Source organism: Taudactylus pleione, unplaced genomic scaffold (assembly GCF_031769625.1).
Source record: "Taudactylus pleione unplaced genomic scaffold, aTauple2 ptg000314l, whole genome shotgun sequence".
Taxonomy (NCBI): Eukaryota; Metazoa; Chordata; class Amphibia; order Anura; family Myobatrachidae; genus Taudactylus; species Taudactylus pleione.
Window position 1 is genome coordinate 335182 of NW_028284715.1, and position 72089 is coordinate 407270.

The 72089-nt window shown below is 48.7% G+C and overlaps 1 protein-coding gene across 1 annotated transcript; it reads left to right on the top strand.

Moving 5' to 3' along the window:
• Positions 1–47633: 47633 nt before the first annotated feature.
• CYP8B1 (cytochrome P450 family 8 subfamily B member 1) lies at positions 47634–57662 on the top strand. The gene is made up of 2 exons (XM_088442568.1): positions 47634–47714; positions 55705–57662. Exon 2 carries the CDS (start codon positions 55713–55715, stop codon positions 57246–57248), a length of 1536 nt encoding a protein of 511 aa, XP_088298694.1. The 5' UTR covers positions 47634–47714; positions 55705–55712; the 3' UTR covers positions 57249–57662.
• The last annotated feature ends 14427 nt before the right edge of the window (positions 57663–72089 follow it).

Genomic DNA, 72089 nt, shown 5'->3' on the forward strand with positions numbered 1-72089 from the left:
TAATGCAGACAACATTACTGACCTCCATATAATACAGACAGTATTAGTGACCGCCATATAATACAGCCAGTATTAGTGACCACCATATAATACAGACAGCATTAGTGTCTGCCATATAATACAGACAGTATTAGTGACCACCATATATGTTGATATGTCCTATTGGTGTAGAACAATAGGCACCAACGGAATGTGAAAAGGAGGTTATTCCAGACAGCATGTCCTTAACCAGGTAACTGGGTTTATTGTGAAATAGCAGGTACAGGGTAACAGCGTTATATACAGGGGTTAACACACAGTATTATCATGCAATTACACAGAGGTGGTATTGCAGTGTCAGCCTGGGGCAAGTCAAGGGTTGCTGGGTGTTGTGGAGCACTTGGTACGGTATGCACCATCATGCTCTGTACTCACTGTGGGTCCAGCAGTTTGCCAATAGAGCTAATGATGCTGGTACAGCATATGGCTGAAGCCCTTGTGGCTGTAGCAGGGTCCCTGGGAGCCCAAAGTGCATCCTTGTCTAACGAACGCCGGAGACAAGCGTACGGTATGGCACGCGAATATCTCATTCAGCAGGACAGACCTGCTGTAAGAGCCTCAGCAGGTCCTAGTGCCCACAGGCTCAGGCAAACGAGGTAGACAGCACAGAGTGCTGCTGATCTTCTTCCAACACTTCCCTCGCTCAAGGCTGCCGTCTGTCACAGAAATACAGAATCCCTGACTTGTGGCTGACATATCAACAATATTACTCTAGTTAATAGAAAATTTGCTACCAACTCCCTCACAAAATGACATTTGCTAGCAACATACTCAGATATGTCATAACACTCTGTTCTAGAAGGTAAACCTATTTCATCTTTCTCACCACATAAAAGATTGGTGCTCTCATCCCTGCAAAGAAAACTTGATTCACTTAAAGTCTCTTTTAAGCATGAGATCTCTCTAGCAGTCTCTGCAAACACCATGCACTCCGCCTCAGTAGTAGACAGGTCAATTGTTGACATCTTTCCCTGAGCATCTTGTGGTTCACAGATAACAATCCCCTCAAACTCCATACAATGGGCCTAATTGAAAGATGAACGCTTTAGCAACAGCCGCTGCATCTTTGTACACTGAAGCTGTGTGAAATTATGCTAATGCCGCATGAGGCATCTAGTGTAAAAAATACCTACTTCCGGCATCTCAGATTCCAGGACTGTGTCTGAAGATGCTTAGTCATGTTAAGATTCTAAACTACTACTAGGAAATCAAATTTAGACATTAGGTCCTGAAGCATCACCATTGCGACCTCCATGTCATCGACTTGGACCCCTATGTACAGATGTTATCTGCTGAGATATGGAAATTGTCTTTTCAATATATTAAATTGTGTGTTTGCATTAACTCAATTACAGTAGGTACTGTGTACGCCTCACATTTATCCTCCTCAAGAGACCTCAGGGCCTGATTCAGACCGGCTCGCGAGCGCTGTGCGCTCGCAAGCGGGTCGATGGTGGCCCAGTGCGCATGCGCACGATGGAGCCGGCTCCGTCGTGCGCATGCGTGAGACCCGGATAGCGATGAGCAATCCGTCGCTCCGGGTCTCGTTGTTGAGTGACAGCACGCCCCCTTTGGTGGGCAGGCCGGGGGTGTGGCTGCCCAGACGGAGGCATTCCCATGGGAATGCCTACTGTCTGGGGCCGGCCCCACTGACATCACAAGTGATGTCAGTGGGAGTGCTCTCGGCTCTGTTAGAGCCGAAAGCACTCTGGGGCTTGTGGCAACGAGACCCTACCACAAGGGTCTTGTCCCAAGCCCATTGGTCATGATGGTCTTGACCATCGCGACCATCTTACTGGCCACTCGCTATAGCTGTGGGTGGTCATCTACAGCTATGCGAGCGGCCAGGAGGCCGCTCTGAAAAAGAAGAAGGACTGCCCTGATTCAGAGCGAGTGCTCTGTCAGATCGTCCGGCTCTGAATCAGGGACTCTGTCTTTATATGCTGTCCGCAGGGCTACCACATTTCATATGCTGAGACATTCCTGTAAATTATGGAATAAACGTGTTGCTCCACACTTAAGATTATGGTCCCATGGATCTATCTACTTCCTCTGGGTTAGGATTGTGATCTGCACAGACGGTGTAATGGTTAGCATTACTGCCTCACAACACTGAGGTCGTTGGTTCGATACCCACTACGGCCCTAACTGTGCGGAGTTTGTATACCTGTGCTTGCGAGGGTTTCCACCGGGTACTCCGGTTTCCTCCCACACTCCAAAAATATACTGGTAGGCTAATTGGCTCCTAACAAAATTACCCCTAGTGTGTGTGTGCATGTGGTAGGGAATATAGATTGTAAGCTCCACTGGGGCAGGGGCGGATGTGAATGGCCGAATATTCTCTGTAAAGCGCTGCGGAATATGTGTGCGCTATATAAATAACTGGTAATAATAATAATAATCTGGGTTAATTGTACTCTTTCACTGCTTCTCACACTTGAGCTGCATCTCCATTGCGAACTTCCATGTGGCATAATTCTCTGAGCCTCTCAGTTTCATAAAGTTCACGCTGGCTACTGCTGCACATTGCATGTTGTACACTGATCCAAACACAGGACTCAATGTATACTTCACACACCAAATTTTCTGGTGTCTGTGGTGCCTGGGCCCATTACCAGTTGATATGAACTATTGGTGTAAAATGTCTGACAATAAATATGAAATGTCCCTGCATGCATTTTTTAAAACATTCATGCAAATGTTAAGTTTATATCCCCTGTGAAGGCTTTGGGGGTAGCAGGGAAGGCAGAGAGAGGGAGAATAGGGAGACAGTGGGTGGCATGGGGAGGCAGAGGGTGACAGGGAGGGACAGAAGGTGACAGGGAGGGACAGAAGGTGACAGTGAGAGACAGTGGGTGACTAGAGAGAGGCAGTGGGTGTTAGGGGGAGGCTGAGGGTAACAGGTAGAGGCAGAAGGTGACTGGGAGGAGGCAGTGGGTGACTAGGGACAGTGGGTGACTAGGTGGAGGCAGTGAGTGGAAGTGGGAGACAGAGGGTGACGGGGAGCAGAGGGTGAATAGGGAGTCAGTTGGTGATGGGGGAAGGCAGTATGTGTCTGCGAGGCAGAGGGTGGCAGTTGGTGATGGGGAGGGAGTGGGTGACGGGGAAGCAGTGGGTGACAGTGGGAGGTAGTGGGTGACAAGGGAGAGTCAGTGGGTGACAGTGGGAGGCAGTGGGTGACTAGGAAGAGACAGTGGGTGTCTATGAGGAAGGCAGTGGGTGACTAGGGAGGCAGTGGGTGACAGGCAGATGCAGTGGGTGACGGTGAGGCAGAGGGTGGCAGGGTGAGGCAGTTGGTGACAGGAGGAGGCAGTGGGTGACAGTGAGAAGCAGTGGGTGACGGGGGAGGCAAAGGAAGGCAGAGGGTGGCAGTGAGTCACTAGGGAGATGCAGTGAGTGTTTAATTAATGTATATTCCCTCTCTACACACTCTGGCCCTCATTCAGAGTCGATCGCAAGAAGCAATCGCTCACTCTGAATGAGGGCGGGCACTTCTTGTTTAGAAGTTTTGCCTCCAGGTCGCAAGCTAAGCTGTGGGTTACCACCCACAGCTTAGCTTGCGATCAGGGTGATGGTCGCGATGGTCATCACCATCGCGACCATCGGGGCTTACGACCAGACCCTAAGGTTGGGTCTGGGCTCTCGCAAGCCCCAGGGAACTTCCTGCTCTGTTTGAGCAGGAAGTTCCACACTGACATCATCAATGATGTCAGTGGGGCCGCCCCTAACGGCAAGCGTTCCAACTGGAATGCCTCCGTTTGGCTGGGCACGCCCCCGGCCCGCCCAGCAGACGGGGCGAGCTGTCACTCAACATTGACAGCTCGCCCCGTCTGCTATGAGGCCCCTAGCGACGGAGCGCCCATCGCTAGCCGGGTCTCGCGCATGCTCACGACGGAGCCGGCTCTGTCGTGCGCATGCTCTGTGGGGACCATCGACCCGGTTGCGAGCTCATCGGCGCTTGCGACCGGGCCTGAATGAGACCCTCTGTGCTCCCCTGCTCCTCCATCCACAGACACATTCCACAGGCTCTGTGCTCAGTGCTCCTCTTCTTCCCCCTCATGCTGCCCTGCTGCTGTTTCTCCCCCCTCCTCCACATCATCATCATGCCCCCCCTTTCCCAGGCTGCACTTACACCAACTTCTTTACAGACTGAGGGGCCTATTCATCATAGAAGGCCATATGGCCTCCGATGAAGGATTGATCTTGCTGAGAGGGAAACTTAAGTATCCAACTAGTAGCGGGGGAAACGTGACACCAGAGCAATTCATAATTGCTTTGGTGAAGGGACAACTGCTCCGAAAAGCGGCTGTCCCCTCTGTTAATATCGCAGCTACAGATGTAGATGCGTTACTTGCCTGCTTCGCGTCGTCCAGGCTATGCATGTGTGATCTCGGGTCACGCAATGTGCCTAGCCGCCGGAGAGGTAGTGAGGAGGGGGCGGAGGGTTCCGCTCGGATTCCCCTTCGCATCCCCGGAACTGCTTCCCATAGGAAGGAGCGGGGATCTGAGAGCAAGCACCATATAAAGATGGAGCTTGTTCTTGGCAGCAAACTCCGAAAACGTTCAGTTTTTGGAGTTTTCTGAATACCAAGGGGGTCCTATCGGACCCCTGATGATGAATGACCCGGTAACTTAAATATGCAGAAACTAGAATTTCCGCATAGTTACCGGACAATTTATCATTTGATGAATAGGCCCTTTAAAGTCCTACTTACTGGCAGCTGGCTCCACTGAGTCTGACCGTATTCCGCTGCTGGTGTATGTCAACTTCTGCTGCTGAACCTGCTGCTCGGAGAGACCAGGGCCGCCGACAGCTTTCCCGGGTCCCGGTACTGGGCATGGGGCATGTCCAACTCGGAGAGGTGTGGCCAGACTCCCTCCTTACAAAAAAATAAAAACAGGGGCGAGGGGCACTGGTGGCTGATCCGGTGGGGGGACAGAACATGAGATCGCAGGGAGAGAGTGGACTGACTGCTGCTGCAGCAGCCTCTTTTCCTACTCCAGCACACAGCAGCGTTTTCAGGGCTTGGGAGAGAGGCACATGCAGCAGCAGTCTCGGTTCTCTCCCTGCCCAAAGTGCTGCATACTTTTACAGTGTGAGGCTGGGACTGTCCTGGGGATGATGGACCCTCACCCAGTACCTGCCCGTAGTCCAGAGAGAGAGATTGGGGTGATTGTACGCACCTCTGGGACACATTTGGGACTTTATTCCTGATAAATAAGTACGGGTTAATAGATACAAGCTTGCAGCAGTTCCATAGCTGCCAGAATTTGGATACAATGTCCAAGGACAGTGGGCAAAGATATACGTCACACACTGCGAGTTTTACATGACCTACACCCACAAACATTACACCCTCAGGACCATAATACATTCCCATTGTACTTTCAAGGAAAATTTTATTGCTAAGATATTTCCCCAAAAATTTATTAACCATGTAGAACAACAGAGAGAGAGAGAGAGAGAGAGAGAGAGAGAGAGAGAGAGAACACAGGGTTAATGCAGCAAAACGGAGGTACATGCAGTATGATACAGGTCCAGCCAGAAGCGGGTTAACAGAGGTAAGGTGCTGTGTCTGGGCTTTGCACAGGATATACATGCAGTGGTAGTGACTTGTAGTTCCACAAGTGGTGGTGACACAGTGGTAAGAGGTGGTGACACAGTCAGTGGCGTAACTAGGGTATTTGGAGCCCAGGGCAAATGTGAAAATGAAGTCGTCCCCCCCATGTGTGCACGCACGTCGAAGGCTCAACATGACACACCCCTTTATCATCACTCTGAACATTCCTTTCCGTATGCACCTTAACCCCAGTAGTGTCCCTTATACAGTACCCCCAGTATGCAATGTCCCCAGTTGTGGTCCCTCTTATGCAGGCCCATTGTAGTGCCCCTTATACAGTACCCCCAGTAGTAGTTCCCCTTATACAGTACCCCCAGTATGCAATGCCCCCAGTAGTGGTCCCCCTTATGCAGCCCCTCATTAGTTCCCCTTATTCAGTACCCCAGTAGTGGTCTACCTTATGCTGTGTCCTCCCCTATGAAGTGCTCCCAGTAGTGGTCCCCCTTATGCAGTGCTCCTTTATATAGTGCCCCCAGCAGTAGTTCCCCCCCTTATGCAGTGCCCCCAGCAGTGATCCCCCCTATCCAGTGCCCCCTGTAGTTTTCCTCCCTATTTAGTGCCCCTAGTGGTGTAGCAGGGCTGAGTGTACCAGTGCGGTCACTCACCCTGCTACTAGGCATCCTCACCCTCCACGCCTGGATGGTGGGGGTGCCTTGGGGCAGCGGGAGCCCCGGCATCAGAGTGGGGTGGGATCCGGAGAGATCCCAGCCCCGTTCGAGCGTGTGGCGGGGCCCATCCGCAAGCTGGCCGGCGGGTCAGGATCGGTCGTGATCCCACCCCCCATCCGGCGCAGCGGGCGTGGAGGTAGCGGCGGATTGCCGCCGCTACTCCACGGGCATGATGGCAAGTCTGAATCCTGGTGGATTCAGAGCCAATCAGCACGTGCCCCTTTGAATGTGGCGCCGACTGTGAACCAATCAGGGCTCACAGATCGGCAGCCAGCAGGGGATGGCCACGGCGAGCCAATCGTAGCTCGCCGCGTCATCACCCCGCCCCCTGGCGTCGGCTTGAATTAGCTGGCGCGAGGAGAGGACGGGAAGTGCGACGGCCGGGACGGAGCGGTGAAGAGCTCCCGAAGATACTAGAAGGAAGACGACGGAAGTCCCGCCGGGCGGCGGCCATCGAAAAAGAGCTCCCCCAGGCTGCCGCCCGCCGGGCGAATAGCTGCAGACCGGCGCCCACCAGGAGTGAAGACGGAGAAGGCACCGGAGGCCCTGGGGCAGCAGTGTGCGACACAAAAGAGCTAGCCCCGGCCACTGCTGCCCAGGTGAAGACTGCAGGAAGCCCGGAGGTGGCGGACGTTGTTCCACCTCCGGTGAAGACCACGCGGAGGCTGGGTCAGGCTCGGCTCCGCCGGAGGCCCCGGGACTGGTAAGTCTCTCACACCTCCCTAGACCACCAGGATTCGGCGCTAGGCCGTGGGTCATTGTAATTCGGCGGTAGGCCGTGTCTCATGGTAATTCGGCGTGTATCATTGTAGTTCGGCGCTAGGCCGTGGGTCATTGTAATTCGGCGCTAGGCCGTGTGTCATTGTAGTTCGGCGCTAGGCCGTGGGTCATTGTAATTCGGCGGTAGGCGTGTCTCATGGTAATTCGGCGCTAGGCCGTGTGTCATTGTAGTTCGGCGCTAGGCCGTGGGTCTTTGTAATTCGGCGGTAGGCCGTGTCTCATGGTAATTCGGCGCTAGGCCGTGTGTCATTGTAGTTCGGCGCTAGGCCGTGGGTCATTGTAATTCGGCGGTAGGCCGTGTCTCATGGTAGTTCGGCGCTAGGCCGTGTGTCATTGTAATTCGGCGGTAGGCCGTGTCTCATGGTAATTCGGCGCTAGGCCGTGGGTCATTGTAATTCGGCGGTAGGCCGTGTCTCATGGTAATTCGGCGCTAGGCCGTGTCGCATGGTAATTCGGTGCTAGGCCGTGTCTCTTGGTAAGTCGGCGCTAGGCCGTGGGGTATGTTAATTCGGCACCAAGGCCGTGGTCACTGTGAGTCTGTGTTAGGCCATAGGAGTTGTGGCTGTCGGCGTTAGGCCGTGATCTTTGTAGTTCGGCGCTAGGCCTTGGACAAGGGACAGTCAGGCTAGGCCACAGGTACGCAGGGGCAGAAGGCCCTAGAAGCATCGTGAAAATTGGTCAGGCGGTCAGGCCCCCATCAAAGGTAGACAGGGCTGGGACCAGGACGTTCTCCCCCTCAGTCAGGCCCCCATTAAAGGTAGGCTGTTGGTAAGTCGCTGTATCTCCCACAGTCAGGCCCCCATTAAAGGTAGGCAGTGGTAAGGTATCTGTTAATGTATCGGGTACTGTGCAGGGCTCTTGCTGTTGTGTTCATCTACAGGTGCTGAGATCAGGACTCGTCCAGCAAAGGGACAAGATTATTTCTGGTGAGCGTAATTGTTTTGTTTGCTGTTTGTGTTGTGTGTCACCCAACTTTCCTTTTCCCTGTCGGGCGTTTTCGTTCGGGGTACACCCTTGTGCTTGGCACGTAGGTGTAGCCAGTCTGAGGCCACAAGTGCCAATGATGACCATCCACTGATCCCAGTGGAGGTCACCCCGCCTCAGCACCTTGTTCTTTTCCAGGGCCAGGAATGGAAACCCAGTTCGCGACTGTCCGCGTCCGACCTGTGCTCCAGGACCGTCGACGGGAGCGGCCTGAAGGTGAGAGTCTGGGAGTCAGGAGGTAAGTGCCCGAGTCCACCGGCACCGCAGCCGAGGCTCCACTCAGCCAGTTCAGGGGGACCCCCCCTCCCACCTCTTACATTTGGCGTAGCTGGCAGGATCCGGAGGATGGCGGACGCAATGTGGAACACCGTCAAGAGGACCCCCCTTCGGACAGCTCCGGAGCAGAACCATAACCAGATGTGCGGAGATGAGAGTAACTGGATCACGGTGTCTGCAGAAGACGTCAAGGAGATACTGCAGCGGGCAATACAGCGCAGCAAGGAGGAGCGCCGGAAGGAGAGGCGCGAGAAAGCCGCCGTGACCCCCTGCAGGACATGTCAGCAGCTGGGACATCACGCCAATGAATGTCCCGGGCGCAAGGATAAGGCAACGGAGGATCCAGAAACGTCCCCATGGAAGGTCCCACCCATGGCCCAACGAGCAGTACGGAGCTGCAGTCAGAAGGACCTGGGGACGAGTCGACCCTGGTGTATGCTCTGTGGAATCTACGGGCATGAGCATCATACCTGCCCCTGCAAAGAAGAGTGGTACCAGGAGTCTGAAGCATTCCGGTGTGGAGGCTGTGGCAACCGCGAGCACGAGCTCCCAGATTGTCCATGGAATGGGACCCCGTGGATGACAGAGGAGGCCCAGGTGACTGATGACGAGGAGGAAGACGCCCTTCACCGGCAAGCAGTGCAACGATATCTGGCTGCCCGGCTCGAGACGGGGCTCCAGTGCAGCTTGTGCGGGGGCATTGGACATGACCACAACCATTGCCTATGGGATGAAGACTGGAGGTATGAGGATGACGAGCTACCCCGATGTGATAACTGTGGCGACCCTGAGCATGAACTGGCAGACTGCCCCTGGGCCACTCCACAATCGACCAACAAGGAGGAGGCAGGGCAGCCTACAGAAGTACGAGGGTTCTCGGCGGAGGAAAGAGGTCCAGTGGGAGAGGCATCCGAAGGGAGTACGTTCTTCGACCAGCAGAGTGCCGCCCCTCCGAATGCACCACATGGAGTCACAGTCAAGGAACCGTCAGCCCCTCTAGGACGGTTGCAAGAGGCCAGTCCATGTCACGTGGAAGGACAGGTGCCCATTGGGAACGAAGAGCCAGCGGAGCCACCACGTCCAAAGAGGCACCCCCGACGGAGGCCCAGCTGTACCCGTACGAAGAGTCCCGACTCGGAAGCGGAGGTGAGTACTGCCTTTGTGGGGACCACAAAGGAAAAAGCAGGGAGGAGTGTAGCAGGGCTGAGTGTACCAGTGCGGTCACTCACCCTGCTACTAGGCATCCTCACCCTCCACGCCTGGATGGTGGGGGTGCCTTGGGGCAGCGGGAGCCCCGGGCATCAGAGTGGGGTGGGATCCGGTGAGATCCCAGCCCCGTTCGAGCGTGTGGCGGGGCCCATCCGCAAGCTGGCCGGCGGGTCAGGATCGGTCGTGATCCCACCCCCCATCCGGCGCAGCGGGCATGGAGGTAGCGGCGGATTGCCGCCGCTACTCCACGGGCATGATGGCAAGTCTGAATCCTGGTGGATTCAGACTCAGCCAATCAGCACGTGCCCCTTTGAATGTGGCGCCGACTGTGAACCAATCAGGGCTCACAGATCGGCAGCCAGCAGGGGATGGCCACGGCGAGCCAATCGTAGCTCGCCGCGTCATCACCCCGTCCCCTGGCGTCGGCTTGAATTAGCTGGCGCGAGGAGAGGACGGGAAGTGCGACGGCTGGGACGGAGCGGTGAAGAGCTCCCGAAGATACTAGAAGGAAGACGACGGAAGTCCCGCCGGGCGGCGGCCATCGAAAAAGAGCTCCCCCAGGCTGCCGCCCGCCGGGCGAAGAGCTGCAGACCGGCGCCCACCAGGAGTGAAGACGGAGAAGGCACCGGAGGCCCTGGGGCAGCAGTGTGCGACGCAAAAGAGCTAGCCCCGGCCACTGCTGCCCAGGTGAAGACTGCAGGAAGCCCGGAGGTGGCGGACGTTGTTCCACCTCCGGTGAAGACCACGCGGAGGTTGGGTCAGGCTCGGCTCCGCCGGAGGCCCCGGGACTGGTAAGTCTCTCACACCTCCATAGACCACCAGGATTCGGCGCTAGGCCGTGGGTCATTGTAATTCGGCGGTAGGCCGTGTATCATTGTAGTTCGGCGCTAGGCCGTGGGTCATTGTAATTCGGCGCTAGGCCGTGTGTCATTGTAGTTCGGCGCTAGGCCGTGGGTCATTGTAATTCGGCGGTAGGCCGTGTCTCATGGTAATTCGGCGCTAGGCCGTGTGTCATTGTAGTTCGGCGCTAGGCCGTGGGTCATTGTAATTCGGCGGTAGGCCGTGTCTCATGGTAATTCGGCGCTAGGCCGTGTGTCATTGTAGTTCGGCGCTAGGCCGTGGGTCATTGTAATTCGGCGGTAGGCCGTGTCTCATGGTAGTTCGGCGCTAGGCCGTGGGTCATTGTAATTCGGCGGTAGGCCGTGTCTCATGGTAATTCGGCGCTAGGCCGTGGGTCATTGTAATTCGGCGGTAGGCCGTGTCTCATGGTAATTCGGCGCTAGGCCGTGTCGCATGGTAATTCGGTGCTAGGCCGTGTCTCTTGGTAAGTCGGCGCTAGGCCGTGGGGTATGTTAATTCGGCACCAGGCCGTGGTCACTGTGAGTCTGTGTTAGGCCATAGGAGTTGTGGCTGTCGGCGTTAGGCCGTGATCTTTGTAGTTCGGCGCTAGGCCTTGGACAAGGGACAGTCAGGCTAGGCCACAGGTACGCAAGGGCAGAAGGCCCTAGAAGCATCGTGAAAATTGGTCAGGCGGTCAGGCCCCCATCAAAGGTAGACCGGGCTGGGACCAGGACGTTCTCCCCCTCAGTCAGGCCCCCATTAAAGGTAGGCTGTTGGTAAGTCGCTGTATCTCCCACAGTCAGGCCCCCATTAAAGGTAGGCAGTGGTAAGGTATCTGTTATTGTATCGGGTACTGTGCGGGGCTCTTGCTGTTGTGTTCATCTACAGGTGCTGAGATCAGGACTCGTCCAGCAAAGGGACAAGATTATTTCTGGTGAGCGTAATTGTTTTGTTTGCTGTTTGTGTTGTGTGTCACCCAACTTCCCTTTTCCCTGTCGGGCGTTTTCGTTCGGGGTACACCCTTGTGCTTGGCACGTAGGTGTAGCCAGTCTGAGGCCACAAGTGCCAATGATGACCATCCACTGATCCCAGTGGAGGTCACCCCGCCTCAGCACCTTGTTCTTTTCCAGGGCCAGGAGTGGAAACCCAGTTCACGACTGTCCGCGTCCGACCTGTGCTCCAGGACCGTCGACGGGAGCGGCCTGAAGGTGAGAGTCTGGGAGTCAGGAGGTAAGTGCCCGAGTCCACCGGCACCGCAGCCGAGGCTCCACTCAGCCAGTTCAGGGGGACCCCCCCTCCCACCTCTTACAGTGGTCCCCCCAATGCAGTGCCCCTAATAGTAAGCCCCTTATATAGTGCCCCCAGCAGTAGTCCCCCCCCTTATTCAGTGCCCCCAGTAGTGATCCCCCTTATGCAGGCCCCCAGCAGTGATCCCCCCTATCCAGTGCCCCTTATACAGTGCCCCCTGTAGTTTTCCTCCCTATTTAGTGCCCCCAGTAGTAGTCCCCTAGTAGTAAGCCCCTTATATAGTGTCCCCAGTAGTAGTTCCCCCCCTCCCGATGCAGTGCCCCCAATAGTAGTCCCCCCCAGTTGTAGTCCCCAGTAATGCCCCACCCCCACTAGTGGTCCCCCCCAGTAATGGTGCCCCCAGTAGTGGTCCCCCCAGTAATGGTGCCCCCAGTAGTGCTCCCCCCCTGTAATCGTGCCCCCAGTAATGTTCCCCCCCTGTAATGGTGCCCCCAGTAGTGGTCCCCCCCTGTAATGGTGTCCCCCCGATGTGCAGACACACAACGTAAATAAAAAAAAAATAAAAAAAATACACTTACCTGAATCCACGCTCTAGCTCCAGCCACTGCTCCCGGCGCCGCACGTGAGTCCTCCCGGGCTGACGCGCTCTGCATTATGGGAGAGACGTCATGACATCACTCTCTCCCAGCAGCCAGATATCGTTGCACTGCTTGCCGGTGAAGGGCGTCTTCCTCCTCGTCATCAGTCACCTGGGCCTCCTCTGTCATCCACGGGGTCCCATTCCATGGACAATCTGGGAGCTCGTGCTCGCGGTTGCCACAGCCTCCACACCGGAAGGGAGCCGGCTCTTGCAGTGGGAGCTCAGCAGTCAATGAGAGTCTGTCTGACTCTCATTGGCTGCTGGTTAACACACACATTGCTGCCGCACCGGCGGCGATGTGTGTGTTACTGCACAGCCTGAGACCGCCCACCTCCCACCCTCCTCCTGGCGCTATTGGGTAAACGCTCAGGGGGAGGAAAGGTCTCGGCTGTGCAGCAAAGCACTGGCGCTGGGCGCAGGGAAGCCTAGCGCTGGTCCTTTGTAAATGTGTAGCGCTGACCGCACACACTGCCTAACTAGGACGGGTCGGTACCGTGGCCGGCGGCGCCCCCTCGCGCCGCCGGCTCTACGGCGCCCAGGGCCCTTAGTTACGCCACTGGACACAGTGGTAAGAGGTGGTGACACAGTGGTAAGAGGTGGTGACACAGTAGTAAAAGGTGGTTACACTGTGGTAAGCGGAGGTGACACAGTGGTAAGAGGTGGTGACACAGTAGTAAGAGGTGGCACTGCAGCATCTGTAAAGCTCAGTGACAGACAGGACATTCACGGGCAGAGGAAGAAGAATGCGCAGTAAGCCGCGCATGTGCAGAAGATGCACTGGGTCGGAGATCACGCATGCGCAGTGAGCGTTCCACCATTACTATGGGAATGGACCAAAGAGACAGTGTGAGTGCTCTCCTCTGACACATTTGCTAATAGTGTACTAAGGGCCTGATTCAGACCCGGACGCTATGCTGCGCTCGCATTGAGCGAATTTTCGCAATCTGCGTATGCGTATGAGTCAAAATGTGCGTGCGCGAACCAGTCATTGCGATGGGAAAGTGCTCGCCCGTAACCCGCAGTCGGGCCGCTATTTTGAGTGACAGATAGTGCCGTTTGTGGGTGGTAGCTGGGGAAGGTGCTTGAAAACGGGGGTGTGGTTGTGCGAACGCAGGCGTGTCCGACCATCAGAACGGCGTTTAATGGGTGTGCATAATTAGCAAAGTAGCGTCATTACACACGTGACTGGGTTGTATTTTAGCCAGAACTGCTCGCAATGTTGTGTTGGAAAAAGGCTTCCACAAGCGATGCGAGCAGCTCCGATGGCTCTCGATGTTCCCGATTAATCCTACAACTGCCGGAGATGACGTGTGTTGCGAGGGGCAAAGGGGCGTCTTTATACAGGTGCGAGCGCATAATGCGGCCGCTCGCTATTACTTAGTGGGCGGCTTTACGCGACGCAGTGCGAGCACATGATTTAAATAGCCAGCCCCTTTTAGCCAGCGAGCGGACGCAAATAGCGTCCAGGTCTGAATCAGGCCCTAAGGCCAGAGGCATTTCTAGAGAGGAGGGGGCCCGTATGCAGTCTCTGACACGGGCCCGTTTCTGTCTGTGCGGCGGCCGGCAGCGCACTGAGCTGTGCGCGGCCAGCGCCGGAGTGATAGACTCTGGGCACTAGAGTCTATAGAGCACCCAGAGTCTATAGAGTATGCGCTGGTCACCGGGAAAATGGCCGTGGTGGTCATTTTCCCTGTACTGCGCATGCGCAAGCGACGGGAAAATGGCCGCGGCGGCCATTTTCCAGTCGTTTTTACAGCGCCGGACCCCATCGCCGACGTGGGACTCCAGAGAGGTAAGTAATACTATGGGTGCAGGGTGTGTGGTGTGGGGCCCCCCTGGACCCAGTGGCCCGTGTGCCCCGCACACGCTGCACTCATTATAGATACGCCCCTGACTAAGGCTCCTGATTCAGAGATGGACTCTAATGCCGCTGCTACTGTAAATTTGTAGGCAGCGGCTGTGCGAAAAAAGGCAAAAGTCGCAGCCTCTGAGAACTGTATTTAGAAGCACATCGGCAGCTTGGCAAATCCAAGCAATTGCATAAAAGGGGCAAATCAGGCGATTATCGAAGTTCTGGATAACCCTATGGCTACAGCTGCCATCTTGTGCACTGAGACGCCCACCTCCAGTGACAGACATCTGCCAATCACGTTCAAAAGCTATAACATCAGAAACATAGGTCGCACAGTAACCTTCTGAACTTAGGCTGCCTCAGACAGAGTGACTCTCCTAAAATGCCAGAACCTCTGCAGCATACTTGCCAACATCCAGCTCCCTCCTTCCGGGAGGGAGCTGAATGTCTGTGCACAGCGGGGGGCGTGGATGGGGGTGATGATGCGGCATTGGGGGCGTATCCGGGGGTGGGGGCTCTGATCGCATCATTGTGGCTCCGCCCCCTCTTCACAATGCCGAAAATATTGGCATTGTGTGGCAGGGGGCGGGGCCACGATGACGTGATTCACGTCACTGCCCCTCCTCTTGCTGCGGGGGTTTCTATGAGTAGCGGGGGGGCAGGCGGCAGCCTGGAGGCTTGCCTGCCTTTCCAGGGGGTCAGGAGCGGCACTCGAAATTCGGGAGGGTAGACAAGCCTGCTCTGCAGCTGCGAATGAATTCGCAGAAGCTCACTAGAGCATGCTCAGAAAACCCTGTAACCTCCTGCAAACGCTGATACCTGTCAATCCCTGCAAATAAACCCTCTTTATGATTACTGTTGCAAATCCATCGCCGTGTGTGCGCTCTGCGGCTGTGTCGCATGCAAAGTGGTAAAGTAACGCTCCAGTGCATCCAACATCGCTGTTACGGCCCATCTCTCTGAATCAGGCTCTAAAATACTATATTTTGGATTAGTATTTTCTGTTGCAAAGGAATTGGTATAAAGGAGATTAAGCAATTTTTTGCATACATTTTGTTTTAGAATCATTTACGCCCAGCTGGCAATCATCTCTGCACCAGCCGTTACATGCTGGTCACTCTTTTATTGTCTAATGCTGTCAAACACTGTAGGACTTGATAAGGACAGCTCTATGTAGCTCGTGAACAACACAGCTGCTTATCATACAGTTTACTAGAAGGCACAGAGTCTAGGATTGGTCTAATATAGCTTGGGCCATAAATGCAAGTCCACGGGTCAGGGTCTGTGCAGCGCATATCAGTATTATCAGCCATAATAGATAACTGCAATAAGTCTGATGAATTCACCTTTGCATGTAAGTATGGGAATTTCTTTATTCCTGGGTTACTATAGAACAATACCCTCTAATACCCCTTTTTTCCACCAAAATTCCGGGTCTGACCCGGAGTTGGAACAGGGTTCCTATCCGGATCAGACCCGGAATTTAGCCGGCGCCGACTCGGGATAGCCGCTCACACTGGAGTCGGGTCTGCATAGACCCGGCTTTCCCGGCGTGAAAGTGGACGCTTGAAGATGACGTCATCTCCAAGCGCCACTGAAGCCGGACCAATCGGCCGGCTAGCAGCGCACTCCAGGTCATCGTGACCCGGAGTGCGCTGTTCTCACAGCAGGGTTTCACGGGCTACGCCCGTGTTAAGCCCTGCTGTTTACCTGGGTCGGATTGCCGGGTCACTCGACCCGGCGATCCAACCCTCTCCCTTTTTACACCAGGGAGATGCCCGGGTTAACCCTGCAATAACCCAGGTTTTAGCTCCGGTGTAAAAGGGGTATAATTGTAGAGAATCACCACCGAACAGAGCTGTCTAAATACTTACATGGTCCTTTACACGTTGTGGGGCTGGTGCAGAATTGAATGCAGATCTTGCATCTTCTCGCACTGCGCAGGCTCGGGAGCTGAGGGTACACAATAATGGACGGTGCTGAGACGTACGCAACTAATGCCACTTTTATACTGAAATTCTGGGTCTGACCCGGAGGTTGGAACTGGGTTCCAATGCGGATCAAACCCGGAAATTCCCCGGCGCCGACTCAAGATATTCCCGAGTCGGCGCCGTACACACCGGAGCCGGGTCTGCAAGGGGAAATCACTGCAAATTCGCCTTGCAAATTACATTTGCAATTCAATTCCAAACTCTCATTTCTATCTCAGAGTAAATTCGCCGGTTTTTGTCCACACGCCCCTGAGCAGGTGAAAAGGTAGGAAAAGTCTGTATTTTAAGGTAAGAATGTCAGGACTTGCTTCAGAACCCCTTGGACACCCCCCCCTAATAATAATTAGGCATTCTGAATTTTTCAATTAGCCTGATTGGGCCAATAATTACATGTCATTTTTGGGGTGAAAAATAAAATAATTGTCCTCAAATTACCCCCAAATAAGTTTTTTTTTTTAGATAAATAATGCTCCCCAAATTTAATGAAATTATTTATTCCAAAGAAAAATAATTGCTTTCTATAATTTTATAAAAAATTTTTAAAGTTAAAATTACCCCAAAATAATCTTTTTTTTTTACTTTTTTTTGCATTTTCTGTTTAATTCCTTTAATTAAACGAATTTCTACAGCTTTTTAATTTTCTTTTCCTTTTTTTTTTTAAATGCACAATCAGCCATTTGACACCTTTTAAAAGCATACAGAGCCAGGTACTGCATTTAATTTCTATCTTATCTTATATCTTATCTGTCCTAGTGTCTACTGCGCATTTTGCCAGCGATTTCCCTATTGCGCATGCGTAAAACACTGGGAAAATGGCCGGCATTGTACAGCGCTGCTACCGCTGATGCAGAGGTTGTGCAGTGACTAAACTTCCTTATCTCGTCCCTTCTACTGACCTATACAGTATAATAGGGGTAGATTGGCCATTATCTTCAGAGGGAAGTTTCTAGGGATGGCCATCGGTGGTGTAACCATCGATGATTAACAACAATGGTAAAATAGCAAGTAACCATCAATGGTTTCACCAATCAATGGTCGTCCCTGTCTTTTGACTGACTAACCCATAGGCCACTCAAAACATGGGGACAGGGCTTTGCGGCTGCCAGGGGGCGGAGCTATGCTCAGTGTCCCGGCACTTGGTAAAGAACAAACAAACATTCGGTTATGCTTTTACATCCATAGTGAGAAACCATCTGGTCCACCATCGATGTCAAAAAAACATTCAATATCAGCCATAAACCATCAATGATTTTGAATCATCGATGGTTGATGGCCATCCCTAGAAGATTGGTTAGGGGGCCGCTTTTCTCCTGTGGCCCCACTCCATAACATTTCACTGCTTTCATACATGACAGGCAGCCCACCGGCTGCCGGTCACAGCTAATATAACGGCCTGCCAATAATGTGAGAAGAGCCTGATGCGGTGGCGCCAAGATCGGGAAGGGAGTTCAGCTGTGCCACAGTGACACCGTGCACCTTAGAGGCAGCTGAGTGGGTCTGTGTCTGGCAGGATAGGTAAGTATAGCATAGCACTTCTCTCTCAGGGGCTGGGCTGCCAATCCCCCGCTACTGCCGCCAGTCCTCCCGCTATCCAGGAGCTGGCAGCAGGTGCTGGCGGGGAGAGGAGGGCTATGCTGTCAATGAGGCGCTGTGATTTGAAACTTTACATTTTGCTGGACACATTAGATCTTCTTATTGCAGTCCTGTGGATCAGGCATGTTCCCAGCATGAATAGCCATCAGCGCCAATAAGTCCTTTCTTACTGAGACCTGATAGAAAATGAGAAGATCATCCATGGAGGGGGTATTCCTTTTTGTAAGGAATGTCTAGGTCTGTGCTGAGGGGTGCTGTGCTGTGAGGGGCTTTGCTAAAGGGGGCTATGTTAAAGGAGGGGCTGTGATGAGGGGGTCTGTGCTGTGAGGGGTTTAGATGAGGGGGTTGTGCTGTGAGGGGCCCTGTGCTGTGAGGGGATGCAGTCAGGAAGCTGACGGTCGAAATGCCGACCACCAGCTTCCCAACTGTGCAATCCCGACAGGGGACTAATGATAGGCATTGAAATCCTGACGCCTATCACTATCCCTATGCCAGGAGCTCGAAGCCCGGCATACCGAACGAAGGCAAGCTGGGCGGCGGGCGCAGACAGCCGTGGGGGAGGGGACCGATAGGGTAAGGGCTCCCGGGGGGGACTTAGGGCTAGGCAGCCCCTCGGGAGGGTTAGGGTCAGGTTAGAGGTTAGGGGAAGAGGGGTTAGGCACCCCCGGGGGTGGTTAGGGTTAGGCACCCCCCTGGGAGGGTTAGGTTTAGGCTGCGAGAACAGGGGGGGGGTTAGGTTTAGGCACTTACAGGGTTAAGGGTTAGGCACTAAGGGGGGAAGTAAGGGTTAGCCACCCCTAAGTGAGGGTTAGGGTTAGGAGGGGATAGGGTTAGTGTTATATTCCTTAATCCCGTCGGGATCTTCACTGCTGCCAGTCTTCCGGCGACAGGTTCCCGCTGTGAGGGGCCCTGTGCTGTGAGGGGCTGTGATGAGGAAGGCTATGCTGTGGGCGGCTGTGATAAGAGGGGCTATGCTGTGAGGAGGGCTATCATATGAGGGATGCTGTGATGAGGGTGGCTTTTCTGTGGTGGACTGCGAGACACTATGCTGTGAGGGGCTGTGATGAGGAAGGCTGTGCTGTGGGCGGCTGTGATAAGAGGGGCTATGCTGTGAGGAGGGCTATCATATGAGGGGTGCTGTGATGAGGGTGGCTTTTCTGTGGTGGACTGCGAGGGACTATGCTGTGAGGGGCTGTGATGAGGAGGGATGTGAGGGGAGAGGGTTTTGCTGTGCTGTGGAAATATGCTGTGATGTGGGAAGAGGGGTGAGTGGTGCTGTTCTGTGAGGGGCTGTGATGAGGAGGGATGTGTGTTTTGCTGTTCTGTGGGAGGATGCTGTGATGTGGGGAGAGGGGTGAGGGATGCTGTGATGGGTGAGTGGTGCTGTGCTGTGCGAAGGCTGTGAAATGGGACAGTAAGTGGTGCTGTGAGGATGGTCAGTGAGGACTGTGAAGTGGGCAGTAACTGGGTCAGTGGGTGCTATGAGGGGCACCATGTGCAGGGGGGGGGATGAGTGAGCTGATATAGAGGGCCACTATGGGTTGCCAAAATCTATATTCGCTTACCAAAAAAAATAGGCTCAGGTCGGCCCTGCTGATAGAAAGAGATGGAGATCTGTCTCAGGCGGTTGTGGGGGCTATTCTGTTCTAGAGGAAAATGATGATCTGTCTGAGGGAGAGGAGGGTTATTCTGTACTGGGGGAGTTGATGATCTGTTTGAAGGGAACTAACAATCCTTGTTTTTAATAGAGTATATCTTAAAATAGTTATAATTGCTATAAATTGTGTTTAGTGAGTGTACAGATGATTAAATGACAGCCCTGTTTTCATTTCTTAACTACTTCTGATACAACACAATACTTTCTAAACTTTTTATGTGTTAGGTCCAGCTACTATGACATGATCCGTCTTTTGTTGGTGTAACTCCGCCTACCATTGCTGTTTGGAGTACTAATCCCGCCTACCTTGGTGTTGGTCTCACCTACAGTTGATTTGGCACTGAGCACACTTCAAGATTTTTTTCCATCCACTTTTATTTCCCAATCCACCCCTGCCCCTATCTATATATGTTTACTGTCCTGTATTACTTGCACTGTTACATCCAGGGCCGACTGCCCATCTGGCACTTCTGGCAAATGCCAGATGGGCTGGTCCGGCATCAAACCCCGGCCGAGCAGCTCTGCCTCCCGGTGCTCTGTTCGGCCGGGGATACCGAAGACGGGGTGAGACAAGGCCATGCCCCTTTTGAGATAAGCCCATGCCCCTTTTGCGGGCACATGCCTTCGACCCTCGCAAAGGGGGACTGCCAGGGCTGCTTAGAAAGGATGGGTTAACGTAGTGGTTACCATCAATGGCAAAATAGAAAATAGCCATTGATGGTTACCAACTATGCAATGGATAACCATCAATGGTTTCACCAACCGATGGTCATCCCTTTGTTTTTGACTGACTGGCCCATGGGCCAATCAGAACCTTAGGGTGGGGCTTAGTGGGTGCCAGGGGGCGAAGTTATGCTAGTGTCCCCGCTCTCCACTCCACACTGCCAGATACATGATATGAGCTCAGGGGGAGGGAAGGGGTGGCGGCAGTGATGGGCCAGTGCGCTGTGCTCGGCAGGGAAGAGACGGGGGCGTGCTGCAAGGCCAGGCCCCTGTGACTCGCTGCACAGCCCCTTGAAACTTAACCATGTCCTCTTTGCGAGCGCCCGCGCCTAAGGCACGCGCCCAGGGCGGACTGCCAGGGCTGATCTACAGCCCCAGTCCGTCTCTGGTCATAGACCATTGATGATTATGAATCATCGATGGTCGATGGCCATCCCTACTGCTTAGCAGCTTCATTCCATCCCTGGTTACACCACTGTATCTGGGTAACATTTGCTGTGAAATGCTATCTTATGGCATTAACAGATTTTCAATTGAACAAAAATCACGGACTTTCACCTACTAGTTTTTTTTTTTTTTTTCATGGGGGCTCACACCGTTTTACTTATTTACTTAACCCTATGCTTTACTTACCTTCTGCCCCTCCTGCCAGCCGCTTACTCCATATTTCTGACATTATCTTCCGAAATATTACTTTTTTTTCCAGACAGACAGTATGCACCCGGACCTCGTCCAATTTTAAAATGCCCCTGCTCTCCATGCAATAATAGTAAATCCCTCTGGAACCCCTAAAGTTTGCTCAGTATAGATGGGCTGTGGCTCAGCTTCCTTTATAATTTACGAGAACTGCATGACCCAACGCATGGCTAGAAATAAAAGCCAGCGTCTAATAAAATGGACTCAGGTGCCGACTGTAAAAATTCTCACCCCCGGTGCTCAGGAGACATTAAAGGGGTTGGATAGTGGAGGATTCTACTAACTGCAAGTACCATGCCCCTGAAGAATTGCTCACAAACTAAGGGCCTGATCAGAGCCGCTCGCTCTGACAAAGCGCTTGCTCTGAATCAGGGCCGGCTTTTTTTTTTTTTGGAGCGGCCTCTTGGCCGCTCCCATAGCTATGTGTGACCACCCACAGCTATAGCGAGCGGCCATGATGATGGTCGCAATGGTCAAGACCATCGCGACCATCGGGCTTGCGACGAGACCCTTGTGGTAGCGTCTCGTTCATCGCAAGCCTCAGAGAGCTTGTGATGTCAGTGGGGCCGCCCCCAAACAGCAGGCGTTCTCATGGGAACGCCTCCGTTTGGGCAGTCACCCCCCCAGCCCGCCCACCAAAGGGGGCGAGCTGTCACTCAACATCGACAGCTCGCCCCCTTTGGTGCGAGACCCGGAGCGACGGATTGCCTGTTGCTAGCCAGGTCTCGTGCATGTGCACGACGGAGCCGGCTCCGCCATGCGCATGCGCTGTGGCCACCATCGACCCGGTTGCGAGCGCTCAGCGCTTGCGACCGGGTCTGAATCAGGCCCTAAGACAAGTGAGAAGAAAGAGGAAAAGAGTGGATGAAATGTCTGTAGTATGAAAGTGACCTTTGGCTATTTTGTTGTACTTATCCTTACACCATTCTACTGATACAAGTCCAGATCCCAACATTAACCTACAAAAGCCTCTTCACTCTCCACCCAATAAATATCATTGTTTATCTCAGGGTTTTTTTTACCCCGACCTTCAGTTCTTCATCTCTATTAACCTCAGTGTTTATGACCTGGATTCTATCTAAAGAATTCACCGCTATCTAGTATTAGACTGTCAGCCAGATATTTATGCTTAGCAAGAACCATCCTAAGACGCAACTTCTGCCTAGACCCTTGTTTTAGCTTGTTCATCATGTGAGCAGAACCTAGGACCATCTATGTTGTTTATTAGGCACTACAATGACCCAAGCTTGATAGCCCTGGGACGCAGTACCGGGTGAAGTACTGAAGTTACATGCTAGGGATCTTATATTACCATTACATTACGGCACAGCATACGCTTTAAGAGCCTGATTCATCAGCAATCGCAACTGCGATTACCCACGCAATCGGCCGGTTGTTGTTGCGTTCTGCGAATGCATCGCAGTGCCTGTGTGCGAATACTTCACTACAATCGGGTCTGCGATCGCAGTGACTACGCAGATCCATCGCAGAGTGATTGACAGGAAGTGACCATTTGGGGGTGGTGACGGGGGGGTGGTAGGCGAAACGCAGGCGTGTCAGTGCATATGAACGCCGTTGCAGGCGTTCATAAATTAGCCATTGCTATGTAATAAGCAGCCTAAAGTCTCACTGCGTGTGATGAGGTTAGCAATTCCTGAGTAAGGTCAGACCTTTTGCTCATGTGTGTCAAGCTCCGATTGTGCTCGATGTTCCCGATTGTTTCGCAGACTTGCTAAGTATTACAGATGTGTGTAAGGTAAAGTGGGCGTCCTTATGTTAGGCAGCGACGGCATTGTGATTGCAATCATTAGCATATGTTCACAGTGAGACTGTGGGCCTGATTCTGAGCCGCTCGTAAGCGGCCGCTCGTTCGCTCTGAGCGATGTTCGCACAACTGCGCATGCGTATGGGTCGTAATGCGCATGCGCCAACCAGTCATTGCGGTCAGAAATCGTGCGCTCGTAAAACAGCGAGGGGCTGCTAATTTGAGTGACAGAATGAGGCGTTGTGGGTGGTAACAGGGGAAGGTGCTTGAAAACGGGGGAGTGGAGATCCGAACGCAGGCGTGCCAAACGGTCAAAATGGCGTTTAATGGGTGTGCATAATTAACAAAGCAGCGTCATCGACCACGTCACTTGGTTGTCTTTTAGCCTGAACTGCTCGCAGTGATAGCGGGAAGTAAATCCTACCACAAGCACTGCGAGCAGTTCAGATGCCTTTCGATGTTCCGTATTAATCTAATGAATACAAGAGATGACGTATGATGCGAAAGGCAAAGGGGCGTCTTTACAAAATAGCGAGCGCATTTTTCGGACGCTCGCTCAGACATAGAGGCGTCAACAGACCGCAATGAGCGAGCGCTCAATTTAAATATCCAGCCCCTTTTTCAGAACGACCGTCCGCAAATAGCGTCCGGCTCTGAATCAGGCCCTGTGTGCGTAATCGCTATTGCGATTTCAATAGCGATCCTTACTGAATCAGGCCCTAAGCATGAAAACCAACCAGAACCTTGCTTTCATTGTTTGCACTGGACAGACAATACAGATTGGTTGCAGCCAGTGGCGGCTCCAGAAGTGGGGCTGCAGCGCAGTTCAAAATTCAAATAGGGAGCCACACCAACTGCCACCCCAAATGTTGCCAAACATCGCAGGCTGGGACTCACTGGCAGTTGGTGTGGTTCCCGTATTTGAATTTTGGACTGCGCTGCAGCCCCACCTCTGGAGCCTCCACTGGTTGCAGCGGTACATTTTGGCAACAAAATGTTGTGTTGGTTCATGTAAACCCCTGTCACTGTGTATGTAGCATGAGGTGCATGGTTAGCACATGAGTCCGGGCAATAAGTCACCAAGGAGACGCCGTTCATTCAGGTTCTACAGTAGGCTTGCCGACTTTCTGGCCATCGTGAGGAGGTGGGGCTGGCCAGGTGATGCACGTTTGTGGGCGGAGCGGGGGGGGCACACGATCGCGTCATTTTGGCCCCGCCTCCGCTACACAATGACGATATTACAGGCATTGTGAAGCAGGGGGCGGAGCCAATATGACGCGATTCGGTGTGAATCGGGTTACGGCCCCCCTCGCTGCGGGAGTTTCTAAGATAAGTGCCAAAAAAGTTTCAGGCGCCCCCCGCCCAAAAAACAAACACACCCAAAGACGACGTTTAAGGTGTGTGGTTTCATGTTCATGATACAGTTATGTGCCTTACACATTATGACACAGAAAGTAATGCCACTTATAACACATTATGCCACACCGGAATGCCCCAATAACACATTATGCCACACCGTAATACCCCTTACAACACATTATGCCACACAGCAATGCACCTTACACATGCCACACAGTAATGTCCTTATAACAAATTATGCCATGCCGTAATGCCTCTATTTCACATTATGCCACATAACACATTATGCCACACAGTAATGCCCCTAATAGCACATTGTGCACACAGTAATGCCCATTACACTTTATGCCACACAATAATGCCCATTACATCCCACCCTGACAGATCTACTTCATCAACCCTCCTCTCCGCTCCTGCCAGTCTGTCACCTCAGCTCAAGACAGGTTGCACAGTTTTTATGTCCGTGTAGAACCAGATTATTGGGAACATAGTTTATAACCTATTAAAAAGTGCCCCTTATACAGTGCCCCCTGTAGTTGTGCCCCATATGCAATGCCCCCTGTAATAGTACCCATTATCCAGGGCCCCCTGTAATTGTGCCCCTTAAAGTAGTGCCCCCTGTAGCTGTGCCCATATGCAGTGCCCCCGTAACTGTGCCCCATCAAGTAGTGCCCCTGTAGTTGTGCCCCTTCAAGTAGTGCCCCCTGTAATTGTGCCTCGTATGCAATGCCCCTATGTAATAGTGCCCCTTATGCAATACCTCCTGTAGTAGTACCCGTTATCCAGGGCCCCCTGTAGTTGTGCCCATAGGCAGTGCCCTCTGTAGCTGTGCCCCTGTAGTTGTGCCCCTTCAAGTAGTGCCTCGGTAGTTTTACCCCTTCAAGTAGTGCCCACTGCCCCCTGTAGTTGTGCCCCATCAATTAGTGCGCCCTGTAGTTGTTTCCCCCCTACTTACCTGACTACCTGACTCCATGCAGGCTGCAGCTGTCATCCGTGCTGTCTCTCCCGACTCCTGCGCTGACTAGATAAATTGATCCAGCAGACACGGCCGCTCAGGTTCCTCACTGCGCGGGTGACGTCATGACGTCACCCGCGCAATGCATTACTGGGAATGCTGGCCTCTGAAGTGATCGGAGGCTTCCTTTATATAGTTATAGGTGTCTACCTGCGCTCTCACTAAATTGATAGGGGTTGTGTGTTCATGCAGCAGCGGTACCTTAAAGGTCACCCAAACCTTTATATGCAATAAACTGAAAGAGGGGGGAGGGGTACTGCGCTTGTATGAACTTGCAATACTGCATACATAAATGACAATCACACTGTGTGTATTGGTGGTAACTTTTGTTTATTAGGAGTCACACTGCTCCTGCAAAGTTAAATTTATGTGTATCTGTAAATGGATACTAGTTCTAGTTCATTCTAAAATGATGGTAATAATAACCTCGGATGTTTTTAAATGAGGTGTCCCACTTAGTGGGGGTGGATAAGTTCCAGGTGGATACTAGTGTATTTGAGTCAGGAAATGTAATATTGTCCAATACTAATTAGTACGTTAATGAATGGTATCAGACTGAATGGTGTAGAAACAAATGTCAATACGCGAGGTGTTGTAAGCAGTGTCTGGCGGGGCGGCGTCCCGTAACCCCCAGGTGCACTTACTTACCCTCCGCGTCCTTTCTGTACACCTCCGGGTGTACTCGCAGTCTTCCTCTGTGTCCTCCTGGTCTCCGATGTCCTGCGTCTCGAGGATGCAGTCCATACTGGGTTCCGCGAGACTTCCGGGTGTCAAGTGTGTAGCGATCTCGCGGCACCCGGGCTCAGCGGGTTCTCCAGCGGCTCTACTCGCTTCTAGCGCGATGAGACTTCCGGATTCCTATTAGGCATCAGATGGATCTGCGATGGATAGAGTGTCTCTAAGATTCGTGACTCCGACGCGTATCGGCCTTCCAGGCCTTTCTCAAGGAGTGCTGGTGTGTGCCATCTTGTATGTGGTATCCCCATATATAGGGGAGGTGTCTGCGGACGCCATCTTGGTTGTGGCGTGTGTGTCATATTAGTCAATTCCCATACACGGTGGCCATCTTTATTGAGGGGATTGTTTTTGATGATGGTCGGCGGTCATCTTAATTAAGGGAAAGGCAGATATATGGTAGTAGTAATGTTAATTCAAATGTGGTTTATTCTTTGGTAATGACTGCTTTTATATCATTATCTACATTTAGTCCCAGTGGTTTAAAGGTCTTCATGGTAAATATCCATGAAATATTCCTTTGCCTCCGATCACTTCAGAGGCCAGCGCTCACAGTTGCAGTGACGTAACCACTGCCCCCGGCACCCCCAAGCTACCAGGCGCCTCCAAGCCACCGCGGGGGCTGCGGGGGCAGTAGTTACGCCACTGCATATGTCCCCTTTATGTACACGAGTCCTCAAGCACATTACTTGGCTACGAAATGGTAAAGGAAACACACACAGGTGGGTGGAGCCAAACAGGAGCTGGACACAGAGGAGGAAGAAGATGGAAGGCTGTGTCATGGAAAGAGCATAATATAAATTAGGTAACTGATCTTCATCTAATGCAAATAAAGCACCATGGTGCAATAATACATCTATGACTGTCTGCTCCGGTCACACTGTATATGCACGTTGGGATCTGTTACTTTATAAGTGTGTGCTGTAATTTCATACTGTAGTAGCCTCTGCATGACCATACGTCTGTGCTGTTTATGGGGCCTATTCATCATTACTAAAAACTCAATGGAGGTAATTAGGTTTAGAACTCGAAATTTGCTGAATAGCATAAACTCTACATCCCTATACTAATGTACTAATGTATGGGGAGTGTGGAAATTAACGCAGGAGGACTTAACCAGGAGATATCAGTGATATCTCCTGTGTTAAGTGTCTTCATGAATACTAAAAAAACAGTAATTAAGGAAAATGTCCTTAAAACCGTTATTTTAGTGTTGATGAATAGGCCGCTGCACAGGACCCAACAGCCTGAATGGAGCCTCAATATTCCAGACAAGCAAACATCTAGGGGAATATTTACTAAAGTGCAGGTTTTTAGAAGGAGAGATGTTGCCCATAGCAACCCATCAGATTCTACTTAACATTTATCTAACACCTTCTAGAAGATAATAGCTAGAATCTAGTGGGTTGCTATGGGCAACATCTCCGCTTCTAAAATCCTGCACTTTAGTAAATATACCCACTAGATATCAGGCATTTGAAACCTGCAGGAACAGGTAGGAGAGTGTCGGTCAGTTTGCTAACTCTCCTGAATCTGGTGGGTTAGTCCTGATTTTGAGAGACTGCCCTGCTCAGGCAGGACTTTGAGGTCTATGGGGGGTGTTCATGAAAGCTTGGAGAGAGATAAAACAGCGAGATAAAGTACCAACCAGTCAGCTCATATTTGTCAATTTACAGGCTGTGCTTGAAAAATGACAGGAGCTGATTGTTGGTACTTTATCGCCGTCCACTTTATCTCTCTCCAAGCTTTCATGAATACCTCCCTATGTACTAAGCCTTGGAGAAAGATAAAGTTTATGGTGTTAAAGTACCAACCAATCAGCTCCTAACTGTAATTTTTCAAAAACAGCTTGTAAAGTGACAGGAGCTGATCGGTTGGTACTTTATCTCTCTCCAAGGCTTAGTACATAGGAGTCTTTGTCCTCGCCGCAAGGACAGCTAGGAGGTATGCCCCACTTCACACTGCTCTTCTTGTGAAGGGCAAGCTGTGTGAACCTACAGGTACATCCTTGCCACTGGCGCGGCAAATCGGGCCACGCATAGTGCAAGACGATACGCGCACCGGATTCACGTTTGTGCCTCTATAGGAATGCATTGCGCGATCGCAGTGCGCGCCGTAGCGTATGCAGTGCGGGGAATCGCATGGCGTGATGCATGCCGGTTTGGCCAAATTGGAACGCAAATCGGGCTCCGGCGGTCGCATGCGATATCTGTAAAGCAGGGGCGGGGCCACGATGATGCAATCCCGCCTTCATGCCCCCCACCCACACCACCAACCTGGCTGCCCTCTTGGCAATTATGTTTTAAATCCTAATACACTGTAATATTCACACACTTTGAATTAACAAACAGAATAGCTATGCCTCCATCCTGGACCGCATCCTGTACACGCTATTATATATCGGTACCAGACACGTGATCAGTCACTTGAATCAACAACCCATGACCACAAATAACAAAAGCTAACAATAATACAATACAAAAATAAATAGTGGGAAAGCCTACTAATGTGGGGACCTACATTCATTAAACTACGAAAATGGAAAGTTCTCATAGTCTGATTTCAGGAACTGACGCCATCTTCAGTCCTGCTATGGGAAAGAGGTTCAGGCTGCAAAGAGGGATCCGTTTGGATCTCTACGCCTGTGCCAACCATCTCTGGGTGCATGCATAAACTCACTTCATGCATGCACTGCTTTTCAGAGCAGCTGTCCCTGCATTGGGGCATCACAGAATCGCTCCGGTAGTTCGATATCCCCGGTTGCGGCAAGACAGATACCGAATTAACGGGAAGGGGATGATCAATGGGACATAATAATGAATATGCCACTTCAAACAGCCACTAGCTATGTAGCCTGTACTAACAATGGGCCTGATTCGGACCCGTTCGCGAGCGCAGGAGGCTCGCAAGCGGGTCGATGGTGCCCGAATGCGCATGCGCACGACGGAGGGAGCTCCGTCGTGCGCATGCGCGAGACCTGGCGAGCGACGAGGAATCCGTCGCTCGGGGTCTCGCACCAAAGGGGGCGTGCTGTCGATGGTGACTGACAGCACGCCCCCTTTGATGGGCGTGCCGGGGGCGTGGCTGCCAGACGGAGGCGTTCCCATGGGAACGCCTACCGTCTGAGTCCAGCCCCACTGACATCAGTAGTGATGTCAGTGGGAGTGATTTTGGCTCTGATAGAGCCAAAATCACTCCAGGGCTTGCGGCAGCGAGACCCTACCGTAGGGTCTCGTCGCAAGCCCGATGGTGGCGATGGTCTTGACCATCGCGACCATCATCATGGACGCTCGCTATAGCTGTGGGTGGTAACGCGCCGAGTGTCATGTGAAGTGGTGGAGGAGCGGCCAGAGCAGCTTCTTCCTCCAGCTCCATCCATGGGGACCGGGTCGTTCGGGCTACAGGCTTTGTGGCCATAGAAGCGGCGGGCCCCCCTCCGTTCAGCCAGGGTCCGGGCCCGGGACTCCAGTCCCGGCAGTCCCCCCCTGATGGCGGCCCTGCCTGGTATAGTAGCCTGCGTCTGACTCTCCATCTGTACATGGCCTGTGGGGCTGCGGCTGTGCGTCTGAGAACTCATGTCTGCAGCACTTCACTCAGGAACTCCACCGCTCTGCCACCCCCTTTCTGATAATGTCTGTCTCCATTGCAATGTAACACCCCTCTAAAGCAATATCTAGGGCTCTATTTACTACAATCCGCATATTGAATGCGGATTGTAGTGTGATATTACCGAGTGAATTCGCATTGCGAATTCAGGCAATATCACAGGGATTTACTATAAATCCCTTGCAGGGACAGAGCTTGCGATAAAGCTCTGTCCCTGCGGATCCCATCCGCACTCTAGTCGCGGTATTTTCGGAAAAAATACCGCGACTAAGAGCACGCGCATGCGCTGACCGACCACCACTACTACCCCCCCACCAACGCTAAGCCCCGCCCCCCAGCGCTAAGCCCCGCCCCCCGCGATCACGGACCCCCGCTACCCCCCCTCCCCCTCCCGCGACCCCCCCTCCCTTCATTACACTTACCTGCATCCTCCTGGCCTCCGGTGGTCTTCTCCGGGCTTCCCGATCAGGTGATCTCCCATACTGCACTGGGGCCCGATCACCTGATGACCGGGCCCCAGTGCACTGTGGGAGACCAGCTGACCGGAGAGGAGCCATCACCGGAGGCCCGATCACCGGTGCCTGGATTCAGGTAAGTGAAAAAAAAAATGTTTAATTTTTTTTTTCTTTTTTTTACAGCAATCAGCTTGTGGTCTCTTTAGACCACATAGCTGATTACTGGTACCGGCTCCCGCCTCTGCTCTCCCCGTTAGAGCAGAGTGGGAGCCCGGTAACCGGGGGAGACCCTGGATAACGCCACCTCCAGGTGGCGTTATTATCACAGGGCTTCCCCCGGTATTTTTTTACAATTTATTTTTAGTAACTTGCACACAGATCACATTTCCCATTACAATTATGGGAAATGCGATCTGCTTTACTAAAAAAAAGTGATACTGGGGGTTGGAGTAGAATTTTACTAATTCTACTCCAATTGCCCTGTAATAAATACAGGTGAAACTAAAATAATGTGAAAAGGGTGTGAAAACACCCTTTTTCACTTTATTTTAGTAAAAATAATGTTAATAAATAGAGCCCCTAGTGTGGTAATGTATAGTGGGTGCCTTGCCAACGTGACAGGGAAGTCACCCTCTGGAACAATTCCTTTTCTTGAGACACAACAACAGGTTTATGGATCTTCTCACAATATATCAAACCAATTGGTGCTAAAAGTGTCTTTGTTTATTATTACTATAAACGGTAACAAGTGAGATTGTGCAATACACTAGTACCGTGGTATGACTTAATACATTCCATTAATAACGTACATATTGCAACAGTTCTCTGCTGTAAAGTGACACATGTCCAACGGATAATTTATTTCACAGGAACAGAGAAACCTTTACAGCTGTCTATCTGTAACTCAATACATGTAGGCATATATCAGAACCCATGCAATAAATGTATCATTACTCAAATACAATAGCAATAAAAACATACAGGACCTGATTCAGACCTGCTCGCTAAGCTGCGGCCGCTCACACTGACCTATAGTCGCCCGTCTGCGCATGCGTATAATTTGCAGTGGGCGTGCGCAAGCCAGTCTTAGCGATGGGGAATCGTACGCTTGTAGTACACAGACTGCCCTCTACTTTGAGTGACAGAATGTGCCGTTTGAGGGTGGTAACACGAGAAGGTGCTTGTGAACGGGGGAGTGGATGTGCGAATGGAGGCGTGTCTGAGTGTCCAAACGGAGTTTTGTGAGTGTGCATAATTAGCAAAGATGCGTCCTACTACACATCACTTGGTTGTTTTTTACACTGAAGAGCTCGCAGTGCTTGTGGGAGGGTAGAGTCAACCACAAGCGTTGCAATCGTTCACTCTGGTAAGGATGGAGCAGAAGCTTGTGCGGAGTGGGGTGTCATACAGCTGATGCGGGTAGCAGGGCATGATGCTGGAACAGTGGGTAATACCGGGTCTCACTGGAGCTAAGTGATACACAGCCAGGTACCCAGGCTTGCCTACACTCCCGATTTGGCCGGGAGCCTCCCGAATTTCAGGTGCCGCCCCCGACCCTCAGAAAGGCAGACAAGCCTCACGGCTGCCGCCTGCCCCCCCTCGGACTACTAATAGAAAGCCCCACAGCGGGGAGGGGGGGGCAATGACGTGATTCACGTTGAATCGCATCATCGTGGTCCCGTCCCCTGCTTCCCAATGCCTTTATTTTTTCCATTGTGAAGAGGGGGTGGGGCCACGATGACGCAACTGTGTGGTCACGCCCCTGACCCCACCCCAATACATTATGTTGCTTCACATACAGTATATCATGTCTATCAGAGCAGACTATTAGCTACCTGTGTGCCCCACATGCCTCAGATAGTCCCTAACATGCCCTCAGGAGATAGGGGGGGCGGGCAGGCAGATGATGGTGGCAGTGATCGCGCTGAGCGAAAAAATTTGTGGGTCCCAGGGACCCCTTACATAAGAAAATTAGGGTCCTATTCCACTTTTTCTGGGTCCCATCATCTGGGCCGCCATCAGGGGGGGCCTGTCGGGCCTGTAGTCCCGGGCCAGGCCGGGTGGCAACGGTGCAGAACCAGATATGCACTGGTACCCAGGGAAACACAGCGCCGCCGGCGTAAGTGCACTAGTGCAGCACTTCAAAAATGGCACCAGCCGTGAGCGCATCACAGCTCGTGGTCCGGCAGCCAATCAGGAGTGGCTGCTCCTGATTGGCTGCTGGTCCGCGAGATGTGATTGGCTCACGGACGCTGCCACTGGCGCTTTCTAGCTGGATGCCGTGCCAGTGCATATTTGAACTGCTGCGGCGCTGCCACCCGGGCCCCCGCTGTCTCAGGACAAGCTGAAGTCTGGTAAGTACATAGGTTAGCTGCATTAGGAGGACCTTTCACTGCGTATCCGCCCCCCCCAAGTCCAGACATCCTGGTGCTTAGGGGCAGGCAGCACTGGGGCTAGGGAGGAGGTAAGAGTAGATAGTAGCTGGGACAAGCAGTACTGGGGAAAGGGAAGGGGGTAAGAGTAGATAGTAGCTGGGGCAAAAAGGGGCTTAAGCACAGACCGTACTATTGGCAGTGCTATATTAATACTGCTGACTGAGCCTCCCAGCAGGACCGCAACTAGGGGGGAGCTGGAGGTGCACGTGCACCGGGTGAGCCGCTGTACCTGGTGCCAGTGACCTCCAGCCCGGCGCTGCAGAGAGGCTCCAAGCCGGACGTCCGCTGGTAATATTTATTACCAGCGGGTGCCCGGCTCCTTCTCTGCAGCGACGCGGTGTAGCCTGAGCCGGAGGCTGGAGTTCTCTCCCGAACTCCAGCTTCCGGCTCTCCCCACGGGCACTATGGGGGAGACGTCATGACATCTCCCCCATAGTTCCAAGGAGCAGCCGGCGGACTAGACGCGACACTGGATGCAGGAGCGGGGTTCAAGGTAAGTATTTTTTTTTTAATAAGCTGCACTACAGGGGCATTATTATGGGGGCAGAAGCATTACCACAGGGGCATTACTATGGGGGCATAGGCAATAAGGGGCATTACTAATGGGGCATGAGCACTACAGGGGCATTACTATTGGGGCATGGGCACTACAGGGGCATTACCACAGGGGCATTACTGTGGGGGCATGAGCACTACAGGGGCATTACTGTAAGGGCACTACAGGGATATTACTATGGGGGCATGGGCAATACAGGGGCATTACTATGAGAGCATGGGCACTACAGGGGCATTACTATGAAAGCATGGGCACTACAGGGGCATTACTGTATGGTGGGCACTACAGGGGCATTACTATGGGGGTATTAACATATGGGCATTACTATGGGGGCATTACAATATGGGCACTACTGCAGGGGGAATTACATGGGGGGCGCCAAATTACTGTCTTGCCCCTGGTGACAAAAATCCTAGTTTCGGCCCTGCTCCCAGTATATACCAAGCCCAGGGTCTGATTGAGAGCCGGATGCTATTTGCGCTCGCTCATTCAGAAAAAAGGGGTGGCTATTCAAATGAACCGTTCGCTCTTTGCGGTCTGTTCACGCCTCTATGTCTGAACGAGCGAGCAAAACTTGCGGTCGTAATTTTGAAAAAGACACCCCCTGGCCGCTCGCACCATACGTCATGTCCGCTATTTATTAGATTAATCGAGTACATCGAACAGCGTATGAACTGCTCGCTATTCTTGTGGTTGGTTTTTCCTACCACAATCATGCGAGCAGTTCTGACTATAAAATAACCAAGTGACGTGGTCAATGACGCTCCTGTATTAATTATGCACACCCATAAAACGCCCGTTTTGACCTTTAAGCACGCCTGCGTTCTGATCTCCACTCCCTGTTTTCAAGCACCTTCCCCTGTTACCACCCACATACGCCTCCTCCTGTCACTCAAAATAGCAGGCATTCGCTATTTAGCGAACAAACGATTTTCGGCCGCACTAACTGGTTCGCGCATGCGTATTAAAATCCGTACGCATGCGCAGATGTGCGAACATCGGTCATAACGAACGAGTGGCCGCTTACGAGCGGCTCTGAATGAGGGCCCCAGTTCATAACTTCTTTAATGCCTTCAGGCACAAGGAACACACATTACTGCAGGGGAGACAGTCCTACATATCCCTACCATACGGGGTCACAGCCTACATACGCAAAACTGTCTCCCCGGGCACAGATGCCGACCAGGGGAGTATAGGCAGGCATCACGCTGGCTCACTCCCCGTACACAGAGCATATATCATGGGGCAGTGACAGAGAGCATCGCTCACCTTTGCGGAGGAGGAAGGTGGCTGCACCCGGGGTCTGTGCGCTCTGAAGACAATGCAGAGGCACTGCTGGAGACTTTTCTGGGCTGGAAGAAGAGCACTCAGCAGATCGACGTGCTGTGCAGTGCGCTGGCGGGCTGAGAGAGAGAGGTAGGACGACCTTGCAGGCTGCGATTGGCCAAAGAGTCAAATGCAGTGACTAGCTGGGGAAACAGGTGGCAAGCGATTGGCTAGGGTGCTGGAGGCGCTGCTGCTGCTCCTGGGCAGTGGGCGGAGCCTGTTGGTCACAGGATGGGGTGGTCGGCCAGCCGGTGTCTGGCTGGTCTGTGCTGCCTGGTGATTGATTGAGGACTGGAGGGGCAGTGACCAGATGAGAAGACGCCGCCAGCGGCTATTGGTTGAGAAGAAGCTGGTGGTGGTGATTAGCTGCTGCAGCGTTGCAGACAGCACGTCCCACAGAGCCCAGGCAGTTTTTAAAATTGGGTCCCCGACAGCCTGTAGTGCGTAAAAACGAGCTATAGCCCATATTTTGCGATCCCTGGGTGGTAGTGCTGTCTGTCTGTGGAGGGGTGGTGCCGGGGTGGGAATGGAAATGGCTGCTAGTTTTCATTGTGGGTTATTTTGATTGTGCAGTATCAATGCTGGGGGGATATCGTTGCTTGTTTTAGTATGTGGTAGGGATCTGTTTTGTTTTCATCCATGATAATACCATATATATATTTTTATTTATTTGTTTACATATTTTACAAAATTTTACTTTAATTGTATCTTATAGAAAAGTCACAAGTTGTTTCCGACATAAGAACAATGTCAAAGCGGCCATGAAAACAAAAGGGTGCTATCCAGAAATATTTTAAAGCAGCTTCTGAAAGTTGTTTGGTAGAGCACCCTGGCACGGTTCTTTTGGAGGGAAACTGAGAGTGAGGCAGGAGCATCCTCTGTGGAAATAACCACATCAATAATAAACGTATGCTGGGTACACACTGACAGATATATTGGCCAATCAATTGATCGGCCAATATATCTGCTGCCCGTCGGCCAGTTTGTACCCGCGATATGTCGGTGAATATCGTTGTTCACCGACATATTGCATTGGCTGTGCTGCACAGCCGATGGACAGATATGTCTGCAGACCACCCGTACACACACAGCGGCAGCCGCGAGGAGGGGGGCGGGACACGGCCCTGACACGCCCCCTGGCCATCGGGACCCGCAGCCAGACACAAATGATGGCCGTTCAGTGTGTATCAACGACCATCATCTGCAGATATATCTGTATAGTGTTTACCCACCTTAAGACGAATGTCCAGGTCTTTCAGAAGGATGCTCAGATAATGAGGCAGACACAGGGAATGCACCGAGCGTTCTTCTTGTGGGACAGCTTAATCCATCTCAACACGACATCAGCATTGCCCTATCTCATTCTCTAAGTGATGCAGAGAAGTTCAATGTTCTAGAGAATTTTTATCAACCCCCAAAAGATTTTGTATTTCCAAAGAAGCTGATGTATGCAAAGCAACGCAAGTTCCTACATGGCTATGGCCCTCAATCAGACCCGACGCAAGTGGCCGTTCGTACGTTCGGCGTACGTACAGAAATATGTTAATTCAAGCGCTCGCTCGTAATTTCGAACGCAGCTAAACTTCCTCCCCAAACTCTACCGACCCCTCCTCTAACTAACGAGTGTGCCAAATAGCGAGCGTACATCCCCAATGTGGCTTGCAGGGAACGCACGCACAAGTCCAACCCGGAAGTGGGCCTGTCAGATTCCGATTACCTGTTCCTTTATTCTGCCTACCTCCCTCAATCGTATCATGCCAATCAATATATCAATTATCTTAATTGCTCGTCAATTTTTTATTTTTTTTGAAATGCAATAAACTTTACTCTTGTCCGTGTTTGTGTTTACCCGCAGAATACGTACGGCTTAAACATTCGCTTTTATTTGTCAAAATACATGTTTGAGGCAATTATCCATTTGTTTTCTTTGTTTTTAACCACGCATATTTTACTGGGTTGATTTCTTTATTTAAATTAGCTTACGCATGTCACTGCATCAAGCCTATCATAACTCGCAATAGATTTGTGGCCCTGTCGAACACATGACTCATACACTAACCAATAGAATTTGTCCTGTTAATTACCCAAATACATTAGCCAATCAAATTTTTTTTCGGGTCTTTATTAAAATAGTTTTTTTTAAAAATACACCATTGCCATCATGAGAGCCTCGGCATTCACCAGGCGTGAGCTGATGGTGTTAACCGAGGTGATGGACAGGCGGATCACCAGCCCCTCCTCCATCACCAATAGGGAAAAGCGTTCCGCATATGCGGAGGTACGTGGCCGCCTGCGTTCCTTCGGCTCACGCCGCCAGATCGGCCAGCTGGAGCGCAGGTGGTCCGACCTGCAACGGCGGACGCCCCGCTTGCTGGCATGCTTTCGCATGCAGATAGCGGAAAGTAAGTTTTTTTGACTGTGGTTTTCATGTTTATCTTTGTGGCCCTAACTGCATGTGCATGTTTTCATGATTGGCCTATTTATTCTTTGTACTCATATCTGCATGTGCATGTTTTCATGTATGGCCTATTTATTCTTTGTACTCATATCTGCATGTGCATGTTTTCATGTATGGCCTATTTATTCTTTGTACTCATATCTGCATGGGCATGTTTTCATGTATGGCCTATTTATTCTTTGTACTCATATCTGCATGTGCATGTTTTCATGTATGGCCTATTTATTCTTTGTACTCATATCTGCATGGGCATGTTTTCATGTATGGCCTATTTATTCTTTGTACTCATATCTGCATGGGCATGTTTTCATGTATGGCCTATTTATTCTTTGTACTCATATCTGCATGGGCATGTTTTCATGTATGGCCTATTTATTCTTTGTACTCATATCTGCATGGGCATGTTTTCATGTATGGCCTATTTATTCTTTGTACTCATATCTGCATGGGCATGTTTTCATGTATGGCCTATTTATTCTTTGTACTCATATCTGCATGGGCATGTTTTCATGTATGGCCTATTTATTCTTTGTACTCATATTCGCATGGGCATGTTTTCATGTACGGCCTATTTATTCTTTGTACTCATATCTGCATGGGCATGTTTTCATGTATGGCCTATTTATTCTTTGTACTCATATCTGCATGGGCATGTTTTCATGTATGGCCTATTTATTCTTCGTACTCATATCTGCATGGGCATGTTTACATATTTTGGGCGTAAAAAAATAGCGTTTAACAAGGTGATGTTCTAAAATAACCACAATTTGTTTTCCATCATTTAGGGGCAGAGGGAAGACTACGGCGTCATCGCCGTCAAAGACGGCGCTCTCGGACCCTCTCCCCAACCCCCAGCCAAACATCCTCACCCCAAAATACCCTAAATTCCCCCTCCTCCCCAGTCTGCACAGACCCTGTGGCACATCCGTCTGGGCTGCTTCCCCTCCATCCCAATTCCCCCTCCCCTCCAACCACCCCTCTCGTAACTACCCCCTCCCCTGAATCCGAAATCACCCCTCCCACCTCGTTGGGGAATGTTGCCACCTCCGAGGAGGACGAGGGAGTTGGTTCTGGGCCAGGCGTCATTTTGAACGGTATGTTTCCCTTTTATCCTTTTTTGTGTTTTAAAATGTTTGGATCTAATCCTGTGTCTGTGCCTTTTATTTTTTTTGGTTTGTCAGAAGTTTGGGTAGATCTCTGTTTGTCTTTACCTTTTACTGCTGATTTCCCCATACACATATCCCACATGTCAAAATTTTGTTGTTTTTTGTGCAATTTTTTGGGTGTCCATTTTTGTGTCCTTTGGTTTTTGTGGGTTAAATGTGCTTTTGGTCACAATATTGTCATTTTTGGATACCTTTGTTTGGCTTGTTTTTTCAGTGGGTTTCATTAATTATGTATTAAGCCCCACACTTTTCTAACCCACAGAGGACCAGAGGCATTTGGCGGACCAAGCCGGGTGCGTCCAAGTGATGCGGGGCCACGTGATCGGCCTGCTGGTGGTCCTTGACCGTATGTCTGGGATCCTGCGTCCATAATTTTTTATTTTCATTTAAAAATATTTTTCGTAATAAAAAAATTAAACTTAGCGTTCTGTCTCATTCCTTGTCTCCAAATCTTAGATTGTTTACACTGACATAAGTAGACTCTTCCAGCAAGTATTTGCAATTAATGTCACTAAGATTGTGTGTTGTAGATTTTTAGGAAACCACCCATGAAACAGCTAACAGTAACAATCTGCTTGGGCTTTTTTGGTGTGTTACAATTTTTATATTACTACATTTTACATGTTCCAATTTGGGGGGCAACCTGCTTAGCCCGAGATTACAAAGCCTACTGATTGTACATAATACCTTTTGGTGTTGGTTTTGACCCAGAAAGCATATTTAAATTTAGATCAAATTGCGACATTACAGGATTAACCCTTAAGCAATTTTAACGTGGGTGAACCTGGTTACACTTGCTTGTAATGGTCAATAAAATTTGCAACATTACACTCTCAAAAAATGTATTCAAAACATAACTAAAAAACCAAAGTGTTGGCTCACAAACAATACACACAGTGATAACAAAAAATACAACCCATCAAACACCATATGAAAAAAGTAAAGAAAAATCAAGAACTGGTTGATGAATGAGCATGCCAACATGATTCCACAAATGTTGCATTTCAATATTGGTTCCAGAATATATATCCAATGTGTCCCCATGAAGGTTTGTTTTGGGTAGCAGGAAGTAGTCATCGTTTGAGTCCCAAAGATTACGAAATCAAACAGAAGATGGGAAACAAAAAACAAATTAATTAGATGGTCTCCAAAAATCCTTACCACATTGTGTCAAAGAACTTCTTTTGTGCCAATAATTACCTAAAATATCTGGCCACCACATCATCGCGTATGGCCCCCCCACATACTGACCTCCGACCAACCTCGGGGGGGCCATCCTCAGGCAAGGCATCCTCTGGCTGCATTGGGACACCACTCCTTATGGCGATGTTGTGAAATATCCCACACAGGACCACAATTTTAGAAACTATATCCGGCAAATACATGAGCTCGCCACCAGAGCGGTGGAGGCATCTGAATCGGCCTTTTAAAAGGCCGATACAGCGCTCAACCACTTGCCTGGTGGCTGTAAGTGCGGAATTAAAATTACTTTGTGGCCCTGGTGTGGGAGCCAAATAAGGAGTGAGCAGCCAGGGCGTGCAAGGGTAGCCACTGTCTCCTGTGAAAAAGAAGTGACAACATCAGGATCACTGTGTATCAAGCTTAACATTGTTATGTACTAAAGGTCTCCACTTACCCAGAAGCCACGCATCACCAGCTTGTAGGTTGTTTAATTTGTGCCATATCCCTGATTGCCGGATGACGAATGAGTCATGTGCACTTCCGGGTAATTTTGCATTCAGGGACAGGATCCGGAGGGAGGCATCACATACCACCATTACATTCAGGGAGTGATAGTGTTTCTGGTTGCGAAATATGGCCTCCAGCCGTGCTGGAGGCTGAAGTGGTATGTGAGTACCATCCACAACCCCTATGATGTGTGGGAAGCCAGCTATTTGGTAAAAATTTGCCTTGGCCACACTAAGGGCACCCATATCCAAAGGCATTTGAATAAAATGATGGAGGTGCTTGAAAAGGGCCTCCATCACTGCCCTCAGGATCCGGGAAAAGGAGGATTGGGAGATTCCCGCCACTATTCCCACCGTTGTTTGAAACGATCCTGAGGCACAGAAATGTAACACCGCCATAAATTGCGTAAGTGGTGGTATTGCTGTAGGACTGTCAATTTGCCGCTCAAGTTCACTCTCTATTAATGAGAGAGTGTCTATGATGATTTGGGGCGGAAGACGGTAGCGTCTTAACACCTCATCATCGGGCATTCCAAAAAGGGTGACACGTGTTCGATATATCTGGGGCCTTGCACGCCTACGATGCCTACGCCTGGGACGAGATTGAGGTTGGTCGGCTTCCGGGAGCATGGCCAGAACAATCCGACCAAGATCAACCTGAAATGGCAAGAATTGAATGTAATGTTTTTTTTGCCCAAAAATAATTGAAAAATTACTTAGCTTGACGATACAATCCAATGATGCTTACATGCCGGGGTATTGTCATGATTTTTCCAACCTATAAATAATAACAAACAAACAATGCAACAATTTAGGGTGGCCATTTAGGAATCTAAATTGGGTGCAAGACAAAATATAAAAGGGGAGAAACACACATTTGGGCAAAGAGCAAAACGACAGTGTGCAGACTACCCCAATTTGGGCCCAAACTTAAAAAAAATTTGCTAAAGGGAAATCACAACCAATTTCAAGACAAAAAATAAGCAGATAAAAATGCGCTAATTAGTTTGCAAATACAAGACAAAATAAGCAGTTAAAAATGCGCTAATTAGTTCGCAAATACAAGACAAAAAATAAGCAGATCAAAAAGTGCGCTAATTAGTTCGCAAATACAAGACAAAAAATAAGCAGTTAAAAATGCGCTAATTAGTTCGCAAATACAAGACAAAAAATAAGAAGATAAAAATGCGCTAATTAGTTCGCAAATACAAGACAAAAAATAAGCAGATAAAAATGCGCTAATTAGTTCATACATTTCGGATTCACAAAACCAAAGGTTAAAAGTGTAAGGTCAAACAAAGTTGCGTTAAAAAAAATGAACATTTAATAAACAAGTGAAAAAAATAACTTACCAATAGAGGATATATAAGTCACCGGATAAAAAGGTCGTTGGGGCAGAGCCAAAAGAAACCTAACAAAGGAGATTTTTTTAAAAATTAACGACCCAAATTTTACAAAAAGAAGGAGACACAAAGTGAACAAAAGTAAGACGGCCAAAAACTTACCAAAAAATAACACGACAAATAAAACAACCACACCAAAAAAACCGAACGTAAATAAAAACTCCAAAAAGACAAACCAAAAACAACTCCAAACAACGCCAAATACAAATCCCGCCAACAATCCACTCCGACCAACGTAACCTCCAACAACCAACACCCGCCACCTCGACTCGAGACGCCCCAAGCCATAAATAGTGTTTATTTTCCCGCACAAATTAAGGAGGGATCATAGGAACGCACAATCAATGATGCGGACGAAAAATAAGGACGCATGTATAAATACGTCACGACCCAAAACAAACGAACTGGTGTATTTCTTGTTTGGAGGTATGAAATGGCTACAGACCAGGGAAACAATGGCCAAGAGTCTGCCGGTAAGTATTTCATGCATTTCCAAACAAGGATTATTTTGAAACAAAATATAGTGAAAGTTTGCAAGCTTAAATTTCTCAACGTTTAAACAAATAGGTGAGGAGGATGACATGGAAGAGGCTGCTGGGCCCAGTATTCCGGCCAAAGCAGGGAAAAAGAAAAGGCAGCCACAATTCACAAGAAAGGAGACAGAGGTTTTGGTTCAGAAGTGTGTGGACATCCTGCCACAGGCAGACAGGAATATGGGTGCAAGCCAGAAGTGGAGAATGTGGGAGGAGGTAGCCAGTGCTGTCAATAGGGTGGGTGATTATGTCCGTCTAGCCCGGGATGTCAAACGGCGGTAAGTAAAAACTTGACCCCCCTAAAACCAAAACCAAAAAAAAAAAAGAATAATCATTACTTTTTCACCCACAGATGGCAAGACTTCAAATATCGCCTGAAACAAAAAATGGCGGACAGGGCTAGGCATGCAAGGGGGACAGGTGGGGGTCCCACCCCTGTGTCATTGGAGTTGAATGATTTAGAAGAGCTGGCACAGGGGTGTGTGCAGGCTGTGGAGGTGTTTGGCGTGTCCAACATGGATACGGACATGCCAGACTTTGCGGCTCCTCATGTTGTCCCAGGTAAATATTGTGATGTAACCAACTCTGAAATGTTATTGTGCCAATATGTAGATTCTAATGTGACTCATTTTTCAAACAGAGACACAGGCGGATGAGTCTGCTCCAGAGGGGAGCCTTGGCCGCAGAATTTCTGTTGGCTCTGCAGGGGAGGAACCAGTACATCCGGCTGAGGACCCTGCAGAAGCCAGTCCAGGGCAATCCCCCTCGCAGGCAGTGGCACTCCTCACAGAACTCAATTTTAAATCGGATTTCCATACGGAGATTCTGCAGAGGATGGACGCCAGTCTGGTACGGGTGGCTGAGGCCCTGGAGCAAAATGCTGTGGCCAACGTGACCATTGGTCAGGCCCTGGCGGAAAATACCAGGGCCAACATCCGCATCGCCAATGCCCTGGAGCAGCTCGTTTGCCAGCACATGGTGGAGCCGACCTCCCTTCCTGCCGGAACATCAGGATCCTCCACCTCTGGCACAACATCAGCCAATCCTCCAAATGTGCCTAGCCCTGTGCCTAGTCCAGAGGCCACAACATCTGCCTCTTGACAGGCCAGCCCGATGACATCCCGGACCCGGTCTGGCGCCCACCCTCCCCCAGCCAAACGGGGGAAAAAACGTTGACAGCACTGGCTACTTTTCCCACACTCCTTCTGTGCTTGCCCCATATTCCTTTCTGGCCAAAACTTCCCTCTCCTTTCTTGTGAATTGTTTTTAATTTTTTGTTTTAAGTTTCCATACCTTTTATGTTTGCACAAATTAAAATTTTTATTGGAATAACACTGCCAAAAAAGTTTGGGCCAAAAATGGGCCAGAAAATGTTTTTAGTTTCCAATAAATTTTGAAAAAATGTTCGACATTGTATTCTGACATTATATTAGAAATGGTTTACAGTTAATCCTGGTCCACAAGGCAAAAACGACCTCCCAAAAAATTAAAACGAAAAAAAAACAAAGGGCTCTTTAAGGAACACTTTAAAATTTACATAAGGATGCAAATTCTCCAGACAAAAGCAAAATGGAAAAATACACACAAACATGATGACATTATTGTTACAATAGCACAAAAAACAAATACAAACCAAAAAAACATACCTACAAATGTACGCTAATTGATTGTGTAATCCTGAAATTAGCAGCTATGATTTCCACCTGCATACGGTTTTGTGCTAACCAAAAAAACTGTTTTCAAAACACATTACAAGCTGGTTTTCAATTCAAAACTGATTGATTTTCTGACAAGCCGTGATTAATCGATGAAACATCGTGGAGGGCCGGGACGGAGGAGAAGGCCATCGCCAATGTGGTCGAGTAATCCAGACCCCAAGCTGTGCGAGCAGTTTGAACGGAAAGAGGATCATCCAGTGACGTATGACTTGTTACGAACACATTTGACGTTCGCATCAGATAATGTATGTATGCCCAAAAAACACCTCGCCACGCCTGCGTTTTTCCATCTCCACCCCCGTCAACGCCCAAAAACGCCCTGTTCTGTCAATCACATTTGACATGTCACTTCCTGTACGCAATTTGCGCTCGCTCGTTCAGAAAAAGGGGGTGGCTATTTAAATTTACCGATCGCTCTTTGCGGTCTGTTGACGCCTCTATGTCTGAACGAGCGAACAAAACATGCGGTCGTTATTTTGAAAAATACGCCCCCTTGCCGCTCACACCATACATCATGTCCGCTATTTATTAGATTAATCGAGTACATCGAACAGCGTATGAACTGTGGTTGGTTTTTCCTACCGCAATCATGCAAGCAGTTCTGGCTAAAAAACACCCCACTGACGTGGTCGATGACGCTGCTTTGTTAATTATGCACACCCTTAAAACGTCCGTTTTGACCTTTAGGCATGCCTGCGTTCTGATCTCCACTCCCCGTTTTCAAGCACCTTCCCCTGTTACCACCCACATACGCCTCATCCTGTCACTCAAATTAGCAGGCATTCGCTATTTTGCGAGCACACGATTTTCGGCCGCACTGACTGGTTCGCGCATGCGTATTACAACCCGTACGAATGCGCAGATGTGCGAACATCGCTCGGAACGAACGAGCGGCCGCTTACGAGTGGCTCTGAATGAAGCCCAGAGACGCAGGTGACTCTGATAACAAAGGCAACTTCAAGGCTATATTAGATTACAGAAGTGAGGGAGACAGTGAGTTGAGAGAACATCTAAGCAAGTCAGCCAAAAATTTAAGATACACTAGCTGGCGGGTTCAAAATTAAATAATAGACATCTGTGGAAACATTCTGACTAAGATGATAGTTGCAGATGTGGATGAAACCTTTACTGTCATAGCTGATGAAACAGCTGACATCAGCAATAAAGAACAGCTAGCACTTGTCATTTGATTTGTCGGTAAAGAAGGTTTAATTAGAGAGACGTTCCTAAGATTTATAGAATGCAGCGAGGGGGTCACTGGGCAAAATATTGCACAGCAAATCCTCCCAGGCATTAATATGGCCGGACTTACTTTGAACAAACTTCATGGTCAGGGATATGACGGTGCAGGGTCAATGGCAGGGAAGGTGAAAGGTGCTGCTGCAGATTATATCTCGGCAGTACCCAAAGGCGGTCTATACCCATTGCTGCTCCCATGTTTTAAACCTAGCCATCATGGCAGCTTCTAAGATGGTGAGGAATATGTTTGGTGCTGTGGATCGAGTACACATTTTTTTTTACTCTCACCCAAAACGCCAAACTGCTCTTGAGGCTGCTATTTCTAGTGAGTGCCCAGAAGCTACAAGAAAAAGGTTGAAGTCTCTGTGCAGGACCTCAGGGCATCATGCACTGGAGACCTTCCTTGACTTGTATCCTGCAATAGTGAAATGTTTTGTAGACATTTATAATCCAGCATCAGAAAGTCCAGCATACTGGAGCAGAGATAGCGTGGTTGATGCCAAATATCTGCACCTTACTTTGACTATTTTCGACCACATCATAACTTTAGTAGTAGTACAGCACTGTCATAACTTTAGTAGTAGTACAGCACTGTCATAACTTTAGTAGTAGTACAGCACTGTCATAATTTTAGTAGTAGTACAGCACTGTGCAGTATGTCATTTGTTAAAGGACTTAGGGGGTCATTCAGACCCGCTCGCGAGCGGCAGTACGCTCGCAAGCGGGTCGATGTTCCCCACTGCGCATGCGCACGACGGAGGGAGCTCCGTCGTGCGCATGCGCGAGACCCGGGGAGCGACGGGCTTTCCATCGCTCCAGGTCTCGCACCAAAGGGGGCGTGCTGTCGATGTTGATTGACAGCACGCCCCTTTGGTGGGCGTGGCGGCCAGACGGAGGCGTTCCCATGGGAACGCCTACCGTCTGAAGCCGGCCCCACTGACATCACTAGTGATGTCAGTGGGAGTGATTTTGGCTCTGATAGAGCCAAAATCACTCCAGGGCTTGTGGCAGGGAGACCCTACCGCAGGGTCTCCGTCGCAAGTCCGAGTCAAGACCATCTCGACCATCTTTTTGGCCGCTCGCATATGCTGTGGGTGGTCACCCACAGCTATGCGAGCGGCCAGGAGGCCGCTCCATTTTCATGGAGGAGGGCCCTGATTCAGAGCGAGCGCTCTGGTCAGAGCGTTCAGCTCTGAATCAGGCCCTTAGGGGTCTATTTACTAAGCAGTGTTAGGAGACAGAGTGAAAAGTGATAAGGTGCCAGCCAATCAGCTCCCAACTGTCCTCTCACAGGCTGTGTTTAAAAAATGACAGTTGGGAGCTGATTGGCTGGCACCTTATCACTTTTCACTCTGTCTCCTAACACTGCTTAGTAAATAGACCCTTCACTGTCTTACTACAAGCTAAAGCAAATGACATTGTGAAGGCCTGTTCTGCAGTTGAGGTTCTAAAAGTTACATTGGCAGGAATCAGACAGGATATTGATAATGAGCATGCCATGTTCTTTAAGAAAGCCAGTGATCTAGGATTAATGTTAGGAGTTACACCTAGTCTCTCACATACCTGTCATCAAGCAAAGCACGTGTGGTCATCAAGCAAATAGAAGCAATGTGCCAGAAGAAAATCCTGATATCTATTACAGGCATGTAATTACTGTCCGGTATCTTGATCACCTTATTACAGAGCTTGATGTTCGCTTCACTGATCATCAGACAAAAGCCATGACAGCACTGACCATCATTCCATCTGTAATTGTTACAGTGTAAATCAGAGCCAAATAATAACTCATTTCACTAATATGTATAAGGATGATCTTCCTTCTCCAACAACATTCCATGCTGAGCTGATGCTATGGAAAAATCATTGGAAAGCTCAGGATACAGCCATTCTCCCCTCCACACCTTCGGAATCTCTATACCATGCTAGTAAGCTGGCATACCCCAATATAAATACCCTACTTCAGATATTATGTATACTTCCAGTCACTACCTGTGAAGCAGAGCGCAGCTTTAGTTCTCTAAAGCTTCTTAAAACCCATCTGCGCAGCACTATGGGGTAAAGTCGTCTGAATGGTTTGGCTTTGCTCCATACAGTGCATCCGGAAAGTATTCACTACGCTTCACTTTTTCCACATTTTGTTATGTTACAGCCTTATTCCAAAATGGAATAAATTCATTTTTGTCCTCAAATTTCTTATCCCATAATGACAACGTGTAAAAATTTTTTTTTGAGATTTTGCAAATTTAAAACAAAATAAATAAATAAGAAATCACATGTACATAAGTATTCACAACCTTTGCTCAATACTTTTGTTGATGCACCTTTGGCAGCAATTACAGCCTCAAGTTTTTTGTATATGATGCAACAAGCTTGGCACACCTATCTTTGGGCAGTTTCACCCATTCCTCTTTGCATCACCTCTCAAGCTCCATCAGGTTGGATGGGAAGCGTCTGTGCACAGCCATTTTCATATCTCTCCAGAGATGTTCAATTGGAATCAAGTCTAGACTCTGTCTGGGAACGAAGTTCAAAAAATCATGAAAAACCCACCTGCCGCAAGCACCTGCAATGAAAAAAAAAACACTTGGGGCATACTTGGAGACCCCCAAGAGTCAAGTTCGCTAGTTTTTAACTTTGTCCCCCAACATTTTTTTTTTTTTCGACCCAAATTCAAAGTGAATGTTTGAGGTGTCCTTAAGTGTTTTTTAATTTGTTTTGACACAGTTTGCCTCTTGGGGACTATCTGAAGGCTGCACGGGGGTTCCCGCAACGTTGCACCCCAAAACCCAAATTCTGCACTTTTTTCCGCCTGCTATTCATAGGCGAAACTTTTTCGCCTATTACATTGCATTGACTTTCCGCCTAGGCGGAAAGTCTTCCAAATTGAATACGGAGTAAAATCAAAACAGGCGAAAATGACGTCATCGGCGAAAAGTTTGCGCCTAAAACACGTGAAAACGGCTTTTCGCTCCAAATTTAATATGGGCCTTAGAATCGACTCCTATGTGCACATTCTTGAGAGGCAAGTTGGCACATGCATACTCTGAGCTATATTGGCCTGTGCGGAAAAACATAAGTTAACTCATACCCCAACTCATACCACTGTGGGCAGTATAGCAGAGACATCCGAGTGTCTCCAAATTTTTATGACAAATCTGTGCGATAAGCAGCCATAGAAAATCTCACATATGTCCGCCTCTTAAAAATACATAGGCCTCAAAATGTAAAGAAAATTCCTCTGGTGAGTTCCTGGCTCTTACAGCGGAATGGTTGTGAAAGAGTTACTCCACAGAAGCAGAGAATACTGTAGGTGGAGCAGGGGGGAGGCTGTGTCTCTGGACATTAACAAAACTCTGAGGCTACTGACAGCCTCAGTCTAGCTGGAAACTCTTACTGACAGCCTCAGTCTAGCTGGGAACTCTACTGGCGGCTGGTAGCAGGTAACAGACCTTCATGTGTTTGTGTCATCACTGTCTGTGTATGTGAGTGAGCCTCTGTGCAGTGATTTACGCTGTTGTCCAGAGCTGTCAACATGACAATATTCTCCAAGGACATTTTGCGTTATTCAGGAGAACCTGCACAGATTACACACTACTGGCGCCCGCGCCTTGCACGTCACAATCCGCACTACTTCACGCCTACCTGGTCTGATTATAGAGTGCTTTTTTTGACTTTCTAATACATTTTAATTTTCAATAATATGGTAAGCCTGCAATACACTGTGTCTAACATGGAGGAGAAGGAGAATTTTATTTTGTGGTGCTTCAGTACAGATAAAATAGGGACATGCTAAAGGGACAATCATGTCGAGGCACAGATCTGTAAAAATCGGGACTGTCCTGGAAATTTGGGACAATTGTCAGTTGCAACAAGGCCATATTACAGCAGAGAATAACCTTCCTGTCCATGAATTCCACAGCGGCTGCTTTGTGTTACTTTATAATCACTGGAGTTTGTTATCTTGTGTGTCAGTTATGTGCCACAGAATTGCAGCAAAGTCATCGTGGGTTCTGCGTGTTTCTGTTTCAGCAACTGGTTTTCTGTAATGAACTTGAAGTTGCATTTTTATTTAACCTGTTCACAAACCAGTTTGTGCAGGAATCCAGCCACCGACAGTGCATAGAAGCATTTACACTTCCCAATAAATATAATATGACCAATCTAAGCTGCAATTACTTATTATACAGTACACGAGTTATCCTCATTTTAGTTTTAGTTATAATGAGATTTTTTTTTTATCATGTTCTATCAGCTCATCCCACTTCTAGAAGTGTGTTAAGACCCTTTGTATATCCTAGCTTGTTTTTTTCGGAACAAATAAAAGTTGTTCTAATCTATAGTTTCTCATTTCGTAGCATTGTTTTATGTTTAAATCCACATCTTCTAGTTTAGTGACATGGATCTCTGTGAGTTTTAAGCAGCCTTGAAACACTAGATTTGCTGACTTAAGCAGAGTCAGCAATATCACAAGCAGTCATTAATGTTTGCTTTCTATCTAATTTCAACATTTAATACCACAAAAACACAGAAACTTACGTTGTCCCAGTTAATGGACTGTACCTGTACTCTCCAGAAAACTATTTTTATTTCCATTATAATTTATTTTTATTATTTTACATTTGTAGTACTCATTTGCAAATAAGGTATCTCATAATGGGCCCCTACTTATCACAAGCCGCATCTCAGATGCCGATGTAATAATATTGCCAGGATTTGCTATGCGATATTTGAATACATCGCAAGGATGTATCAAATATCGCATGCAGGGACAGAGCCTGCGAGAAAGTTCTGTCCCTGCGAATCCTCTTCACATACTTTTCAGGGTATTTTTTGGAAAAAATACCATAAGAGTGGTTGTGCACGTGCGTTGCTGGCTCACGCCCTCTCCCCCTCCCCCCCCCTCCCCCACTGCAACCGCAACTTTTTCCCTGCGGATCCCCCTGCTGCTAAGCTTACACTTACCTGCCCGGTGATCAATGCTTTGATGGGGTCCTCTGAGACTCCGGTCAACTGGTCTCCGGTATCGTGGTCTGTGACCCTGGTCAGTTAGTCTTACAGCATAGAGCAGCTGACCAGGATCACACAGCAGGATCTCGGAGACCAGCTGACAGGACTCCCAGAAGACCTCACCGGAGCACCGATCATCAGTCTGGGTGCAGGTGTTTTTTTTAATATTTAAATTTTTCCTTTTACACTGTGGTCAGTGCAGCTGTCTATCGCAGGGAGGGAAGACACACAGGGAGGGAAGGCTGAGTTAGAGTAGGGGAAACGGGGGGCAACCCTGCCTAATGCCATCTCCAGGTGACGTTATTATCACAGGGTTTCTCCTCAGTATGTTTTCATAAATCACTTTGGTAAATTTGAAGCAGATCACACTTTCCGTTACAAGCATGGGAAATGTGATCTGCTTACTAAAAATATGCACATTAAAGGGTTTGGAGTAGTTTTTTGTGACAACTGCTCCAAAAGCCATACATTTATCTGATACTAAAAAATATAAAAAAAAGTGTGCATGTTGAGTTCTACCTAATTACTGTGGGAATTCATCATTCCTCCTCTCCATAAGTATCTATTCCGAAAAGCTGTCATTTTTGTGATGATAGCTTTTCAGAAAATGCTCTAACTTACCGCAGCTGTGATCAGTGCTGCACATACGCCGTTATATTCACAAAAGCGGCGCATGCGCAGCCCTGATTATAGCTGCAGTAATTCTGCGTCCACCCCCCTCTCCCCCTCCGCTCCCCTCTCCCACCTACCTGGCCGCCTGTCACAGGCTGCAGCCGCGGACCCCGACCTCCTGTCTGAAGATTTTTTATTTATTTTTTAAACTTTACTATTATCTGCCGGAACACAGGGCCTGATTCAGGGGAGCACGCTCTGAATCAGGGCGGGCCAGTGTCTTTTTTTACACCGGCCTCCTGGCCGCTCGCATAGCTGTGGATAACCACCCACAGCTTTTGCGAGCGGCTAGGTGATGGTCGCTATGGTCGCGACCATTGGGGCTTGCGACGAGACCCTTGTGGTAGGGTCTCATCCGTTGCAAGCCCCAGAGAGCTTCCTGCTCTCCAGGAAACTCTCCACTGACATCACTGGTGATGTCGGTGGTGCCTCCCACAAACGGCAGGCGTTCCTCTGTTTGTGTAGCCACCCCCCTCCCCTCCTACAAAACGGGGTGAGCTGTCGATCAACATCGACAGCCACCCCGTTTGCAGCGAGCCCCAGAGCGTGCGCACTGCCTAACAATCGACCCACTTGCGAGCGCATAGCACTTGCGAGCGGGTCTGAATCAGACCCACAGTGTCAGAGCAGCAGCTGGAGGAGGGACCAGGGTGTGACGGAGGGAGCCAAGGAGGACCTGCCCAGCTGAAAGCAGGTAAGTGTTACCCGCTGTACGCCACCAAAGAGTAACACCATCAAATTCCAAAAATACATAATTTTCGGAATTTGATGAATAGCCTAATTTCTACAACCCCATACTAATGTAATTAAGGAAAATGTCCTTAAAACCGTTATTTTAGTGTTGATGAATAAGCCCCTCAATCAAGGCGGTGCTACCATTAGGCAGCTTTAGGCCCCTGGAGGGCGCCACTGAATCAATCAGGAAACTGAAGGATGTCTCTGTACGAGGCTTAATTCTTTACAGTGCACTGGCGGCAGCTGCGGGTCTGATCAGCGGTACACGCCGCCACTTCATTTTAGCTGCAGATGAGACTATACAAGCGCTGGGATAGAGTATGGGATCCCAGCACTGGAACAGCAGCGTGTTCCCATGGGGGACACATCTCTATCGGCGGCGGCGCTGGCAGGTAGCCGGGACGGAGCACTGGGTCCCGGCTACACTGTAGTTTAAAGTAAGCACTGGCCGCCAGCCAATCGCAGCTTGCGGACTGCCAGCCAATGAGAAGCTGCCAAGTGGCAGCTTCTTATTGGCTCGAGGCCAGTGCCGGATTTAAAAAGCCTTCCCTTTTTTGATTGGAAGTCTGAGCCAGTCTGCGAGCCAGGATTGGCTGGCAGCCGTTACTGACTGTAAACTGCAGTGCAGCAGCTAGGAGTAGGACTTGATGCTCCTGCTTGCTCCACCTCCATTCCAGCGCAGAGAGACAGGTCAGAGGGAATTAGAGAGAGGAGTCAGGGAGGGTGTGAGAGATGGAAGAGAAAGGGGCAGACAGAGAGTGAAGCAGGTAGTTGGTGGTGTAGGGGGCAAGAGTGTGAAGGAATCAGTTAGTGAGAAGGGCTGGGGGATCAAAATTCCCACTTCGATCAAAGTGTGTATATATAATATATATATATATATATATATATATATATATATCTCACACACACACGGCCACGTCTGGGAGTGGGGGAGCTAGGCTGACGCTTTGCCTAGGGTGCCAATAGACCTTGCACCGGCCCTGCCCTCAACGTCTACAACTATGCAGTAGTTACAGACTGTCTCTATTTTACACAGCTACAACTTGTTAAACAAAACATGATGCGAATTGTAGTGCACCAAGGTCCTCTGAGACCGTACCACCCATGACATGTTTAAAATTAAATTCACACAGACTCAGCATCAAATTGGAATATAATTTAAAGAAGAGTTCAATTTGATTCTGTTAATTTGTTGAATTTGACAAGCCATTTACATGTTCTAAAACTGGAGGCATCGAGCTATTGCCACCCTGGCTCCGTTATATAGTTTAATAATAATCTGATAATGCTTTTCTGACTTGTTTTCTATCGCAATAACTGGGGTTAGTAGTTATTGGAAGTTGAAGGAAATTTATTTAAACCGAACTGGTGATCACAACAGGGAAATAAGTAAGGAAAACAGAAACAGACTATCAGCGCCGCATTACCACCATGTAAAGCTGGGTACACACTACACAATGTGTGCACCCAGCGACGGCACAATGCAGTGGACGACGGCACAATGTATGGTTCCATGCTGCATGTAGCAGAATGGCGTTGTTCATCTCATCGTCCCATCTGCTGTGCTGCACAGTAAATGGGACGATGAAGTGAATGACCCCTGGGCACGCAGGAGCGGGCGTACACATACACACTATGCAATCAGCACGATATATCATTCCGATCCATGTCGGAACAATATATCGTACAATGGATCACATAGTGTGCACCCAGCTTAAATGATAGCAGAACATAGGTTCCCCCAACCTCCCTTGCCAGGAGTTGAGGCCCTTGTTGTGCAGCCGATTACCATGGGAACCTGCATTCCGATTACAGCCCCCAGCTGAGAGCTCAGGGGGCGAGGGAGGGGCTGTGACTGGGAGAAAAACTCTGAAACTATTTTTTTAAATGCTGATTCAAAGATATATTTTAGACCGTGGCTGATAAATGTTAAAGATCCAGTGAGAGATTTGGGGTCCATGGCTGTGAGGGGGGCCCCACGTTTTTTCATATTACAGGCTTATCTATGACCACATAATCTGGGGTTGGAGTGAGGTTCTGCACGTTCCAGGGGATTGTTACAGATGTTATCGGTGCTTACACAGCAAAATGAAGTGTTCTGGCCATACAAAGCACTATGAGGGAGGGCTCTGTATGTACAAAGGTTATTATAACACAAGTCTTCAGTAGAGAATATTTTATAATTATGGGGCTTTTTTTTTTTTGTGGTTTGCAGACTACAACACATTGGATGTGATTTTCAGCTTGGCAAAGAGGTTTCATTATTGCTGCTGCGGTCTGGAGGCTGGAAAACAAAACCGCATCTGATGTCCTGGGGTTTGCAAAGCCACTAAACCTAATTACTGATCTAAAGTGGGCACTACAATTTATTTAGGGCTCACGTAAGGCATTATAAGTGACAACATGCACTGCCAGGCAGGTGCATGCTAGCACTAGTAGTTCCACATGTGCTAGCATGCTAGAGGCCCAGAACACTCATGCATGGCCTGTTAGTGCATGCTGGCATTTGTAGTGCCACAACTGCTTGCACTATTTGATGGGCTGATGGGCATGTCACTGAAAGGTTACAAAGAAGCTTCATCACTCACACTGGAGGCCATACTCAGCGCACTTTCGGAGGCACAGATGTACACCAGATAAGGGGTTTGTAGTGACATTTTTATAACGTTTCAGACGCGACTGCAGCAATAGACGCAGATAAAGACGCGGCTGAGCCTGAATCAGGATTAAGGGCCTGATTCAGAGCCGGATGCAATTAGCGCTCGCTCGTACAGAAAAAGGGGGTGGCTATTCAAATGAACCGTTCGCTCCTTGCGGTCTGTTGACGCCTCCATGTCTGAACGAGCGAACAAAACATGCGGACGTTTATTTGAAAAATACGCCCCCTGGCCGTCGCATCATACGTCATGTCCGCTATTTATTAGATTAATCGAGTACATCGAACAGCGTATGAACTGCTCGCAATTCTTGTGGTTGGTTTTTCCTACCACTATATTGCGAGCAGTTCTGACTATAAAACAACCAGGTGACGTGGTCAATGACGCTGCTGTATTAATTATACACACCCATAAAACGCCCGCTTTGACCTTTAAGCACGCCTGCGTTCTGATCTCCACTCCCCGTTTTCAAGCACCTTCCCCTGTTACCACCCACATACGCCTCATTCTGTCACTCAAAATAGCAGGCATTCTCTATATAGCGAACAAACGATTTTCGGCCGCACTGACTGGTTCGCGCATGCGTATTACAATCCGTACGCATGCGCAGATGGGCGAACATCGCTCGGAACGAGCGTACTGCCGCTTACGAGCGGCTCTGAATCAGGCCCTAAGCCCAATGATACAGGTAATTAATTAAAAGGATAATTAACTGGGTAGGGTTCGTTTTAGAACACCGTATTGTAAACGTAAGATATAGAAATAAGATCATTAGAGGCCAGAATGCAGCATAAGATAAATGTGTCATTTGTGGAGCGACAAATGAGACTTTGCAAATAGCTGTAACGTGGGACAAGGAACTGTACAACGCTCTGCATGTTCCTCCACTTCTGAGACCGTTGCTCGGAATTCCAGCAGATAATGCATTTCCTCATATTGTCATTCCTCAACTGGGAGGGGGTCTGTTCCTGCCTGCACCATGTCTCACACTCTGCCTGAATCACGCAAAACATTCATTCAAGTCTACCGTATAATAGAAATACAGATTTGCTTTTCATTAATACAAATATTTAGGGTATAGCAAAAAAAGGAAAAGAATATAGGCACAGGTGCTGTCAAGGATAATAGACAATAAACACTGAGGCTGTGTCTCACGCTGCTGTTAGTATGGTCGCCAGCCAATAAAGAGTATACAAATAGGAAGTGAATAAGCGTTGTAATACACCCTACATTATAATGTGTAATAGATTATAGTGTAGGGTGTTTCACAGCGCTGTTATTCTTTTCCTATTTGTATACAGATATTTAGGGGCCTAATTTATCAATGAGTTTTATCATATGCAACAAGTTTTAAAACGTGATGTGTATGATGAATGATGCTTCAGCCAATCAGCTCTCAACTGTCATTTTCAAACAGATGGCAGTTAGGAGCTGATTGACTGGAGCACCATTATCATACGCAATGACTCATTGCTTATAAAACTCCTTGATAAATGGGCCCCTAAGTCATATTTCCTACTCTCCCCAAATGGTCAGGAGGCTCCCGAAAATCGTGTGGCGCTCCCAACCACCCGAAATAGCTAAGTCTCCCGGAATCAGCTGGCGCCGGCCCGCACCGCCCCCATTACTGCTCGCACACCCCGTAGCTGCCCACTTTCTGAGCAAAAGTGGGCAGTACGGAGGGGCAGATATCGCGATTCAGCATGAATCGTAGTCCCTCTGTACAGTGCCCGTAACATTGGCTCTGTGCAGCAGGGGGCAGTGCCAAGATGATGCGATTGAGCCACCACGCCCCCCGTACTGCCCATCCATTGCTATACCACGCCCCCCTGCTGTGATGACAGGTCAACAGAAAGTAGGTAAGTCTGCCCTAAGTGAGAGACATTTTAGTAAAGGGACAGAAAGGGAAACTGACCATCAGAACTGGAAGCCTGTTGTTACTGATACAACATGATTGTCATGTGCTGGGAGAACACAGAGAGGGGGTCCTGGTCGGAGGAGAGGACAATGTGGTGCCCTGAATCACTTCACTGGGATAAGAGAGGCTGGTTTACACTCCCGGGAGTCCAGGAGTTTCCCCCAATGTTCTGAGGGGGTTGCCAATTATGTATCTACTAAGCTGCACACTAATCCAAGATCTTAAAATACAATTTATACAAAATACCATTCAAAAGAAGGGTGTCCACTATGGCCAAAATGTCAGAAGAAATGTTAAAAATACTTTCTTGTTTACAAGTTGTCAACAAAATAATTCACAAATTAGTAATGCTTATAATATAAGTATCTTTGCTTTATTCATTTTGCTGATGTTTCTAACTTTCAATAGCCTAAAAAAATTGCTTTTGTTTTGCTTTTTTAGCATCCAAGATGGCCCTATTGCTCCCAATCCTTCTGGCTGTGCTGGTTTCCATTCTCGGGGGCCTCTACATGTTAGGGATGTTCCGGAAGAGGAGACCGAATGAACCCCCTCTAGACAAAGGCACCATTCCATGGTTGGGTTACGCTCTTGACTTCAGAAACAACACTGCAACTTTTCTGCAGGGGATGCAGAAAAAATACGGAGACATTTTCACGGTTCAGATTGCCGGCTATTACTTCACGTTTGTAACAGACCCACTTTCTTTTGGTCCCATTGTGAAGGAAGCCAGGACGAAGCTGGACTTTGAGCAGTTTGCTATGGAGTTGGTGGCTAGAGTATTTGGCTATCATTCTACACCTAGTGACCACAAAATGCTTGAGAAAGCAAGTACAAAGCATCTCATGGGCGATGGTCTAGTCGTCATGACTCAAGCTATGATGGACAACCTCCAAAACTTGATGCTTCACAACATCGGCTCTGGGGATGGTGAAAGAAAATGGCACCAAGATGGACTTTTCAATTACAGCTACAATATTGTTTTCCGAGCTGGTTATCTGGCTTTATTTGGGAATGAGCCAACTAAAGGCAAGGATGGCATAAACCAGGCCAAGAAACTTGACCGGGAAAATTCAGACCAGCTGTTTACCGAGTTCAGAAAGTACGATCGTCTGTTCCCACGTCTGGCATATGCTGTTCTTCCACCAAAAGACAAGATGGAAGCTGAGAGACTGAAAAGAATGTTTTGGAATATACTGTCTATAAAGAGTACCCTGCAGAAAGAAAATATAAGTGGGTGGATCACAGAGCAGTTCCAATATAGGGCAGGAAATGGGATGCCCGAGTATATGCAAGATAGATTCATGTTTCTGCTTCTCTGGGCCTCGCAAGGTAATACAGGACCATCTTGCTTCTGGCTTCTTCTCTACCTAATGAAGCATCCTGAAGCTATGGAAGCTGTAAATGAAGAGGTAATAAAGGTCCTTAAAGAAACGGGACAAGAAGTAAAACCAGGAAGCCCTCCCATCAATCTCACCAGAGATATGCTACTTAAGACCCCCATTCTGGACAGCGTCGTAGAAGAGACCTTGCGGCTGACGGCTGCTCCTGTCCTGATTAGAGCGGTAAAAGAGAACATGAACCTCAAGATGTCAAGTGGAAAAGAGTATGCAATTCGGAAAGGAGACAGAGTCGCCCTTTTTCCCTACACAGCAGTTCAAATGGATCCGGAAGTACATCCAGAACCAGAGAAGTTCAAGTACAACCGTTTCCTAAATGAGGATGGAACCAAAAAAACCGATTTCTTCAAGAAAGGGAAGCGGCTGAAGTTTTTCACCATGCCGTGGGGAGCAGGAACCACCATTTGTCCTGGTCGTTTCTTTGCTACCAACGAACTGAAGCAGTTTGTGTTTCTCATGTTGATATATTTTGAATTTGAGCTTATGAACCCCAGAGATGAGATTCCAGATATCGATGTAAGACGGTGGGGTTTTGGCTCCATGCAACCTACTCACGACGTTCAGTTCAAGTATCGATTACGCTACTAGCTGCTAAGAAACCACCACTAAACCTGTCTGCATCCTGTAAAGATTTTCATTGGACGGGAACTGAGAACAAGGAAGTAGCCGAGATGTTTCATATGAAGTAAAACACAGATGTTGAAAGAACTGTAGAGATGGTCTGAGAATTGCACCCGAAAAATTATCTGAAAGTATCCAAAACCAAAGCATTCCTTAAAATATGTAAAATATGCATTAAACTGGCTGATATACTATATACAGTATATACATATATATATATATACACAGTTTACACACACACACACATTGCTTTATACGCTGTATATAAGTATATGACTTTGTCTATGAACATTGGTGATATTGGTTTCTTTTGTGCACCAATAAATGAGTGAAGTTAGTCGTTCAGAAGAAATTATACCAATAAAAGGAAGTTTAAATATTTATGTTTTTTAAAATTGATCAATGAACTTAAATTGCCAAAATGCTAGTTGGTACCTAAGGCTTTGGCCCCATTTACCAACGAAGCATAACTCCTTTAGCGCTCCCTAAAGGGTTATGTCCTTGTTTCTGTAATCTACCGCTGTTTGTCACAGCATAGCTCTCGCCATCATTTAGATGGCGACAGCGATGCAGTCCCCATTGCCGGCAATTGCCGGTGCCTTTCCGGCTTCAGTGAAGCCTTCCAGGCACTGCCGGGTCCCCGTCACATGCACATGCGCAGATGGACCGTCGCGCATTCGCATAACACTGGAGCTCCATCGCTGGCAGCAGCCCAGCAGGGGACCTCGCCGGAGGGGTAAGTATTGGTAAATACCAGTGACTTTTTTTGTTGGCATCACCGTGATAATAAAAGAAAAATTCAGCTTGTATTTGCCCTCGTTGGTAAATGGGGGCCTTTGTCTTTATGCATGACCCTTTTCAGTGTGTTGGCTCACAAACATTTATGACCTGTAGGTGTCGCTGTTCTGATTGTTGTCACTAATAAAGTTTAATCAGCGACTAAAGTTTCTATATAAGTTGCAACATATTACAAGGAGCTGTACCACAACAAAGCACTGGAAACAAATATAGTCCTGGTTATACTTAAGCATATAACATGGAAGTTTAGCTATAGTAAATTGTGCATGAAATGTTACCATCTACTTATTTTTTAATACTTTAATATAGCTTTAAGCTTATTATTGAGTTAATTCTATTCAAAACTGTTCCATGTGCAAATTACATTTTCATAAAAATAAAATTCCTTGATTCTAAGTTGCACTTAATGTGGTTGCAATCCTGTCCAGTAACTGCGATTAGGTCCCATCTATGCGACTGCACTGCCACCAGCCCTCCACTTCCAAGAGCAGCAGCCAACGCTATCATCAACATGTGCACCAACCCTCTGCTCGGTGCTGCAGTTCCATCTGAAACTGGACAGCTCACTGTATACGTAGAATGAAGAATAGGATGCAACTCTGTATACATTCCCAAGGCACATTTATGCTATATGCAAATGCCCTGCTGCCACCCATCCAGCCACAAGTGAGAAACAACCAAGATGCTTTTGGTTCAGAATGGCTCCTAAGTACTTTAAAATGCGTGTCCACACCGCGTGCACAGTGGTTCAATCTGTCTGCATTCGGAATTGCGTGCAACTCAGAATCGGGTCCCTTGTCTAAACTGCTCTGCGCTAACAGCAACATATAGCAGCACCATCAGATACCAAACACCATCACATGGTCACAGAGGAGGTCCGTGACTGACTGGCTCTCCATCAGCAATAAGGTTACACTGCCATGGGAAACTAACGCTTCCATGTGTGATGCAGCTTTTGCTGTGGCAGCCACTTAAATCTGCCACACTGGTCGATTTAGCAATTGCACTAATGAGTTATGCGCATCCTGGAAGAACAACCTAACCCAATTGTGTCCATTCCATCTCCATTTAATTTCAGTACAATTGCAATCAAGTAGAAACATTGTAACCTAAATCAAATGAAACAATTAGTTTGCCATATCAATTCTAAAGATGATAAGGATACCTGACAGTTACAACAATGATAATCCGGGTTGGGTAAGAAATCCCGGCTGTCGGGATGCTGCTGGTCAGAATACAGACAGCTGCATCCTGACAGCCATAATCCTGAAACATAGGGATGACAGGTAAGTATTTTTCTAACCCCTACCCTAACCCTCCCTTCCCGATGCCTAACCCTAACCTCCCCCCTAGTGGCTAAACCTAACCTCCCCCTCCCAGCACCCTAAACCTAACACCCCCTCCCAGGTGTCTAAACATAACCTCCCCCCTTAGTGCCTAACCCTAACCTCCCCCTAACACCCCGATACTTACCTTCGGGATGCTGGCAGTCGGGATACTGGTGCTGGGATCCCGACCTGTCGGGATTTCGGTGCCGGTATTCACACCGTCGGCATCCCGCACGCCGGGATGCCAACTACATCCCGATAATCCATATAGTGACACTGTCCTCATTAGAAAAAGTCTGGAAGGGTTCCTTGGCTTCCAAGGCACTAGTTTAGGGATCCTCCTCCGTTGCCTGCTGAATAACCAGTAATACAGTAGAGCTGATAAAGATATAAAGAAATTATCCACACGGGCTGATTGTCAGCGGTGATGTCCAAAATCACGCTAATACATCTGTTAGCTGATCCCGAGAGAAAGGATAGGACTGTTTGAGTTCATTGAGGCAAATCTCCATACACTGGGTTCACTAAGGGGGTAATTGGACAACAGTGACGAAGAGTCTGAGATGCCACTAACAGGATCCACCTGTTCAGTCTTAGGGGCCCATCTATCAATAAATATTTGTGGCTTATTCCCCGAAAACACGTTTTCAGGGGGTAACCGCAAATATTTAGTATCCCCCAAATGTCTCCGATACCTGCTGCGATCCCTCCATTCCCACCGGCGCCGCAACACCCATAGGTTTCTATGGAGGATACGATGCTGCCCAATTTACCAAGCTATGAAGATGGCGGTAGCCTACTCATTGCAAAAAGTACCTGGCAATGGCCGCTGTGCATGTGTGATCAGTAAGCTGCGCATGCGCTGGAGTCCCGGCACAGGAGTGAGGAGACTACTGACGCGGTCACTTCCCCCCAGCACATCGCAGGGACAGGCTCCTTCCAGAGCCCTTGTCCCTGCATGTGCTTTTTGTTACACCCGGGCAGAATGATCGCATCCTGTAGTGGGATCATGGGCGCTAATATCTCTCCCAGATCGCATTGCAAATGCGATCATTACTAAATTGGTCCCTTAGTATCCCACTGATACTATATACTGACTAGAAACTCCAGTATAGAGCAAAAAAATCTGCTTGGTAAAGATGTTGCAGTGCAGATAAGTTAACAACTGTCAATGGCTCCCAGGTAATCGAGCGGTACACGGCTGCTAAGAGTCCCATTCATACAGCTTAGAATGCAGTCAGCTTGTTGGCAAAAGTATCTTGACACGTTTATCCCCATTTCTCAAAAGGAAAAGGCAGAGCTGTAACTAGACATTTTGGTGCCCTGTGCCAGAAAGTGCATTGGTGCCGTCCCCCTCACTTATTGTAAACAGGGACAGTGAGCATCGCAGGTGTACAGCCAAAAAAAAGGGTGTGGTCTCGTAGTGAAAGGGCGTGGCCACACTATAGTATCCCCAATTCACATTAAGAGACACAGTAGTGCCCCTTATTCACATTACACTACATAGCAGTAATGCCCCTTACACATTATGATCACACAGTAGTATACCCCTTACAGATTATGCCACACAGTAGTAATGCCAATTACACATTATGCCCACAGTAGTAATGCCCATTACACATTATGACCACACAGTAATAGTGCCCCTTATACATTATGCCCACAATAGTGATGCTCCTTACACATTATGCCCACAGTAGTAATGCTCCATTGACATAATGCCTTGCAAATCTCCTCCCCCTACTTACACATTATGTCACACAGTAAAGATCCCCCCTACCCCTGGGTCCCTTTCCAAAAAGCAGCACTTACCTTTATAAAAAGTCTCTCATGAGAGCACTGTGGGAGCCGGGGGGGAAGAAGCCATAGTATCTGTATCCGGCGGTTGCAGGCTTGTAGCCCAACGCCAGAGGAATAGCAGTCCAGTCGGCCCACTGTATAGTGAATTAGTAGCGGTGCGCCCAGCAGATATAGAGCCGGTCACACCGCTACTATTATACATTGTAGCGGGCGTTAGAAGAGGTAGTGGCCATGATCGCGGGTGAGGGCGGCCGGTCCCGCCCACAGGGCATGTGTGGGCGCTCTGGCCGCACCACCCTAGTTACGGCCCTGAAAGGACACTTCCATTCCAGTTGAGTGCTGTGGATAAAGAGTACCCCGATCCATGAATCCTGACGTAGAACAGGATAGGTCTGTAGATTTTAAGACCAATACAAATCTTTTTTCCTAACTTTTCCATTGTTTTTATTCTGCTTGTCAATGGGGTGTAAGTGCTTATTGATTTTTGCTTGTATTGAAAGTGGCACCCCCTTTGTAAGGGTTGGAGTGGCTATAGCCACCCTTAAGCCAGTCAGAGCATTAGAACAGTCACATGGCTTGATGAACCTGTAGCCAGTCAGCATTTTGCGACGTTCAAAACACAAACAGAGCACACTACTAAATGTAAAATGTAAAAGACATGGGGCCGTATTCAATTAGCGTCGAAAACGGCCAAAAAAGAGGCAAAAAATTTAATTGGCAAAAAAAAACTGGAGAAAAGTTTCCTCCATTCCAGACCAGGCGGAAAAAAAATGCAAAATCCCTATTTTTGGCTAAAAATGTGGGGATTTCTTTTAGAACCCTTTGGACACCCTCCCTAATGATAAATGACCCCCCAAAATTTTGTAAATTGCGCACTTTGGCGAAAAACAATGGCGCAAATTTTGGGTAAAAAAAACCTTTGAAAATGGTTTTAATGTATTGGGTCTGATTTTTTACATTTTTTAAAATTGCGTTTGTATGACATGAAAATATACTTGCACCCATTTTAACGTACCCCCAATTTACGTGGTACAGTAATTTTCTGAAGAAAAAAAAAATTGCTTCCTATCATTTTCAACAGTTTTTATTATTTTTTTTTACACAAATTGTGCGGTCGTTTTCCACCAAAGTGCGCAATTTAGGACTTTTTTGGGGGGTAATTTATCATTAGGGGGGGGGTGGGTGTCCAAAGGGTCCTGAAAGAAATCCCCACATTTTTAGCCAAAAATAGGGATTTTGCATTTTTTTTCGCCTGGTCTGCAATGGAGAAATCTTATCTCCAGTTTTTTTCGCCAATTGCGTTGTCGCGAAAATAACGCAGTTCTTTGGTGAAAAATGTCCGTTTTCGCCTATGGCGAAAAAAACTGCCATTTTCGCCGCTAATTGAATACGGCCCTTGGGTGGAGAGAGTCTCCGTATGGCATAGAGCATTGTACTTTACATTTATAATTTTAACAAGTATACCAGAGGAAAACAATAAAAAACAGAATAGTAACACTATTCACATACAGTTTTTGCAGGAATGTTGATATACTGAGTTGACCTGTAACACTTGTCTGCGTTTTAAATGTCTTTTCCTGAGGTCAAGGTTTTCATAGGTGATCTTTTATAAGACTAAAGGTGCGCACACACTGGGCGATAAAGTGGACGACTGAACGATAACGATATCGTTATCGTTCAGTCGTCCACTTTATCGTTCATTTTTAAGCCCAAAAAGATGAACGATGACGACGCGCGTTCCCGCGGGTCGTTCGTCATCATCGTTCATCGGGCTGACATGCAGGCCAACCTGACGATCTCGTCAGGTTGCTGCATGTCAGGGAATGGGGGAGAGAGCCCAACGCTGAACGATATCGTTAATGATATCGTTCAGCGGCTGTGCTCAATGTCATGAACGACATTGAGCACAGCCTGCCAGGTACACACTACACGATATCGCTCAGGGAGCATATCGTGTAGTGTGTACGCACCTTTACATTTACATCAATTGTACAGTGTATATATGGGACTGGAATGCCGAAGACGGCATTCTGACAGAGTTAGAGTACCGATACTTGTTGGTCAGTATTCTAACCCTCCCCCCACCCCGTTGCCTGACCTTCCCCCCCGTTGCCTGACCCTAACCTCCCTCTCCTAGTGCCTAAACCTAACCTCCCCCTCCCCGCACCCTACACCTAACCCTCCCCCCTTAGTGCCTAACCATCCCCCTAGTGCCTAACGCTAACCCTCCCCCCAACCTAGGGGCGTTTTTAGAGAGGAGGGGGCCCGTGTGCAGTCTCCGACACGGGCCCCCTCCTCTCCGCCCGGCGGCCGGCAGATCACTGAGCTGTGCGTGGCCAGCGCCAGAGTTATAGACTTTGGGCACTAGAGTCTGCCCAGAGTCTATAGTGTCTGCATAGGTCACCTGGAAAAGGCCGCGGCAGCCATTTTCCCTGTACAGGGCATGCGCAAATGATTGGAAAATGGCCGCCGCGGCCATTTTCCAGTCATTTTACAGCGCCGGACCCCCGTGCCGACGTGGAACTCCGGAGAGGTAAGATTATGGGTGCAGGGGCCCGTGTTCCCCGCACACCCTGCACCCATTATAGATACGCCCCTGCCCCAACCCCGCTACTTCCCTTCGGGATTCTGGCGCTCAGTATTCCGGCGCCAGGATTCTGAGTGGCGGAATTCCCACGGTCGGGATATTGACCGCATCCATATATGGTACACATATAGTTATTCTGGATGAAAGGACCTTTTCAAAGACTTTTGTGTGTGTTTTGTACCTGGAACCCTTCTCTTGTATATATAAAATATACACTGACTGCATATTTTAATTTTGATTCTTAAAGCCCAGCGATATCTTTGGAGTTTCTTTTTGGTATTTAAAGAGGCTTCATAGCCAAAGCAAATAGCAAGGGCGATAAGGGTTTGATGAATAGTAATTTTATTTTAACAATTGTTTCAAAAATTGGAGCCGTGAAGGGTATTGACAAAGGGCATCTAAAGCCAAAATAGTGCAGGGCAGCAGAAAGATAAAGCTAGCTGACCATATCAAATACTTTTTCTATATCTAAGAAAAGGGTTTTTGGTGACTTATTGGGCTACTTGTTCTGCTTGTTTTTTTTGGGGGAAAAAAATATTACGTGTTTGGAATAACAGTAATTATTATTTCTTTAGTTTTATAATTGTAATGGTCCTGTGGGCCGACCCTCCATATACGCAAATGTGAGAATCGCAGCTCATGACTTTTACAGGGTACCTCAGCACGTGTGGTTAACTAAACCTGGTAACTGCCACCAGCAGAAGAATATAATGCTAAAGCATAAGGTGGGCTTCTGCTCCTACCTGCACACACAATTATCAATACTTAGAAATATAGGTAACATGGGCCATATGAGGCCTTGGGTCATAAAAACACAGATCCAGAACTAGAATTAATGTTTCATTCAAGAATATCTTCAAAGCTGATGTACAAAAAGTTACAAAGAATATAATAATGTTAAAGAGAATCACACCGTTACTTACACTTTCCAGAAAAGTTAATAAAATAATAAAAGGGAGACAACAAACCATTTGGATCAAGTTGGATTAAGGTCTTCCCAGTGACAAATTAGGGATCATCTGTATCCTTCGATAGCCTCGTGCAGAATGAATAGTGGGCCTGATTCAGACCCGCTCGCAAGCGCTATGCGCTCGCAAGTGGGTCGATGGCCGGGCGCGCGTGCGCACTGCACATGCCCTGGAGTGAGCGAGAAATCACTCACTCCAGCGCATGTATCCCGAAAGGGACAGCTGTCGATGTTGATCGACAGCTCGCCCCGTTTGGTAGGCGTGTTGGGGGGGTGGCTGGCCAAACGAAGGCGTTCCCAAAGGATCACCTGCCATTTGGGGGTGACCCCACTGACATCATGAGTGATGTCAGTGGTGAGCTTCCGGCTCTATTAGAGCTGGAAGCTCACTGGGGCTTGCGACGAACGAGACCCTACCACAAGGGTATCGTCACAACCCCTTTGTTGCGACCATCACGACCATCATCTGGCCGCTCGCTAAAGCTGTGGGGGGTCACCCACAGCTTAGCGAGCGGCCAGGAGGCCGAACAAAAAAAACATGCGGCCGCCTTGATTCAGAGCGAGCGCCCGCTTTTGGCGAGCGGCTTTGAATCAGGCCCAGTGTTTCATATCAAACACACATTTTTATACTCTTTCACAGGCTGCTCTGGGTAACCCCCCCCGCACCCCCCCCCCTTGGGATAGTTTAACCCTTCCATTGTTTAGGTGACTGTAACACAGGGTCTCCTGGTCACCTGAGGAGGGGTTAGGTAATTGCTCACTCCATCCTGTTTGGAGCTCAGCTGGCTAGGAGAAAGATTTGACACCTTGCTGGTCGGTCTGTCTTTCGTTGGCCTGTAAGCCTGACCCCCTGTGGGGTTATAAACAGAGCCAAGTCTTTGATTCATGCTTCAAGTGACAAAACCACAGAAATTAACAAACTGTACACTAAGCCTAGGGCAATAAGTAAACACTTGTCAGTCAATTACCTCTCAGCTATACAATTTAAAATACATTTTCCATACAGTAAATAGATATTACATACAAGGTAAACAGTACAATATGTTAATACGCCCATTCCAAGATGAAGGGCAGTATTCAATTAGCGGCAATATTATTGCACCTGCGATAATATCGCTGATTTTTCGGCGAAATCGCATTGGTGATAAATCTCCGATTTCTCATTTAAAAATGGAGAAAACTTTTTCCATTTTGAGAAATGGGGAAAAATTAGCAAAATCCCTATTTTTGGGTAAAAATGTGGGGATTTCTTACAGAACCCTTTGGACAGCGACCCTAATGACAGTTTAGCAAAAAAAAATGTCAACAGTTACGTACTTTGGCTAAAAACGGCCACTGAAATTTAGTTCCAAAATGTATTTATTTTTTGTAAAAAATGCGTTTAAAGCATTGGGTCTGGTATTTCGGAGGGCCACAAAGATGCGCCAAGTTGTAAACATCGCACGTGGCTGGTGCAGGTGTTTTTTTAGTGGTTTTAAAAAACCGCCTGCGCCAGCCACGTTTGATATTTAAAACACTTGACGCATCCTTATGGCCCTCCAAAATGCCAGACCCAATATGTTAAATGCAATTTTCACGAAAAAAAAAAAATTCTGACCAAAATTTCAGTGGTCGTTTTTAGCCAAAGTACGCAACTTACGATTTTATTTCCGCTAAAGTATCGTTTGGGGGGCTATCCAAATGATTCTGTAAGAAATCCCCACATTTTTACCCAAAAATAGGAATTTTGCACATTTTGTTCGCCTGCTTTAGGCTGGAGAAAGGTTTTCTCCAGTTTTTGGGCGAAAAACTACCTTTTATTCACCATTGTTGGCGAAATTGGCCGCAAAATCGTCCGATATCGTCCAATTTCGCCTCTAATTGAATACCCCCCGAAATGGTCTTCCCCGCTACAATAATAACAATACATATGTCTAGATCAGTGGTTCCCAAACTTTTTTGAATCACGGCACCCTAGAGTGACAGCATTGTTTTCACGGCACCCCTAAGATAAAAGTTTGTTATTGAGAAATTTCGATTATTTTTTTAGTAAAGTAGTAAAGTGAAGTAAATTGTGCTTATATGTCATCCTTAGGGTCAGTTATGTGGTGTTGGACAAGGTTGCGCTTCTGTTTGTTCACATATTTACACTACATGGACCATAAATAATTTGATTTGGTGCTGGACCACCAAGCTGAGGCACCCCTGCAAGTGTCCCGAGGCACCCCAGGGTGCCACGGCACACAGTTTGGGAACCACTGCCCTGGACGAAAAGCTACCTAGGGCACACTGTTCCACTTTCACTACATCTACATTGGTGACTCTTGCTACTGATTCGCTGTGTACAGAAGTGCTGGCACTCCAAATATTTCCTGTTTTGAGATGTCGTCCAAATGCCAGAGCATGTTGAGTCTGCAAATAGTCTTTACATAAAATATTTATACACCTATACACTTAAATATCTTAAACTGCAACTTTAAACTCACTTCTCTTAAGTCTTAAATGCAGTCACGTACCCTAAATTAGGAGACCTAAAGAAGCATGGTTGGTCAGTGTTTGGTGTTTCAATAGATTATGTAGATACAAAGCACAGGAGGGTAATGTACGGAGTGGGACATGGGAATGTCAGTTCTAGGCTCCCCACTGGAACATTGAAAAAACAAGTAAAATATATGTCTCTTCTGGGGTGGGTGGCAAAATACAGAAACTTTTTCCTTTTTGTGATGCATGAGGATCTTAGTGAAGTCAAGGTAACAAAGGATAACACAGGATATCTTATCTTATCTTTCCATCAGTAGGAATCTGCTAGTTGAAATAAAAATGTTCTTGTGCATTAACTTTTTAAATCAGAGGCAGGGCCGGTGCAAGGTTTCTGTGCGCCCTAGGCAACATTTCGCCCACTATGCTATGGGCAACATCACTTCTTAAATAGAACTGCTATCTTAGTAAATTTACCCTCATGTGTTCGTTTAGGGCAGCCAATCAATTCACTAGTACCCTGACTGAGGTATTGGGGAAGGAGTTGATAAGCTGAATATTAGGCCAGCAAAATAATAGCTGCTTCTTTGTGTGCAGTTAATGACTGAACTTTAAGACTATTAATATTTCTATAATATATCTACATCAGAGTGCATGGGGTTCCGGAGCAAGATGGCAGCATCGCGGAGGAGCTGAGGTTCCCACTCACAGATAGGGCATAGGGGGGGGGGGGGGGGAGTTTCTTTATGAGTATAGACTAGATGCACTGAAGAGCCACATTTCATTGAGCAGAGGAAGATTACTGAACAATGATATATGGATGAAGAGGGCACATTGTTAGGCGTGTCCCCTGCTGTGCGGGTGTACAGACATTTCCAACCACTTATGTGGATGGGCGATGTTCTAGCTGTACTAGTCTCTGAGCAATGTGAAATAAATATTCATACCCGCAAACGTACCACATGTAATATAGGCAATTCTACTTCCCTTCGTTCATGATAAATGTAAGTATCAGGCAGTAATCCCATTAGAACATGCATGAGGTCTTTATTTTGGATTGTTGGGGACTTGGGCTTCCATAATTAGGAACCCAAGATATAAAATATTCTATAAAATTACCCTATACTGCTCCTAACATTGAATTCCGCATTAACTTGTTTACCAGAGCTCTTCATAGTGGGCCTGATAAAGAGATGGACACTAAACAGCCATAGATGCTCCTCAGGGCCGGCTCAAGGCATGTTCGACCAGTGCGGTCAAACAGAGATGCCACCCCATAGAGGGCACACCCCTCCCAGCCATTCCTGATTTCAGTGGGACAGTCACGTTTTTCGGGCACTGCCCCGCTGTTCCACAATCGGGATGTTGAGCACCTCCACCTCCGGGGCCTGGGAAGAAAAATGGATGCCGCTCGTGCGTGCCTCATCCATTCAGTGCAGGGAGAGAGCTGGGGGTCGGCCTGACATTAAATGGGAAATACAGGCACGCCCCCCAAATAGCGTAATTTAGTGGGCGTGACTTATGGTAATTAGGCCACATCCCCTTTTGGGTCGCGCGTGGCTGAATGCACAATGCTGGAGCCGACCCTGATGCTCCTGCATTGTGTGTAGGATAATAAAGGTGCGTATTTCCCTATGCTGAGTGTTACCTATCTTGCTGTGTACCTGCTTATCCGTACTCTTGGTTTGATAATAATAATAATAATAATAATATTGAAAAGTATTATTATTACACACTTCCACCAGCCTATGCTTGGTGCACATTGGCAGGGCCGCCATCCGGGGTGGACTGCTGGGACTGTAGTACCGGGCCCGGACACTGACAGGACAGGGGGGCCCACCCGCTATTACTGCCAATGCACAGCCCGCAGCTCCCTTGAGTGAAAACGGTGGACCCCCCTGTTGCTAACATCCGCCGCTGACCCGGACCGCCCTACCCGTTCTCCATAAAGTGCCCTCTCTGGCCGCTCTAAACTACATGGCATGCCGCGCTGAGGTCAGCCAGCCACTGTATTCAATCAAGTTTATCCTGGAGTTGACGCCCGTGACTTAATGACGTCACATCGCGCCTCTGTCTGGATGGGAGATGCTGGAGGAGCCGCGGAGCAGCGCCAGCGTCTGTCGGAGGAGAAGAAGCCAGAAGAAAGGACTCGGAGTAAGGTAAGTAAATCATAAGATTTAATAGGCCAGGAAAAAGGGAAGTTGTAAAAAGCGCTGGGCTTAGGACCACTGGCACAGATTTAAAAACCAGGGAAAAAGGAAAACGGTAGCGGAGGAAGCGGCTGGTGGGCCCCGCACGTGACTTGGGGGGGGGGGGGGCGGGGGCCTGCCTATTTTGTCAGTCCCTGCCCCATAATGTCTGATGGCAGCCCTGCACATTGGGTCTGATTAAGAGATGGACACAAATCCCGTCGCGACTGCGTCTTTGTATACAGCGACTACGAAATTATGCAAATGTCGCAGCTGCCTGGATTTGTATTGGGACGCCCACCGACGGCTTCGCAAATCCAACCCATTGCATACAAAAACGCAGCGTTCGACATAGATCAGTCGATTATCAAAGTTCTGGGTAACCCTATGGTCGCGCAGAATGGCCATTGGAACTGAGTTGCCAGAGGAATTTGTAATTGCGTACAGAATGACAGTTGCGGGCAGACAAACCCCGAAAAAGGTTGTGACACGCTTGGGTCACAGATGCCAGAAGTCTCCCCATCCCTCCGTGGCCCATTATACGATGAAATACATGTGTATTTCTATTTATACTTAAATCCATCTGTTACACCCTGATACAAAGCTAGTATGGATCTTTACAAACATCAATTAAATCCACTAGAAAGGTATACCGGTAATTAGTATTCGGACACAGGACAACAGTACTCTATCAGAGGGGTACACTCTAAAAATCAAAATACCAGTAGGCAGTATAAAATGCAGGGCCGTAACTAGGGGTTTGTGAGTGGTGCGGCCGCATAGAGTGCAGAGCTCTGTAGATGGCACCACTGCTCACCCACGGCCTCTGTATCTGGCTAGCATCCTGCCTAGAATGGCACCCTGCAGCCAGAATCTCTGCAGCAGGCGCTTCAGACATTCACACCGCTGCCCTTACAGCTCCTGGAGCATCCTGAAAAAGCTCCAGGTAATGCTGTAATCACTGGCGATCGTGGTCCAGCCCCTCAGCATGATATCAAGCAGAGGGGCGTGGCACTGGGCCCTGGGAGCGCTAGTTACGGCGCTGATAAAATTTTATTTTTAGTGAGTGTATAATAAAATATTAATCAGTGGGGATGGACAAAGCGCACATGCAAGCGTCATCCACACTGTGTCCGAAGAAGCTGGGCGCTGCCCAGCAGCTCCTAGAGCATCGGGCGAGCCCCCAGTGTGACGAGAACGTGTCGCACACCCAAAACGTCATTCAACAGGCAGCATAGCTTCGTGGACACAAGGCTATGCTCCTTTCACGAGAAAGTGCTTTTAGCGCATGTGTGGTGCTCTCCAAGTGTTTGCACAGATGCACTACTAGAACCAGGGTCAGGTGTGGGTGTTTTACTCTCTCATGGCTGAACTTCCCGACTTTGAGGTAAGGCACACCATGACAGAGAGGCAAGCCTAAGGTTCCCCTATGATCAGACACATGCCCGGATGCGTTGTACTTCGAAACCACAAATTCCTTTTATTGTTACAACAGGTAACAGACAGTATGGGCGGTATTCATTTGTTATAGCGCGCTCGATCTCCCGTCTAAAGTGACGGGAAATTGCGGGGCGCTATTCAATTGTTGCAGATTGCCGGCAGCTGTGTGTTTGTTTTAGCAACTGATGAGAGTCAGACAGACTCTCATTGGCTGCTGCGCCCACTGCCGGAGCCGGACTGGAGCTCACTCATGCAGTGGGTGATGGGAGAGACGTCATGACGTCTCTCCCATAGTGCAGAACAGGAGGACGGAGGAGCAGACGGCAGCGGGCGCAGGAGCGGGGATTCAGGTAAGTATAATGTTTAATGTCTGTCTGTGTGTCTATTTTATGTGTACTGGGCATGGGGGGACCTCTATTAGGGGGCACTGTATAAGGGACTCTGCATAGGTGGGGCCAACTACTAGGGGCACTGTATAAGGGTACTGTATAAGGAGCACTGCATAGGGGGACCACTACTGGGGCACTCCATAGGGGGGACCATTACTGGGGGCACTGTATAAGGGACACTACTGGGGGCACTGTATAAGGGACACTACTGAGGGCACTGCATAGGGGGACCACTACTGGGGGCACTCCATAGGGGGGACCACTACTGGGGGCACCAGGGGTGTATCTATAATGAGTGCAGGGTGTGCGGTGCACACGGGCCCCCGGGTCCAGGGGGGGCCCGCACCGCAAACCCTGCACCCATATTATCTAAAACTTACCTCTCCAGAAAATGGCCACCGCATACATTTTTCCGGCATATTGCGCATGCACTTTGAGAAAATCACTGGAAAAAATGTCTGCTGCACCATTTTCCCCGGTGATCTGCGCATGCTCAGTAGACTCTGAGCACATTCTAGTGCCCAGAGTCTGCTGATTCTGCGGTGGCCATCCAGCTGTGTCAGTTGGCTGCCGACCGCTGGGGTGAGAGGAGGGGGCCCCCTCCTCTCTAAAGACACCCCTGGGGGACACTGCAATGGTGGGACCACTACTGGGGGCACTGTATAAGGGGCACTATTGAGGGCACTAGGAGCACTACTGGGGGCACTGTATAGGGGGACCACTACTGGGGGCACTGTATAAGTGGCACTATTGAGGGCACTAGGAGCACTGCATAGGGGGACCACTACTGGGGCACTGTATAAGGGGCACTATTGAGGGCACTATATAAGGGGCACTACTGGGGACTCTGTAT

What these genes read in the sequence shown, in the direction of transcription:
- CYP8B1 (XM_088442568.1), top strand. Translation starts at nt 55,713, where the DNA reads ATGGCCCTATTGCTCCCAATCCTTCTGGCTGTGCTGGTTTCCATTCTC.